This window comes from Caretta caretta, chromosome 6 (genome assembly GCF_965140235.1).
Source record: "Caretta caretta isolate rCarCar2 chromosome 6, rCarCar1.hap1, whole genome shotgun sequence".
Lineage (NCBI taxonomy): Eukaryota > Metazoa > Chordata > Testudines > Cheloniidae > Caretta > Caretta caretta.
Genome location: NC_134211.1, coordinates 5,219,651 through 5,291,739, shown reverse-complemented (window position 1 = coordinate 5,291,739; position 72,089 = coordinate 5,219,651). Strand labels below are relative to the sequence as shown.

Below are 72,089 nucleotides of genomic sequence, written 5' to 3'. Positions count from 1 at the left end.
CTATTTGTGGTAGATGGGGCCTAGTGGCCTGGGACGGGATGTTGGATGGGATGGGATGTGAGTTACCCAGAAAAGAATTCTCTGTAGTATCTGGCTGGTGAATCTTGCCCACATGCTCAGGGTTCAGCTGATTGCCATATTTGGGGTCAGGAAGGAATTTTCTCCCAGGGCAGACTGGCAGAAGCCCTGGGGTTCTTTTGCCTTCCTCTGCAGCATAGGGCACGGATCACTTGCTGGAGGATTCTCTGCACCTTGAAGTCTTTAAACCATGATTTGAGGACTTCAATAGCTCAGACGCAGGTGAGAGGTTTATTGCAGGAGTGGGTGGGTGAGATTCTGTGGCCTGCACACAACACTCGCCATTAAAGGCGTGTGTTCCGTATGGCTGATGTCAGGTGTGCAGTCCAGAATAACAGGGTAATATCTTGCTGACTTAAGATCTCCCACAATCTTCCGTTTGACTTTTGTTGCCAGTAACCGAATGATCTAATTTTGAATGGTTTTCCAAGGTAGTAGTGTGTGTACATTTCTTGGGTGATGACACTTCTCAGAAGCTCCTGGAGTACAGCACCAAACTCAGCCATCAGCTCCACAATTTTAAGGAAGTTTCCATTGTTTGGCACATACAGCTGATCTGAAATGCCACGCAGTGCTAGGTTTTGGGTAGCAAGCATTCTCACAATGGCAAGGAGCCTTTTCCAAACATTTTGCCAGGAAAGAGACTCTGATGCAATCTTCTCTTGATGCTGATCATCTATGGAGGCCTTTAACCTTAGTCTCATCTCAAGCTCTTTCCACCTATGGAATGCTCTCTGGTGATTTGCTGCCTTCTCATGGCATGCCAGATTTCTAGCCAGATTTTTCCAGTCCTTTGTTTCTGTAGAGCCCCAAGAGGCTGGAACATTAGAATGCAGTATTCTCGATTTTTGAATACATAAGCCGTGGCCTCTCCACTTTGTCACCATTGGGGATTTCATGCCAGTAATGTGTTGGATGGGAACTACTCTTTTCATTGTCCTTGGGGAATATGAAGTTTTTCACTTGCTGTGGCCCGTGCAGTACAAGGAAGTCCCTCAGGCTACTGCTCAAGTGGGTCCACAGTCCTGGATCATCTAGACTCAAGGAATTCAACTCAGCAGCAGCAGTTTCTTGCGCCTCCACCACACTCTTCTCTGAGCTACACTTTTCTTCAGGAACGTGCATGGTTACATCCATTGGAGATGCAGATATGGATGCTGCAGTAGCTGCCAGGTCACCTGCACTCTGACTAACTGGAAGATCAGGCATCTCCTCACCACTCACACCCTCACTGGGACTGGAAGGCTCACCGTGAACATTTGTGTCTACGTATCTCAGGAGAGCTCCTTCCTGCTTAGATAAAGAAAGCAAAAGAAGCATTTCTCTTTTTCTGAATGCTGCCTCAGAGGGACGTTTTCTTCTGTCACTCATGACTGCTGTTCTGTGCCAGCTATAGTGGCTCTCAACACTCAGTTGAAGGGGACTAATAAGCAGGCTGTTAGCAGGGCCTGAGTGAGGGAAAAAATCAGCGTCTTAAGGGCCTAACTGGCTCCTACTACCTCAGCTGACTTCCTGTTCTCCTCAGGTGGGTTCAGGGAAGCAGCAGGAAACAGGAAGCTCCCTGAGAAGCTGGGGTTAATCAGTCCAGGCTCCTGGGGATGCTAGAGAGGTACATAAGAGGCTCCTCCTCCTCTCTCTCCCTGCAGCTCCTGCTGCTTTCTGTCATTCTCTCTCATCTTTTCTCCTGCCTGCCTGTTATGTCTCTTGTGCCCTCCTGCCTCCAGCACAGCACTCCACCCTCTCTGTGCATCTCGAGCAGAGAGAATCCACATGCACCAGCAGCAGACACAGTTTTCTACACTCTGGGTCCTAGTGGCGCCCCCCACAGTCTGGCACCTGAGGCGGCCACCTCAGTTCACCTCCTAGTAAGGCCACCTCCTGTGGGTACAGAGCACCTAACTCCCACTGAGGGCAGCCTGGGAGGCTGGATGTGCACATTACAGGCAGTAGACTGTCAGGGCAGCATAATCTACTGAAAAAACGTGTATTGCTCATTGCAACCCAAGCTCTCACTGTGTGGCTTTTTGTCCTGCCTCTGTTGTGTAGAGCATGAGCAGAGGTTTATGAGATGGCGGCTGCTGCTGTGGCCAGCCATCTCCGTACCTTTCCCATTGTCTCTCTTCTGGCTGTGGATGCTGGACTGCAGCAGCTCTGCGGAGGTCCCAGCCTCGCTCTTTAATGTCCATTCTCCACTTGCTTGGATGGCGCTTCATGGGCCATTGAGTAGCCTCCTGAAAACATCCCAGTTGTGGACACAGGCACCAGCAACCGATTCCCCAAGCCAACTCCCCTTCGCAATCCAGAGAAACAGCCTGGAGCACAGGGTTTGGCCCATGCTGACTGCAGACACCACAGCTGCTGCACGGTGACTCCTGTGACCCCTCTAGCCCATCAGCACTCGGCTCTCTTGCATTCTGCTGAGCGACTGAGATCTGAGGGAACAGAAACCCTTTGTTAGAGATGGAAAATCTCTTCACAGGGTCACTCTGTTAATGGCTGCCAGACGCCTTCCCTGTGAAACCCCAAATGTGCAGCCCCTCTGATTCCCACAGGGGAGATCTCTGCTCATTCACTGGTCACCAGTGGCTGCAGTCTCTGATGGGGGGAATGTAGAGGGGTCTCTGCAGATGGTTCCTTCTACAGCACCCATTTTGGGAGGAGGTTTGGCCTTGTGATGTGAGGCATGGATCTGAGACTTAGGGCTCCTGGATTCTGTGACTGTGAAAGGGGGTGAGGTCGAGTGGGTGGAGCTGGATTGGTTGACAATGAGTGAGCGGAGCTTGTGCTGAAGGACCCTGGTTCAATCCCCCCAATTCCTGTGGTGTCTACATGTGGCCAGTGATGAGCTGCCAAAATCTTAACAACCGGCTCCCTATAAAAAGTTCTGATTTAAGGGATGTGCCCCAGTATGTATTTTTTGTACAAACAGGGTCAGCATACGTCTGTATTCCTGGACGGCGATTTAAGAACCAAAAAGCCTGACCTGTCTGGGAAAATATGGATGTATATTAATCCTGCCTAAAGTTCTTTTTTAAAAAGATGGGCCTGTACTAGAAATGAGCTCCGTTTCACATGTGTGGGTCCCTGCCACTCCCTGGGGGTGTGCTAGGGTGACCAGATGTCCTGATTTTATAGGGACAGTCCTGATTTTGGGGTCTTTTTCTTATATAGGCTCCTATTACCCCCGGCTCCTATTACCCCCCACCCCATGTCCTGATTTTTCACACTTGCTGTCTGGTCACCCTAGGGTGTGCACATGTGTAGGTCCCAGCTGCTCCCTCCCCCCCCTCATTGAAGCAGGTGTGCAGGGCACGAGTGGATGTGGGGGTGGGAGCAGCAGGGGGTGGCTGCGGGTAGGGGGTGCGGCAGGGGGTGGCTGCAGGCAGGGGCTGGCTGCGGGCAGGGGGTGAGGCAGGGGGTGGCTGGAGGCAGGGGGAGCGGCAGGGGGTGGCTGCAGGCAGGGGGTGGCTGCGGGCAGGGGGTGAGGCAGGGGGTGGCTGCAGGCAGGGGGAGCGGCAGGGGCTGGCTGCAGGCAGGGGCTGGCTGCAGGCAGGGGGTGAGGCAGGGGCTGGCTGTGGGCAGGGGGTGCCGCAGGGGGTGGCTGGAGACAGGGCCTGGCTGCAGGCAGGGTGGTGGGTGCTCACGGGGAGAGCCCCAGGGCCAGGGGAGCAGCAGCAGCCCCAGGGCTCATGCCCAGGGCCAGGCGGCAGCCCACGTGGCTCCCACAGCGCAGCGCCCCCGGTGGCCGGAGGAGGAATTACATCACTTCCCGGCCGGAGCCCTTCAAAGCCTCAGCGCCCCCTGCAGGGAAGCGGGTTAACAACTGGTTCTAAAATGGCTTCAAAATGTAAGAACCGGTTGGCGCGAACCGGCTCCAGCTCCCCACGGCATGTGGCCATGACTCTACTTACCTGTCAGTGTCGCTTGTTCAGACTCTTCCTGGACACATGGTACATCTGCTGCTGGCCATCCCTGAGATGTAGGTCCTTCATCCACACAAGGACATGGCATATCAAGGTCAATCCAGCAGCTCCCATCTGGTCTTCACCTCTGCAATGGACGGCTAGTCAGACCCTGACCAGAGAAAGACAGGGTGGTGTTCTTCAGGGGAATCTGCTGGAGCTCCCGTCTCCCCCACTCCACCTCTCTCCCCCGCACGCGAAGGAATTTCCGAAGATAGCACTGTTGGGGACACTGGGGCATGGCCACTAGGTAACTCGAGGGGATGAAAGACCACGAGTGTCGATGAAGCCCCCTCGCACTAGGCCCCGGTGTCCTTGCCCCCCCCCCCCCCCCCGCCTGGAGGCACACACAGCAGTTATGCTAAGAATCTGCAACAATATCTTGCAGAGTCAGACTGCCTGCAACTAAGCAAGGCCAAACAGGGGAAAGATGGAAGAACAATGCTAAATAAAGCAGCTTTATGTATAGTTTAACAAATGATACAGAAAATCAGGGAACTAGCTGGGAACTGGATTGGCTGGCTATATGGATACTTGGGGCAGCTTGCTATTGGATAAGTATGCTGGAAAAAAGAATGTATAAAAGCCTGTGTAACTTCCTGCTCTGTGTGCAGGATTTGAGATTTTATTCTCCCTGTACCTTTTTGCAGCTGCAAATAAACTTTTCTGTTTCTCCACCCCGTTGTGATTATTGGGTGCAGCACACCGGGTAACGAACCAACTCAAGCTGTTGTTCAGCCTCTCAGCACTGGGTGCCGGCAACACCACTAATCATGGATAAACAAAGCAGCCAAGATGAGGCCAGTGTGGGTTGATTTACTGAGCAGACTGGTTCTAAGGGAAGAACAGATTTCTCCCCTGCTCTAGGGAGATTCCCACCGGAAAAGTATCTGATGGTGGGGGTGGGGGCAATGCAAGCCCCTAGACCCTTGAATGGCAGGAAATCAGGACTCGGGGAGTTAAGGGGTGTCTCTGTCCTGCTGCAGGGAGCAGGCCTGGAGAGCAGAAAGGGCACTAGTGGCGTTGTAGGAAAGAAAGTGACTTCTACCTGTGAAGGTGGCTGAAGCTTCTTGCAGACATTAGTCGAAGATCCTCACACCTCCTTTGGAGATCCTTTTTCCCTAAGAATAAAATAAAGAGAATGACATGTGAAGCCCAGGTCTGGGATCCAGGGAAAAGGCAGAATCTCAGCCAGGCTACGCACCAGGAACCTGATCTTTATCCCAAGAACCACAATTACCCAGATGAGGTTTTCTCCCCCATTTGCTTCCAGGTTATTTACTCACAGGATTCATTCGTTTGCTTTCCTGTGTTTCCACTCTCTGCATCTGTTCATTGGTTTAAGTAACATTCTTTCAGTTTTTGCTTCTGTTTCCTCTGATTACAGGGTAGCATCTGCTTAGCACCTTCAAAAAATAAATTAAAAACAAAATCCTGATTCTACATTGAAGAGAAAAGTTTCTGAGAATTAGGCTGCAGAACTTTAGTGTCTGCATATGTCATTCACTAGTATTTATTGTGGTGCAGGTCTGATGCAATCTGCCCACCCAAGAATACCCACATGAAGCATGGGGTGCCCTTAGAATACCAGTTAAAAGAGAGGAAGAGAGTGGATTAATAGCGGGGGGGGGGGATCCAAAAAAATCCAGTGCATCAGCACTTCTCTGCATCACTGCAGCACCAGTCCCGGAAGCAATACAGGTTAAAAATCTCCATGGTTCTTTCCCCCTAGAACCACATCCGAGCAGAAAAAGGCCTTCAGCCAATTATTTCCTTACACTCTGAATGGGTGAAATTCAGCCCTGTGCAGACAGTCAGTGCATCACAGCGGGTTTAAGTGGCACTTCACTGCCCAGGTGCTGTGAGACTTCGGTGGCATAGTTTTCATCCTGGATTGGAACAGCCAGTGGGAATCCTGTGAGGTTCAGAGCAGAGAGGTTGGGGCCACAACGTTCACCTCAGAGGCTAAGCTTCTACAGACTTTTGGGATGTTCCCATCTGAGGAGAATGATTTTGGCCAACCCTAGTTCAGAGCTTTCAGCACCTCAACCGGTGAGTCTCTGGCACAATTGTTCTAATGTATCTGAACTTTTCAGGCCTTGCCCCCACCTCTGACACCCCTTGTACCTCACCATTGCCCTCTAACAGCCCCTGTCCCTTCTCTTGATCCCTGCCACGCCCAAATACAGAGAGTAGCTCATGCTCCTTCTCTCTTAGACCTTCTTCTTACACGATCCTTCCCTACCTTTTGATAAACTGATCACTGTGCCCTTCCCCAGCTCCTGGAGGAATTGCGGCTCCTCAGGACAACCTGGGAATGGGTGGCTCCTACCTCCGGGTGGGGTGTGTGGTTTTCCATCTAAGCATCCCTGAGAGCCAGTACTTCTCGATTTCACAGGATGAGGCCATGGCTCCCCAAGCTGGGCCAGCTGCAGGCTGCATTGCTGTTGGCGACATGGACAGATCCCAGAACCTGGAAGACAGAGCGGGGAGGAAACCCTTGCTCATTTCCCTTTCAGAGCCCCCTTCAAAGACGGGTCAAGAGGGAAGGAGAGGAGGAAAGGCAGAAAGTGAAGCTGCCCCTCTGGGGAGGGCACTCCTGTAGAACCCAGTCAGTTCCCAGCTCTCCCCCACATTGCTAGGTGTGACCTTGGAGAGGTCACTTCCTCACCTTCATTCCCTGTCTGTAAAATGGGGGTACAAGTCTCCCCCGCCCCACAGGGAGGAGAAGGGAGGAGAGACCCATTTTCGGTGAGGGACTCAGACACTCTGGGCACAGATTGTGCCAGAGTGAGGGAAGGGACCCAGAGTTTGCTCCCTAGACCCAGGGGAGGAAGATGTTATCAGAAGGTCAGCAAAGGGGATGGGCCAGGAACTGCTGCCATGGACAGAGCTTAGGGATTTGGTCAGTGCCAGGGACTTTGTACCTCCCTTCAGCAAATGGCTTCCCTCTTGTCATCAGCAGTCCATACAGTATCTGAACTCCTTCCAAGTGTCCTGAAGGGGCTCCCTTCATTCTTCTTGCAGGTGATGGATTCGTTGACCCAGGTCGATAGCTAGAAATTTCGGAGAGGTCATTTGTAGCATGACATGAAATCAGTGGGAAATCTACATTTAGCAAAATAAAGGTTTCATTGGCCTTTGCAAATTTGGAACTGATCTGTCCTATCAATCGACGGTACATGTTCAGAAGAGGATGAAGCACGCCATCGTGGTCAGGTGATCTATGAGAGTCAGTTCCATCATGTGGCCATTTGATTCGGTAAAATTCCTGGCAATGGCTGCCCATGGCCAGGGCAGGGTCACCAGAGGCCTGAAATGCCAAGGAGTTTGGTGCGTGGTGCCTTGGTGAAAGCGCAGAAGTCACATCAGTCAAGCTAAGTCTGAATTTCAGCCCACATCTGGCACCAGCTAATGAAGCAGGCCCTGGTGGTCATAGTAGATGCATATACTTCCAGGATGAGCACTGAGCCTCCAAATAGGTGCAGTAGTGAAGGCAGTTGTGAGCTGTTTGTGCGCTTTTTGGAACTTGGGTGACCAAACAAACGTGGCCATTATGTGGAGGAGAGCACTCATGGGGGTTATTGGCTCTGAGAACCCTGGACCGAAGCAGCAGTAAAGCGGGTGAAGTCTAGGAAGCACTGGTCTTCTTGAGGACTTCAAACTTCGTCCCATCTATGAATGGCTTCCACCTTATTTGGATCAATCGTAACATTTTCTGGGGAGAGGATGTACCCCAAAAACTCTGTGGAGATTTGGCCGGAGGTACGCTTTTCCAATTCTGTGCTGAGACCATGCTGCCGAAACCTCTCCAGGTTCAGGTATGGTGCGCATGCTGCTCTTGGTTCTCCAAAAAAAAGAAGTCTGTCACCTGAATAGATGACACTGTGCAGATCCACAATGGCCCCAAATACATCACTGATGAAGTGTTGCAAGGGCAGGGAACCGTTAGTTAGCTCAAATGGCATGTCCGACAGTTAAAATGTCCATAGTGTGCATTGAAATCTGCCTTCCATTTGTCCCCTGCCCAAATGAGTGTTAGATTGGAAATCCTCACAGATGAAGTTTGATGAACAACTTTGCAGATTTCCTGCGAGCAAACAATTGTGGGATTCCCAACAGGGGGTTATGGTTCCAAATGATCCTTTTTTTCAGGGGCTGATTGTCTAAAGAGAGACATAGTAGAGTCCCACATTTCTTCTTCCCCAAAAGGGCCTGGGCACCCGTGGGAAACGCTAATTTGCTCATAAACTCTTAGGACCGGTTTTCAAGCCTGTACGCAGGGAGAGCCACTAATTCTGGTTCCACCAATGTGTAAATACTGGTGAAGGCAACTTTCAACCAAGGTTGCAGGTCAAGGGGGCAGTCATAGTCCTGGTGCAGAGGCAACGAGTCCCCATTTCTTTCAAAGGTATCCATGTAATCCGGGTATTGATCAGGAATGCCGGGTGTCCGAGTCAAGAAGGTGGAGTAGGTCCAGAGGCAGAGGCTGGCTCAAGGAACCCCGACATTTTCAATCATTTCCATTGTGCAGCTCCAGCAGGGACATCATCGGGCCAGGCTCATGTAGTGAGGCCCTGGTTCACACCTGGTGTGGTGTGTCCCTGTTGCATACAGGCCACTGACTTGTGGAGATCCTGCTTTTCTCCAAAAAGTTGCACCACCTAATGTCATGTACTGCATCTGATAATGATGCCCAGGGGTGGGAGCACAAGTCGCAGCAAGGTGCAGGATTGGGCCGAGGCTAAGAGTGGTACTAGAATCAAGGTCCAGGGACACAGCAGGGTCAAAACCGAGATCAGAGTCCATCGACAAAGCAGAAGCAGAACCAGGGCCAGAGTCTAAATCCATGCCAAAGGTCATAGCCGGGTAGTCAGAGAGCAAAGATCAGCCAAGTCAATGTCAAGCCAGAGTCCAGATACAGGCCGAGGGTCAAAGCCGGGTAGTCAACGTCCGAGTGGTTGGGGATGATCAGGAGGAGAAGGCAATGCTGGAGTGGGTCAGTGGAGGGCCTGGAGCGGGGCTAAAGAAGGGCAAGGAGATATGGAATCAAGGTGGGCAGGCAACATCTGGAGCCAAGAAGGGTCACGCCAAAGTCATAATCAGAGACCGGAGCCAAGGGTCAAACCAGAGTCAACAATGAAGAACCGGAGGGCAGGGCAGGACAGGGTGGTGCATGCAGGCGGGAACCAGGATGACTTACAGGTTCTCCTAGGCACTGCCCAGCTGGATCCCTAGAGACCCCTCATCGGGGGACTCCCTTCCTAGGGATAAAAGAAGGAGAGCAAGATGACAAAGATGTCTCTGAGCCTGGGGTCCAAGTCAAGGGGAGCTCCCACCCAAGCATTGTGCCAGGACCCCATCCCCGTCCTGGTTCATTTCACACTCAGAGACCCACCCCCCCAGCAGGAGGGGAGAATAAAGGGCAGAAAGTGAAGTTGCCTCTCGGGGAAAGGGACTAGCCTGGGATCCACTCCAGTTCCCAGATCTACCCCCAGGAGTGTGTGACCAGGATTGCAGCCCTTCTTCTGTGTCTCAGTCCCCACCTGCCTGATGGGGAGGATCCTTCCTTGCCCCAAGGTGTTAGGGGGGAGTTTCATTCCTGTCTGGGAAGGGTTCAGATACCATGTGTGTGGCTTGGGCTCCAGGTGGGGGATGGTCAGACATTCATTGCGACGGGGTAACATGGGCAATGGGGAGGTCTGAGCAGTGACGACAGGGGAGGGCTCCACATCAGGCCACCCCTCCCAGAATGCAATGGTTACTGAGGATAAACCCTGGCTCTGCAGATGTTCCCATTTCTGGGCCAGTCCCATGGCCCTGAAAGCCTGATGCTTCTGAAACTGGCCTCCTGGCATGGGGGCAGGGACCGTATGTGGCCTGGCCCCAGCTCCAGGGGTCAGGGTGGGGCAGGGTGGTGAGAGCGAGGTGCTCGGCCTGGGTTTCTCTCAGTGCTGTGGGGTTTATGGCCCCTCCCCCTAGCCCTTCTCCCCCAGGCCCAGCAAGAAAGAGCATTACCTGCGGCAGGGAGTGGGAGCTTCTGGGCATGGGAAGGGGGGGGCCCTTCAAGGCTGTCCCATGGAGCACAGCCCCTGCAGCGCTTTGGGCACCTGGCGCAAGCACCGGATGTAGAACAGGTGCGCCATGATCGCCGCTGTCACGTCCTCCTGCTGCAAGGGAACAAGGATCGGTCAGAGCCTCCGACACCCATGGCAATGAAGGGCATGAACGGCACTGGGAGCCAGCAAAATTTCCACCCCAACCCTCCCCACATCCAAGGGACAGATTCCCGCACCCAACCCTCCGAGACGAAATCTTGTCTCCTCTCGAGTGACCTCCAACCCCACTCCCACCACTGTGGAATGAACTCCTGTCCCCTTCCTCTCAGTCCCCCTGTGAGAGCTATTCTACCTCCCAACCCAGCCAGGGATTAAGCTCCACTCCCCACAATCCCCTTATCCACCCTCTCCCCCTCCAGCTGAGGGGCTGGAAGGCTCTGGGCAGCAGTGCTGTGGGGTGAGAGGAGGTGGAAACCTTTCCCAAGGGGACCCCCCCCCCCCGTTATTAAGATGATGCTATGGACAGTAGCTCTGGGGAATGGGGCACTTCAGCAGCCTCTGCTGACTGACTCCTCCAGTTCTCCCAGAGCAGGTGGTGGCTGGGATAACATGATACTAGGGCCCTAGGAAACAGCCTGAGGCCTGGAGGGGTATGAAACTCTCACAGGGGGAGTTGGCAGCCCCTAGCATGAGCAATAGCAGCGTGTCATGTTGATGTGACACCTGTTAGGAAATAGCCAAGCTGGGTCTGCTCTGCTTTGAGCTGCTCAGGGGAGAAGCTGACACCTACCAATGGCACCTGCCCGGGTTCATCCTCTCCTTGCTCCCAGGTCAGTGCAAGGGGATGGGATGGGAGTGACTGTCAATGGCCTGGAGGTGAAAGGCCCTGGGTGTCCCTCCCCAATTGATCCTTCTTTGGTTACCTCATTCCCGATCAGCTGGCCGGCTTCCCCCAGGATAGAATATGTCAGCACAAGCCCAGCCTGGCTGACACGGAGCTGGGGGTCATGTATGGCCAGAAGCGATGCCTGGAGGAAAGATCTTTTCTGGCCTTCCGTGAAGATCTCTCCAAAGACCTAAAACCAACAGCACCAGAGCCCTTGTCAATTGTCCAGAACCAGGCTCCAAATCCCTCTAGTATCTCACAAGGTGGACAAGAGTCCTCCTTGTGCAGCCAACTTTTGGGGTCCCATGGACCAAGGAACCCCCTTCAGGAAGAGGTTGCAGGCACTGAGGAATAGCTCTTTCTGGAGCGGGAGTCACCACAGGTGCTATGACATGCTGGGAACGTGTCTGCGCGCTCTGGAACCCAGCTCACAAAGACAACAAAGGACCCGCTACTGCTCCCAGCAGCGCTATTTCCTGCAGCTCACCCACTAGAGGTTAGGGGCCTTTTCGATCTGCTTCCATTCCTGCTCCCCATCCCACTGACAATCCCACGAGCGCAGTGACTCAGCCCAGGAAAGGAGCTCAGTGTCCCTCACCCAACGCCCAGGGCAGGGGCAGGTTCTGCTTCCTGACTCGCCCTGGTGCTCGGCAAACCCCACACCCTGCCTGTGCTTCCAGAGGTGCAGGGAATCCAACAAGGATCTGGTCCAGCAATTGCTGGTGTGAGCTTCCCAACTCACTGACCCAGGGGCTCACCTCTCAGACACCAGGGTGTCAGCCAGGGAGACAGTGAGCAGAGCCAGATTCCTGGAGATACAATCCTTCATTAACTCAACCCACCAGAGGATCCATGCAACACACACAAGCCTGGACCATTAGCAAGGGTCCAGCCCAGGCTCCTCGGCCTCTTGCAGCCAAACACTGTCTGCTGGAAATAAGTATCATAGAATATCAGGTTTGGATGGGACCTCAGGAGTTCATCTAGTCCAACCCCCTGCTCAAAGCAGGACCAATCCCCAACTAAATCATCCAACAGATTTTTGTCCCAGGTCCCTAAATGGCCCCCTCAAGGATTGAACTCATAACTCTAGGTTTAGCAGGCCAATGCTCAAACCACTGAGCTATCCCTCCCCCTACAGAACACACTCACTGCAGGGGGAGACAGCTCCACACCTGAGCTACTGCAATGCCCTGGCGGAGAGTCCTTACCTCCCCCACCCTGGCCATGTTTCTGTACGCCAGGCGCTCGGTGTCTTGGAGCCCGTCCCGACACCACAGATCGCTCTCCTCTCTGATGTTCAGCCCTGGGGGAGAAAGACACACCCATTCGGGAGGTTTGGCATCTGGCTTTAATGCCTGTTTCCTTCTCTTCCCTTTGCTGGGTGAACACTGGCTGGGGTTCTCATGGCATCCACGGCCCAATGGACTGGCAGGGTCCCCACCAGGTGCTTTAGTACCTGAAGGGGGATTTGTCTCATTCATCACAGTAATCAGGTGACCCTTACGGTCATTGTGCTCTGGGCATGGGTGCCTGTTAATGGTGGCTGCTAATGCTGAAAACGCCCCACAGCCACTGACTTCAGGATCTGGCCCTAGCTACCCAACTGGTGACATTTTACAAACTTTGTGTCCGTCCCCTGTGGTCCCTGCCCCTGCCTTCATGATGGGCTCTTTCCCTCCATGTGTCTCAATAGGTCCGTTCCTGTCCCCTCACCAGCTGGCAGCCCCCTGGGGGGGCTGATTTCTCTGGACTGGGGGACAGAGACAGGCTATGAGGTAAAGCAGCCAATTTCCCTGGCATCTTCGTCCCCTTCCTCTCTCCCTGAATTAGGGAGATGAGTGTGAGTCATCATCTAAGCTGGGGTCAGTCTCAGAGGAGGGAGCTTCTTTCTGTAGGGTCCCTTGGCCAGTAAGTGGGGGGCCGAAAACAGGGGCCTTCTTTCCATTGGGGTCCCTCTACCCTCCTGCAGTTGGTCTAAGAGCAGAGGCCTTAGTTCTATTGGTGTCCCAATGGCCAGCTGGAGCTAGTCTCCAAGGGACTCATTTCTATGGGGTCCCATTGCCCAGCTGAGTTTCTTACCCCTCCTCTGCAGCAGGAGCCTCTGCAGCCAATAGATCCCAGCCCTGGCTTGCCGGCTGATGTCATCGGCTGGGTCAGAGAGGTAGAGACCCAGCCGCAGCACAAAGTTGCCCGCCTTGGGGAAATCGGAGGAGGTCTGGTGGAGGAGGAGAAGGGGGGAATCCATCAACATTCTGCCTTCAGCTCCCCAGCTCCCCGGGGCTAGAGCTCTGCTCCCATCCATCTGTAGGAGGCACTGAGGGAGAGGAACTAGAGCCCTCTTTCTCTCTGCCCCCAAGGGAGCTTGGAGCAAAGGGACCCACGGCCTGGGCCCTCTATGATCACTAGCTGCCAGGCTTCTCCAGAGTAACAAGGGCACTGAGGCCAGGCACGACCCTGCCAGCCAGTGGCCTATGGAATGTCGCAGTCCTTTACGGAGCCAGGGGGGACCACTTAACCAGGGGATGAGGAATTTGACTCAAGCCCTGGCTCTGCAGGATGCTGGGGTCAAAGGTCACTTACGTCAAATCCGGAGAGGGAGGTGGCAAATCGGAGCAGGGCAGCGCTGCTCCGTATGGCCCTAGCTCTCTCCTGAGTGTTTCTGGAGTCGAGCCAGAAATGGAGGTGCTGCAGGAGAAGAAGGCAGGGGACAGTCAGCCGGCAGGCTTACATGCTCTACAAACGAGCCTCTCCCACTCCACATGGGGCGGAGAACTTGTGCTCAGGGTGGAATATGTGACTCCTCATGTGGGGGTTCATGACACTGCCCACATCTTGCTGGGCACAAGCTGTCACTGTCTCTCCAGCCTGGGACAAAGCTCAGCCTTGGGGCTGGTCTATTTGCTCTGAACCCCTGATCCATCAACAGCCCATCAGGATCGAGGCACATGCCCTGTGCCCCCAGACCCCAGCTCCACAGGCCTTGGTAGGATGGATGGAGGGGCCGTGGGGACAATCACTCCAGGAACTGCCGTGTCCCTAGGACAGAAGAGCTGATTCCCTGAGTCTTCTCCTGTATCTCAGGGTCTCCCTAGAAAGGAGCCAGTAACTTTTCTCAGAGGCCTGTGTCCCATATCGCACAGGGGTTTCAGTCTGTCAGTCCCCAGCCAGGCCTGGTGCTCACTGTTAGTGCTCAATGGAACCATGCAGAGCTCTGGCTGACAGTCCCAGCTCCTTCCCTCTGCCCCCGCCCCTTCCCCGCCACTGCTACCCCAGATGGCGGAAGGGTCCCAGCATTCAACTGCACTGATGGCTCTGGGAAAGCGTGGCCATCTGGGTCCAAGCTGGGAGGACACAATGGAAACATGGTTCTTCTAGTCTCTCCTTTGCAGCCCTCCCACGGGGTTCATGGTAAATTCCCCCGCAGACCCTCCCATTCTGCTCACCTCCAAGAGGTGCTGCAGCTTGTCCGTGGTGGGGGTCTCTGCCAGCAGGCCCCCGAGCATGGTGTCCAGGCTCTCTAAGTAGGTGTTGTGCAGAGCCTGTGTCATAAATATAAAGGCAAGGGTAAACCCCTTTAAAATCCCTCCTGGCCAGAGGAAAAATCCTCTTACCTGTAAAGGGTTCAGAAGCTAAAGGTAACCTCTCTGGCACCTGACCAAAATGACCAATGAGGAGACAAGATACTTTCAAAAGCTGGGAGGAGGGAGAAAAACAAAGGGTCTGTGTCTGTCTGTGTGATGCTTTTGCCGGAGACAGAACAGGAATGGAGTCTTAGAACTTAGTAAGTAATCTAGCTAGGTGGGTGTTAGATTATGATTTCCTGAAATGGCTGAGAAAAGAGCTTTGCTGAATAGAATGAATATTCCTGTCTGTGTGTCTTTTTTGTAACTTAAGGTTTTACCTAGAGGGATTCTCTATGTTTGGAATCTAATTACCCTGTAAGGTATTTACCATCCTGATTTTACAGAGGTAATTCTTTTCTTTTTACTTCTATTAAAAGTCTTCTTGTAAGGAAACTGAATACTTTTTCATTCTTCTAAGATCCAAGGGCTTGGGTCTGTGGTCACCTATGCACATTGGTGAGGATTTTTACCAAACCTTCCCCAGGAAGTGGGGTGAAAGGGTTGGGAGGATTTTGGGTGGAAAGGCGTGTCCAAACTTTGTTTTCCCAGTAAACCCAGATAAAGTTTGGTGGTGGTAGTGGAAATCCAAAGGCAAAGGGTAAAATACTTTGTACCTTGGGGAAGTTTTAACCTAAGCTGGTAAAAGTAAGCTTAGGAGGTTTTCATGCAGGTCCCCACAACTGTACCCTAGAGTTCAGAGTGGGGAAGGAACCTTGACAGCCTGCAAGAAGAGGGAGCACTCATCAGTCATGGGACATGGGGCTACCCCTCTCAGGGGACCAGGAGGGTTCTCTGGGGAGCCCTGGCCAGACCCAAAAGGTACATCCTGGCCTCTGCCATTCACATCACTGCAGGGACACTTAGCAAGAGTTCATGGCTGGATGCCTGCTGGCTCTTCAATCCTTGCCCTTAGCAGTTCTCTGCGCAGGGCCTGGTACCCAGCAGAATATGGAAAAGCCAAACCGCAATGGGTGGGAGGTAGGATCCCTGGGAAAGTCCAGGCAGCAGAGCACAGAATGAGGAGAAGAGGGAAGGCTGGGATCAGCCACAGAGGGGTAACGCAATCCTCACTGGCGGGAAGGGGCCCTCCCTTGCAGTTTGTGTCATCCCCCCGACCCCACATGCCCTGCCCGGGCTTGCCCCCCGCTCTGCTCACCCCTCCCCTATTCTCAGCAGCTCCATCAAACCGAGGGGGCAGGGACCAGAGGCCGCTCCTGCTCCTGGGACAGAGAAGTAGGATCATGACCTACCCGGAAGTGGGTGGTGTCCTGCCCCGTGCCCATGGTGAAAATGGTGTATTGTAGAGCCCGCAGGAGGCGTGACTCCAGCTCCAGGGCAAGTGGTGGCTTCAGTTTGCTGGAGGGAAAGAGGAGCCCGTGTTATGCTTGGCAGCACCGGAGTGGCGCTGGCAGTGTCATGCACATGACCCTCCTCCCCTGCAATGATCCCTCCCTATGGCCACTGTAACGTTACAGGAGTGAAATCACCCCCAGCCAGGAAAGAGGGGATGTTCCCACCTCCTCTGCTGGGGGATGCAAACAGACACGGCTGGGGTTAATCTAGGCCCGAGAGGATCTGCACCAGGGTTAGAGCAGCTGGATGGGAGGGTCCTGGTACCTGAGGCTGCAAACCGCGGCCATGGAGCTGGAGACGATGGAGCTCGGCTCAGACACCATGGGCAGATCTTCAATCAGCTCCTGAGAGACCCCAAGGAGATAAAATTGCATGTGAGATTCAGGCCCTGTAGACCCACAGGCGCTTCCCAGGGAGGAGGCCAAAGTGCTCTGCAGAAACAGTCAGTGTCACCCCCACCCCCAACCAGCTGGCCTCCCCATTCCTCCCATCCATCAAACTTACTCTTTCCTTCCTCCTCTCCCACCCAATTCTTCCCTCCCCTCAGCCTCAGCTGCCCCACCGGCCTTACAGTTTCCCCACTGCCAGTTCCCCATCAGTGTCAGAATTTCCTCTTTCCCTGCTCCCCAGTCCTCATCCCCAGGAAGCCCTGTCCTCTGCTTCCCCCTCCAGCCCCACTAACTCTTCCTCCCATGTTGGGCTCCCTCACCCCAGGAGCCGGGCACGGGGTCCCACTCACCGCAATGCTCTCCACAAGGGCCGCTTTGGAGAAGTGCGGCTCCAGAGTGTCCCACCCCTGCTGCTGTGCCGACAAGCACAGACGTGGGACAGCGTGGAGGAAGCGGAGCTGTTTGGCCCTGTCCTCCACCCACTAAGAGTGGGGTTGGGGGAGAGAGAGAGAGAGAGATGGTCAGGTAGGGACCTCCCCACCCCACCTACAAAAGCTCCAGGTCTCAGGACCTCCCTGGAGTTGGACAGGGAAAGCCGCCCCTCTTCCCAAAACCAGTGTCACCCTGCACAGACTAGGGTTGTAACTGGGGCAGTGTCTGCGGGGAGCGGACACCTTGGCCTGCATGAGATGAACACCCCCACTTTGGGGTGCCAGGTAACAGGGGAGAAGTGCCCCCCATTGCGGGTGATGGATTCTCTGGGACAAGACCCCGAATGTGGGTGGGGATGGAACAAGGGGCAGGACAGACTTGGGGGCAGTGCAGCTGGAAGATTTTTGGACCTCAACTCTGCCCTGGAGGTGCTGCTGGATGACCCTGATGGTGTCTTGTTCAGGGGACACATCCTCCTCCTCCTCCTCCTCCAGCTGGGCACTGAGGGTCTCTGCACCAGGGAGAGAAGGAGAAAAGCATCATTTATGCTACTGCTGTGAGAATGCAGGGTAGAGAAATGGCTCAATGTCCCCCATCCTCAACAAGGAACCCCATGGCATCAAGGTCCCCACCCTGCCCTTCCCAGAGATGACCTCAGCCCCATCAGCCTCAGGGCCCCGTGGCCATCAGCCCCCACCCAACATTATCAGGGGAGGCTGGAGTTCCCCCAACTCTGCCCAGCATCTCCTGCCATGGAGTGTGGCTGGGCCACTCCCACTGGTGTCAGTGGGGCTCCCGTGGCTCCGTCCTGGCGCCTTGGTGAGCCAATGGGCACAGGGTGTGTCATAAAGATCAAGGGAAGGGTAACCACCTTTGTGTATACAGTGCTATAAAATCCCTCCTGGCCAGAGGCAAAACCCTTTCACCTCTAAAGGGTTAAGAAGCTAAGATAACCTCGCTAGCACCTGACCCAAAATGACCAATGAGGGAACAAAATACTTTCAAATCTGGAGGGGGGCGGGGGGCTAATCAAGGGTTTTGTCTGTCTGTGTAATGCTTTTGCTGGGGACAAATCAGAAATGCAAGCCTTCCAACTCCTGTTAAGTTAGTAAGTAATCTAACTAGCAAATGTGTTAGATTTTCTTTTGTTTAATGGCTGGTAAAATAAGCTGTGTTGGAGGGAATGTATATTCCTGTTTTTGTGTCTTTTTGTATCTTAAGGTTTTGCCTAGAGGGATTCTCTGTGTTATAAATCTGATGATCCTGTAAGGTATTTACCATCCTGATTTTACAGAGATAATTCTTTTACCTTTACTTTTATTAAAATTCTTCTTTTAAAAAACTAACTAATTTTTCATTGTTCTTAAGAACCAAGGGCTTGGGTCTCGGTTCACCTGTACCAATTGGTGAGGATTATTATTAAGCCTTTGCAGGAAAGGGGGTGTAGAGCCTTGGGGGATATTTTGAGGGAAGATGTCTCCAAGTGGTCTCTTTCCCTGTTCTTTGTTTAAAATGCTTGGTGGTGGCAGCATACTGTTCAAGGACAAGGCAAAGTTTGTACCTTGGGGAAGTTTCTAACCTAAACTGGTAAAAACAAGCTAAGGGGGTCTTTCATGCAGGTCCCCACATCTGTGCCCTAAAGTTCAGAGTGGGGAAGGAACCTTGACATGGTGGCAGTGGTGGGATCATTTTGGACCAGAAGCACAGCAGGATTTTAAAAGGTTTTGTAAAAGGTGATTGCAGCTGCAGATTTTGTCTCTCTGTCTGGGGGACAGAGCAGCAGGCATAACAAAAGGAGTTTTCTGTCGGCTGAGAACAGCTGTCAAAGAAAAAAGGTATCGGGTTACAGCACAGCAAAATTTTACAAGTCAGGGTTTTTGGGTTTTTTGCTTTATTTCTAACTCTTGGGTGTAAAGTGAGTTAAAAACAGAGAGGTTAGGAGGACAGAATGCCATGTTCAACAGAAGCTGCAATTAGCCAGATTTGAGGCTGAGGAAAAACAAAAGGAACATAAAAGATGGGTCGAACTCAGGCAGAGAAAATGAAGGCAAAAAAAGAAATGGAGGCAAAGGAAAAAGAAATGGAGGAGAGGAAAAAAGAAAAGAAGCATGCAGAGGAGAAGAAGGAAAAAGAGAGGAAGCATACAGTGGAGATGGAGAAGGCAAAGGCTCGGCAGAATATACCAAATAACCCGAACAATCCTTCCCCAACAATCCACAAATCCTTCCCCAACAATCCATTACACTATGTCCACAGTATAATGAATCCAGTGATATTGCTGAATATTTTCTCACCTTTGAGAGACTTTGCACACTCCATCAAATCCCTGAAGCTCACAAGATGACCAGATCGGCCGCAAGATTGCCTGGAAGAGCTCTGGACATATTCAATAAGATGGTGATTGAGGAGGCTTCGAACTATAATCAATCCAAGGGTTTGGTTTTAAAACAATTTCAAGTTACACCTGAAACTTACAGAGTAAAAGTGAAAGCCCTTAAGAGAGGACCTGGACTAAGTAATGTGGCTTATGTAAACCAGAGAACAGATCTGTTTGAGAAATGGCTCAATGGACAGGATGTAACTAGCTTTGGAGGAATACGGGATTTGATAATACAGGAGCAATTCCTCAATATGTCCAAGGATGATAGAAAGCAGTGTTTATGGGATAAAAAAATGGACTCAGCAGGAAGTCTTGCTTTTTATGCTGATCTATACAAGCAGTCCCAGACTGCCAGAGAGGCGGGGCAAACCGGAACAAAACGGGTGGAGGGAGGAGAGAGGAACAACCCTGGTCACAGTTGGAGCGGATACCAGAAGGCACACCCTCAGACCACATCCTACAACCCGGGGCAGCCCAAGGCCCCAACTACACCCCAAGGAACACTCCAGACACCTTGTTGTCCCACCACACCGTTCTCCAGCAACCCACCTCGCCCCAGTGACCAGTCAGCTGGGCAAAGTTTTAAATGTAACAAGCCGGGACATGTCAAGCCCAACTGCCCCAAGAACCCCTGGAAATTATAGTTCATTGCACCAAAATCACACCAGAGGTCCTCAGGCCCAGATGCCTCCCAGACACCCTCAGAGTGGAGGGAAACTGTGAGTGTGGGCAGGAAGAAGGTCACAAAATGGAGGGACACCGGAGTATTGGCTATCCAGGCTTCCTTAGTGGACCCCAATTTAATTGACCCAGAGGTCCAAGTGACAATTCAACCCTTCAAGGCCAACTGTTTTGACTTGCCTACAGACAAGTTGTCTGTTCGCTACAAGGGCTTGTCAGGAACGTGGACTTTTGCAGTCTATGATAATTATCCCATCCCCATGCTGTTGAGGGAAGACTTGGCCAATCATGTGAAGCTAGCCAAGAAGTTGGGAATGGTCACCCGCAGACAGGCTAAGCAAGCTGTCACACCTAGCTCTATTTCGGAGACTTCTACCAGGACCCACTCAAAGATGTTGGAACCAGACCCCATACAAACGTCTGCAACAGCAGTAGTGAATCCAGTCACAGAGACCCAGACAGAGCCAGTCCCAGAACTGGAACCGGCAAAAAAAACAGCACCAGACCCATTGCCAGCACTGAATCCAGTACTTGCAACCCCAGCACCAGAGGGCCCCACCCAACCTGCACTGGCAGCAGCAGATAACCCTACACAAGAGGCTCAGCCAGAGCCTAAACCCCAACATAGTGCACCAGCCAAGAGCGGTTCACAGTCAACTAAAACAGCCCCATCGCCTGCATCGCTTCCAGAGGGACCAAGCCCAGGTCCACAATCCAATCAGGAATTGATGTCTCCAGCATCAAGGGAAAGGTTCCAGACCGAACAGAAAGCAGATCAAAGCCTCCAGAGAGCTTGGACGGCGGCACGGAACAACCCACCGCCTCTCAGCTCTTCGAATCAATCCAGGTTTGTTGTAAAAAAAGGACTTTTATACAAGCAAACTCTTTCTGGTGGATACGAGGAAAACTGGCATCCTCAGAGACAGTTGGTAGTTCCAACTAAGTACCAGGTAATGCTATTAAGCTTAGCCCATGATCATCCTACTGGCCATGCTGGGGTGAACAGAACCAAAAACCATTTGGGAAAGTCGTTCCACTGGGAGGGAATGGGCAAGAATGTTTCTACCTATGTCCGGTCTTGTGAGGTGTGCCACAGAGTGGGAAAACCCCAAGACCAGGTCAAAGCCCCTCTCCAGCCACTCCCCATCATTGAGGTTCCATTTCAGCAAGTAGCTGTAAATATTCTGGCTCCTTTTCCAAAAAAGACAGCCAGAGGAAAGCAGTACATACTGACTTTCATGGATTTTGCCACCCGATGGCCAGAAGCAGTAGCTGTAAGCAACACCAGGGCTAAAAGTGTGTGCCAGGCACTAGCAGACATTTTTGCCAGGGTAAGTTGGCCCTCTGACATCCTTACAGATGCAGGAACTGATTTCCTGGCAGGAACTATGGAATGCCTTTGGGAAGCTCATGGGGTGAACCACTTGGTTGCCACTCCTTACCACCATCAAACAAATGGCATGGTGGAGAAGTTTAATGAAACTTTGGGGGCCATAATATGTAAATTTGTAAATAAGCACTCCAATAATTGGGACCTAGTGTTGCAGCAGTTGCTTTTCGACTACAAAGCTGTACCACATCCCAGTTTAGGGTTTTCACCATTTGAACTTGTATATGGCCACAAGGTTAAGGGGCCATTACAGTTGGTAAAGCAACAATGGGAGGGGTTTACACCTTCTCCAGGAACTAACATTCTGAACTTTGTAACTAACCTGCAAAACACCTGCCAAACCTCTTTAGCCCTTGCCAAAGAAAACCTACAGGATGCTCAAAAAGAGCCAAAAGCCTGGTATGATAAACATGCCAGAAAGCGTTCCTTCAGTGTAGGGGACCAGGTCATGGTCTTGAAGGCACTCTAGGCCCACAGACTAAAAGCGTTGTGGGAAGGGCCATTAATGGTCCAAGAGCTCCTGGGAGCTGTTAATTTTCTCATAGCATTCCCCACCTCCAACCGAAAGCCTAAGGTGTACCATATTAATTCTCTAAAGCCCTTTCATTCCAAAGAATTAAAGATTTGTCAGTTTACAGCCCAGGGAGGAGATAACGCTGAGTGACCTAAAGGTGTCTACTACAAAGGAAAAAGTGATGGTGGTGTGGAAAAGGTAAACCTCTCCATGACCCTTGGGCATATGCAGCGACAGCAAATCAAGGAGCTGTGCACTAGCTACACGCCGACGTTCTCAGCCACCCAGGACTGACTGAACGGGCATACCACTCCATTGACACAGGTAATGCTCACCCAATTAGAGCCCGACCTTACCGGGTGTCTCCTCAAGCTAAATCTGCTATAGAATGGAAGATCCAGGATATGCTACAAATGGGTGTAATCTGCCCCTCTGGCAGTGCATGGGCATCTCCAGTGGTTCTAGTTCCCAACCCAAATGGGGAAATACGTTTTTGCATGGACTACCATAAGCTGAATGCTGTAACGCTCCCAAACAACTATCCAATGCCATGAACAAATAAACTAGTGAAGAAACTGGGACGGGCCCAGTTCATCCCTATCTTGGACTTAACCCAGGGGTACTGGCAGGTACCGCTAAATAAATCCGCCAAGAAAAGGTCTGCCTTCATCACACATGTCGGGCTGTATGAATTTAATGTGCTCTCTTTCAGGCTGCAGAATGCACCCACCACCTTCCAAAAACTTGTAGATGGTCTCCTAGCGGAATTGGAAAAATGTGCACTCGCAGACCTTGATGATGTGGCCATATTTTTGGAATCCTGGGCAAAACACCTGGAACACCTACAAAAAGTCTTCAAGCGCATAAGGGAGGCAAAACTAACTGTTAAGACTAAAAAGTGTCAAATAGGCCTAAACAGAGTAGCTTACCTTGAACATCAGGTGGGTCAAGAAACTATCAACCCCCTACAGGCCAAAGTGAATGCTATCCAAAAGTGGCCTGTCCCAAAGTAAAAAAAAAAACAAACTGGTCCAATCCTTCTTAGGCTTGGCCAGATATTACAGGCCATTTGTAGCGCAATACAGCCAAATCGCCAATTTCAAGTTACACCTAAAACTTACAAAGTAAAATTTCAAACCCTTAAAATAAGGCCTGAACTCATGTGGCTTATGTAAACCAAATAACAAATCTGTTTCATAAATGGCTCAACAAACGGGCTGTTAACTTTGAAGGAAATGTATATTCCTGTTTTTGTGTCTTTTTGTAACTTAAGGTTTTCTCTCAAGAAATTCTCTGTTTTAAATCTAATTACCCTGTAAGGTATTTACCATCCTAATTTTACATAGGTGATTCTTTTCTCTTTTCTTTAATAAAAATTCTTCTTTTAAACACCTAATTAATTTTTCATTGTTCTTAAAATCCAAGGCTTTGGGTCTGTGTTCACCTGTACCAATTGGTAAAAATTATTATGAAGCCTTCCCCAGGAAAGGGGGTGTAGGGCTGGGGGAAATATTTTGGGGGAAAACGTCTCCAAGTGGTCTCTTTCCCTGTTCTTTGTTTAAAATGCTTCGTGGTGGCAGCAGACTGTTCAAGGACAAGGCAAAGTTTATACCTTGGGAAAGTTTTTTTTAACCTAAGCTGGTAAAAATAAGCTTAGGGGTCTTTCATGCAGGTCCCTACCTCTGTACCGTAAAGTTCAGAGTAGGGAAGAAACCTTGACAGGGTGTTACTAATCCCCCACTGCCCCTGTCCTCCCCCCTGTCCCGTGGGTCTCCCCTCACCTGCACAGAGGGAGCCTTCAGCCTCAGGGCTCTCAGACCCCACGGAGGGGCTGCTGGCCCCTCGGGAGAAGGAGGAGCTGCTGGTCCCCGTGCCAGAGTCGCCCAGCTCCTGCTCTGGGCTGGCTGGGGGCTCCTCAGTGGCCAGGCTGGTGGATGACTCCGGTTGGGCACTGGGGTGCGGCTCCTGGCTCCTCCGCTTCCTGTGAAGGAAGCTGCAGAGCCACCTTCCCAGGCTCCCACCCTCTCCTGGGTCCCTCCTACATAGCATCACCCTGGGCCACCTCCATTTGGGACCAGAAGGGGCCTCAGGGCATGCTAAGGGAGCTGGTGTCTTCCTCCTCCTCCAGAAAGCCAGGGAGCTCCTCCTCCTCGCCTGGCCACTGGCCTCTTCCCCGCCCGCGGGGACAGAGGGGCCGCTCTCCTCCTGGGAAAGCCGGCCGCTGCTCCCTACCGGCTCCGGAGCCACCAGCCCGGCCTTCCTCCTCAGCATCCGCCTCAGCCGCTGCATCCTGGGAATGAGTGGGGAGCAGCCATGAGTCTGGGTTCAAGGCAGCCTCTCATTAATGTGCCTGCCTGTTCCTCCATCCACCTCCCCTCCACTGAGACAATTTCTCCTCACCACACACCCCACCCCAGGGAATGGGGGCTGCCGTCCACACCCACTGGCAGGAGCTCCCAGCACAGGCTGCTCCCAACGTTCCCCCTCACCCCTGGGGCCCTGTGACACCAGGGGAGTCTCGTCCTTTCAGAGCAGTGGGGCTCTCTGTTAGTTTGAACAAGCAGCTCCCTCTACCCCAGAAGGTCCCGCTCCCTCCCAGGCCAGGGAAAGAGCAGCACCCGGACAGTCCCCAGCGAAAGTTCACAAGGTGCCAATGCTGGGAGGGTGGAGTCGCCCTCAGTTCCCACTGATTTCACTGATTGCGGTTGTGGGTGTTCAGCACCTGGCAGGTTCTGCCCTCCCCAAAGACTCTCGACGTGGGGAAACAATCTCCTGCAAGGGAAGGGCTGGGAGCCCTCTTGCTGGCCCATTCCCACCACACTGGGGATGGCTCTGGAGAACTCCACTCACTTGCTCTAGATGGGAAAGCGCTGGGTGGCAGATACTCACCGAGGCCTAGTCTCTTGCCCTCCTCCTTGATCTCCTGCACCCAGGTGGGCTGGAAAGGGTGCTGCCCAATGCTCTGCCAGCAGAGCAGGGAGTAGAAGCCTGCAGATCGAAAGTGGCTGTGAAAACAAGATGACGTTTTATTGTCAGGGGATGGATAAACTCAGCCTAGCAACTGGGGGTTTACAACACTGACCTATGACCAGCAGCACACCTCCCATCTCCAGGTCTCCTCGTATCTCAAGCACATTCCTGAAGCGTGATGACCCAAGGGCTGTAGGGGAGTGTCCCCAGCCCCAGTGAGGGAAACAGAGGCCTGGGCAGGAGAAGCCACTGCCTCAGGGTCGTTGAGGGAGTCAGGGATAGAGCCGGGGATGGAGCCTTTGTCCAGGCTCCCGCACTAACCACTAGAGGAACACTCCCTTCCAGAGCCGGGAAGTGCCAGCGGGACTCGATTCCCAGTCTCCCTGGCTCTGAGTGTGACTTGTTGTTGTGACTGAGGCAGGGGGGTGGGAATCTGGACTCCTGGCTTTCATTGGTGATTTTCTTCTATTCCCAGCCTCCCTGGCCCTGAGTGTGACCTATGGAGGTGGTGGAATCTTCATCCTTAGAGATTTGTAAGGCCCAGCTTGACCAAAAAAATCATCTATTTTAAATTAATGACAAAATTTATGAAAATCTCTTCAATAATTTAAATAGAAGAGGAAAAAATAACATGAAATCGAACATGTTCACTGCCAAGTTTTTGAGAGAGTCACACCACTGACGTGATAGCTAAAGCCCTGGAAGCAAAGTTAGCTGAAATGCTAACCCAGCTTTGGACAGCAATAGCTTCCTTGGAAGGTGCAGAAACTATTGTCTTCTTTTCAGTTTATTCAAAGAGTTCAGTTCAATGACTCGTTCATTGAAATTCAAGAAAGCCATTGAGAGTTCACAAAACAGGCAAACTTCTTTTCCTCCCTCAATCTATGGATAAAAACTAGGTGTGAGGGGATGGATATACTAGTTCATAAATCTAGAAACATGTGAAAACCAGAACGTATCATTTTAGTTCACTAACCACACTTCAAATTTCCTTTGTTTAAGAAATCAGTTTTAAATGCAAAACATTTTCATACACCGTTTTTCTTATGCTTCTCTTTCTAGCTCCAGCATGACCGTGGTTTGTGACCAAAGAGAGGTCACTTCTTTTCTCTTTCCCTCTCTATCATGGAGATGGAGAAAATTCTCTAAGTCCTAGCAGGCAAGAGATTTGAGCACGTCAGGCGTGTGAGAGCCCTTGTGCTCTAAAGGACAATGGGTGATTGTTGTTTGGGGCAAGAAGCCCAACGGATTTGATACTTGTCCCCCATCCAAAGCCAATAACACATCTCTGTATTTTCAATCATGAGTTAGACATTCTCAGCACTCCTTTATCTCCCGCAGCCCTCAGGTGTTCCTTGGATTATGGAGGCTTGGTTGCAAAGAGGACTGGAATTATTTTACTGGCTTCCTGGGTGTCCCTAGCCAATGAGGGTCTCAGTCTGGCCTCCGAGGCCCACACCCCCCAGACACTGAAGATCAGGATGGATTGATTTCACTTCACGTTTTTTGTCTTTGTATTTTTGAATTATTTTCCTAATGAAAGATTGATTCTCATGAAATTCATAGAGCTGGCAGATGACAGAACAAGGAGCAATGATCTCAAGTTGCAGTGTGGAAGGCTTGGATATTAGGAAAAACTTTTTCACTGGGAGGGTGGGGATGCCTTTGAATCTGCTAGGATAGGGTCCCCCATCTTCTGCTTAGAGCCTATATTTTTTCTTACCTTCTACACAGATGATGATTTCTTTCCACACAATCAATACAGTCATAAAAATAATCCCGAGAATCTCCTCCACACCAACCGTCTCTTGGTCCCCACTGAGAGACCGCGAGATGGAGGCTTGCTGCAGCAAGGCTACAGGGGTCTCCGAGGTTCCCCCTGCCCCGCACCCCTGTCCTGCCGGGCTGTTGTCAAGGGAGCTCTGTGGGGTCACACCCGCCTCATCATCTTTGCCCAATAGGCTGAGTTCCTGCCAAAGGCCTTTGTGAAGTCACTGCCACACTCACCTTTCCCTTGCAGGCCTGATGTCTGCCCCTGGCCAGCCCGGCTGGATGTTTCAGCTGCACCCTGGATCACCCCACTTGCTCATTATTGATTCTGGGGAGCAAGAGGGCCACCCAGTAAAACAGCAGAGTCTATGCCTCACCCCACACTGAGTTTTTCATAGAGGCATCGGTTGTGAAACGATTTGATCTCCTAATCCGGCCTCTATTTCACTGGCTATGGCATTTCACACGCTTACCACCATATTAAGCCCAATTGCTTGTAATTCACAAAAAGGTGCCATGGCACCTTCCAGAATGATAACCAGTTGTGATGTGAGGATACCAGGAAACAGAGAATCCACCTCTTCCCCAGGCCCTACGCTACCAGCACTCCCAGCTATCTTCGAGACACCACCGACATCCTGGGGAAACTACAATCCATCAGTGATCTTCCAGAAAAGGCCATCCTGGCCACCATGGATGTAGAAGCCCTCTACACCAACATTCCACACAAAGATGGACTACAAGCCATCAGGAACAGTATCACCGATAATGTCATGGCAAACCTGGTGGCTGAACTTTGTGACTTTGTCCTCACCTATAACTATTTCACATTTGGGACAATGTATACCTTCAAATCAGCAGCACTGCCATGGGTATCCGCATGGCCCAACAGTATGCCAACATTTTTATGGCTGAGTTAGAACAACGCTTCCTCAGCTCTCGTCCCCTAATGCCCCTACTCTACTTGCGCTACATTGATGACATCTTCAACATCTGGACCCATGGAAAAGAAGCCCTTTAGGAATTCCACCATGATTTCAACAATTTCCATCCCACCATCAACCTCAGCCTGGACCAGTCCGCACAAGAGATCCACTTCCTGGACACTACGGTGCTAAGAAGGGATGGTCACATAAACACCACCCTATACCGGAAACCTACTGACCGCCATGCTTACCTACATGCCTCCAGCTTTCATCCAGACCACACCACACAATCCATTGTCTACAGCCAAGCTCTACGATACAACTGCATTTGCTCCAACCCCTCACACAGAGATAAACACCTACAAGATCTCTATCAAGCATTCTTACAACTACAATACCAACCTGCTGAAGTGAAGAAACAGATTGACAGAGCCAGAAGAGTACCCAGAAGTTACCTACTACAGGACAGGCCCAACAAAGAAAATAACAGAACGCCACTAGCCATCACCTTCAGCCCCCAACTAAAACCTCTCCAACGCATCATCAAGGATCTACAACCTATCTTTAAGAATGACCCATCACTCTCACAGATCTTGGGAGACAGGCCAGTCCTTGCTTACAGACAGGCCCCCAACCTGAAGCAAATACTCACCAGCAACTACACACCACACCACAGAACCACTAACCCAGGAACCTATCCTTGCAACAAAGCCCGTTGCCAACTGTGTCCACATATCTATCCAGGGGATACCATCATAGGGCCTAATCACATCAGCCACAGTATCAGAGGCTCATTCACCTGCACATCTACCAACGTGATATATGCCATCATGTGCCAGCAATGCCCCTCTGCCATGTACATAGGCCAAACTGGACAGTCTCTATGTAAAAGAATAAATGGACACAAATCAGATGTCAAGTATTATAACATTCAAAAACTGGTTGAAGAACACTTCAATCTCTTTGGTCACTCGATTACAGACCTAAAAGTGGCAAGTCTTCAACAAAAAAACTTCAAAAACAGACTCCAGTGAGAGACTGCTGAATTGGAATTAATTTGCAAACTGGATACAATTAATTAAGGCTTGAATATAGCCTGGGAGTGGATGGGTCATTTCACAAAGTAAAACTATTTCCCCATGTTTATCCCCCCGCCAGCACCCGCTGTTCCTCAGACGGTCTTGTCAACTGCTGGAAATGGCCCACCTTGATTATCATACAAAAGGTTTTTTATTTTTTGTTTTTTTCCCTCTCTCCTGCTGGTAATAGCTCACCTTACCTGATCACTCTCATTACAGTGTGTATGGTAACACCCATTGTTTCCTGTGCTCTGTGTATATGAAATCTCCCCACTGTATTTTCCAATGCATGCATCTGATGAAGTGAGCTGTAGTTCACGAATGCTTATGCTCAAATAAATGTGTTAGTCTCTAAGGTGCCACAAGTCCTCCTTTTCTGTTTGTTCCAGTGGTTAGTCTCCCTCACTGTCAAAAATGTGTGCCTTACTTCTCATCTGAATTTCTCTGGCTTCAACTGACAGCTGTTGGTTCTTGTTGTGCCTTTCTTGGCAAGATCGAATTAGCCCTGCCCCATGAAATCCGATCTCCCTGTCCTGCTGGGATCCCTCCAGCCAGGAGAACCCAGTAGGGGCCTCCTAGCTGTTTGTCTGCTGGGCTGGGGATATCAGATGCACCAGAGGCATGCAGAAGTGAGTGCACTGCATCAGCCCAGCGTTGGGCTCAGGGGTTTGGCCTTGGCAACTTCTGCTCCAGCCATGTCTCTGGGTGTCTGGGCTAGGGGCTTCTGACCCCCGTGGCTGCAGCCAAGGCTGGGGTGCTGAGCTCAGGACTTTCATGCCCCTCCCCACTGCTCTCGGCACTCTGGGTGTCTTCCCGGCATCCGCAGCTGGGGCTCAGGGCTTCCCTTGCAGTTCCTTCTGGGGCTCAGGGGTCCATTTTTTTGGATGCCCCCAAATTGGTCCTTGCGTTAATTTGCCAGGGGACTAGTAGGTAGGAACCCCCAGCTGAGGTGCTCTCAGCAGCAGGGACCCATCCACACATCTTAGAACCTCCTCTCACTTCAGAAAGATTCTTGGCTGCTGCCCTCAGAGCCCAGGTCTGAAGGCAGCACGGAAGTGAGCGTGGCAATGCTGTAACCCCCCTACAACAACCTCTGAACTCCCCCACGATCCCATTTTGGTTGGGACTCCCAGAAAACGAAATATCATGGAGATGGACATGTTCCAACGAGACAATTCAATTAAGAGTAGGATACCAGAGGAGGAAAAATCACTTTTGTCGTGGCAATGAGGGTGGCCCATTTCAAACAGTTGACCAGAAGATGTCAGTAACAGTAGGGGGAAATTAGTATGGGGGAAGTTAGGACTTTTGGCTGCAGAATTTTATTTCATTTTTTTATGAGATTGTGTCTTTTAGGTTTTCTGGCACACAAGCAGAGCAGTTAGAGAAAAACATAAATGATTCTTGCTGGAAGTTTGCAATGTCTCACTAATTTGTTTCTTAAGACCAGAACAAAAACACATAGGAACCCCAAAATCAGAAGGAGAGAATATAAGCTTCTGCCTATAACAGAGAGGCACAATTCACTGGGTACCTGCTGACTGACTGCTGCTACACCCCCACTGCGCTGCTTAGCATGCAAGTAGGTCCAGGAACTGTGCCCAAAATTTAAAGTCGCAGTATTCAATATTTAACACAACCACAAGTACACCAGAGCATCCAAATTTTCTGTTTTACAAGGTCTCTCCTTGTTTTGGAACACTGGTTTCTAAACATGCCATCGGGACTTTGAATCAAATTTCAGCTACTAATTAGCATGTGTGTGGAACAATCACTAGTGTGCATTCGGTGTTATGTTGTAGGTTTCTTTAGGAAATTTGGGGAAACGGGAGCACTGGGAAAGCCTATTTCCCCACACACACACACACAGAGTGCACATTTGCGGCCCACTGGTGCTGCCTGAGCATTAGCATTGTGACATCAGAGATAATCCACCACCCAGCGCTCCCTGCCTCCAGCTCCTTGTCACACCTGGGGAGAATGACTAGCCCCTGGCTGCCATGGCAACAGCTACCTGTGACAACTGATTGCCCCCTTCTTACCAGAACATCATCACAGAAAGGAAGTTTGTAATGAAACAGGACCAGATTTGGATAAGCAGGACAGTCTCCTGCTGGGCTCATTTGGGTTTGTACTGTGGTACTGTACAGTGTTTCTTTTCAAAGAGCAATTGTTTGCTACTTTCCTTAGTAAAGGCTCAGTGAAAATAAGATGCAAAATTCCTGCTCTTTTACTTGGATATTGTTTATCTGCTTCTTATAAATTGAGGATTAGAGCTTAGAACTTTCACTGATACTGAAGTTGCATAAAATGAGATTTATTTTAATACAGTTTAATTTAATTACTTGCTATACTCTGATCAACACAGCACTGAGTGGTGAAAAGGGACCTTCACAAAGATAAGAATGGCAATAAAATATATACTGAAAACAACAGATGAGTAAGAGCTTCATTGTTTAAACAGCACATATATAATAGATGTTCTTTCTATTCAAAAACAAAGGAAATTAAGAAACCAAAAACCCTTCATTTAACGCTTCTTAGGTTAGCTTTCATCAATAAATTAAACCATCAAATAATTAGGAAATACAAAGTCAAGGTTTTAAAAAGGATTAAAAGGTTAAGAAGTTTAGCATTCTCAGGTTAGCAAATGTCCAAATAAGTGTTGCTGTGGCACCCTTAATTCAGTCCTCTTGTGCCTTTGCCCGATGATGCAGACGTTAATTACATGATCCCATGTTATTTTTTTCCCTCGCGACCCCTGCCTTATTCAGTGCACAAAATTCTCTGCTCTGGGGCTGTGTATTGAAGGAGTCTGTTGTCTGCAGGATCCCTGCCTCATTTATTGCAGAGTTAATGTTGCATGGGCAATACTCATTCTGGTATTTCCTAACTTGAGAGTACTTGACTTCGTAGCCTTGGTCCTAATTTTTATGGCTTACTTTACTGAGGAGACCAACCTTTATGACAAAGGTGGGTTTGGTTTGGTTTTTTGTTTGTTTTTTGGTGACATATCCATTATTTATCTGTTCAGTACCAATCGTGTGTGCTTTCCAAGACAGAAAGAGTAAGGACACTCCCTAATACAAAGACCTTATGATCTAAGGAAGACGGACACATACAATGAAAGCAGGATATGTAAGGACTACTAATTTCTTTCTTTCTTTCGATGAATAGTCATTTATTATTTATTATTATTATTACTGTTTATTATTAATAAAGAAAGGGTGGTGCATTGGGGAACTTGAATGGTGAGGATGTTCCATGAGGGGAAGCAATTTGAAAACACACAAGAAATGGAATGGGAGAAAGAAACACATGGTATTGGTGCTAGCTGTACTGGTAAAGCAGAGGGTGGGAGGTGATGTAGAAAAGGACAAGACTGTTGACTATGGCCTGTCCCTGTAAATAGCCCTGTAATGGGGTGGCTTGTCATTTTAAGGACTGGAGGCCTGAGTTCAGCCAACCCTAGCTGCTAAGAAGGCCCACCTGAACACGGATCAGCGGATTCTCTTACTGATCAGCAGGAAGCAAAAGAGAAAGTGTCAGAGAGTTGCAGGAGCTGCAGAGAAAGGAAGGAACAGCAAGGATGGCTAGAGACAGAGAGTTTGGCAGTAACCTTGGAGGGAAGACCCCGAGAGCAGAGACTAAGCCCAGCAGCAAAATTGCCTTATGCTGTTCTTCTCCTTTTGGTTTGTTGTCTCTTGGAAAATAAATAAAACCCGGCTGGAAGGGCCGGCGAGACTGATCTGTTGTGAGTGCAGCTGTAGAGCCCAGAGGAGGGAGAGATGGATGGCAGGGTGCTGCAGATAGACTCGGGCCACAAGGAGATGCTTGGGAAGAGGTCATGAGCAGGGGAGGAGTGGGGTTTGGGAGGAAACTGCTTTACAACAGGGCCAAAGGGGCACCCTGAATTTGTGCACCCACCAGCTTTCCTGGTGTTTCAAGTTCTAGACTCCAACCTGGTTGGAAGGCAGCTGTTCAGAACCATCCATAAGTCACATGTAATTGGGCTGCAAAGTTACACAGGCACAAGGTCATGCTCCCAGAGTTCAAATGAATTGGAAAACCAGCATCGTACATTGCAAGTAGCACCCTGGGCTGGCAAAGAGGATGGAACATGGCAGGTACCATTGCTGGAGCAGGGATGCTGCATGCCGGGGACCAAGTCATGCTCTCCGCCACACTGTTACAGCCCCTTGGCAATCAATGATGAGAATGATGTTAAACCTACTCAGGACCATTACACCAGCACAGTGTTGCCACAAAAGAATGCAGGCTGGCCATACCTTGATGTTCCCCTGGATTGCTCCAACCTGCCTCGTGTGACAGGCGCTGGGTCAGGGAGGCAGGGGATGGGTTTCTACATCAGCCACAGAGCCCATATCCCCGCAGTGGCAAAAACTTTTGCACAACTTTTCAAGATAATGCATCTGCATGTGATTATCCCGTATCCCCAAGAGAAATACGGTCATTTTTAATGAGTCTGTCCGTGCTTGTCTTGATGATCAGAGCTCCAAAGTGCTACAGGGATCCTCTCCCAAAATGATGATTTCAAAGTATAGGATGGAAGTATGTTTATGTTTGGCATAGCAAGGAAGACAACCTCTCTCAGAAGGTAGGAGTGAACATTATTATCATTACAATAGAACCATCTCCCTTTGTTAGTTACATCAGGAAATAGCTCTTTTCAGGTTACCTTGTCCAAGGCAGAAATTTGCACAAGTCAACTTGTTGATTCTTTGAATCTGAAATGCAGCCATATTTTTCTTTCAGGATAAAATTATAGTCTTGAAGGGGCACTGCTCTCTGGTGAGGACATCAGAAGATGTGGGAACAGAAAGGAGATTGTTCTTAGTCTTTCACATAACTTCTCTCTCGTAGTCCATACCTTGGGTGACTTTCTGAGTGGATTAGTGCACCATTCTCTACCATGAGAAACTCAGCCCAAGCACAGATACTGCCCAATGCAGCTGTCCGCTAAATTGAAGGGGATATTACACCAAGGATGAAATCCTGGGCCATTGAAACCAATGCAAATTTTGCCATAGACTTCAATGAGGCAAAGATTAAATATGTGGGGAGTGATGATTGAGCATTCTCACTGGGGAGTCTTCTAAACCTAGAGGTCATTTCCCTGAGTACACATGTCGAAACTCTGAGTGCAGTGTGCAGTGCAGCTCTGTCTCTGACTGCAGTGTGGAGGTTTGGTTGTGATGAGCACGGCATGTTGGAATGCATGTTCATTCACACTTTGTCCCTGCTCAGCACAGGAGTGATGTTCTACAGTGTCTACAACGGCTGAGTCCAATGAAAATAAACCATTTCCGTGAATCAAATGGGCTTTCAGTGACATGATCAGCTCAGATGCTTTACGGAGCATTATGTAGAATGTCTGGCCTCTGGTTTAGAGTCTCTCTTTAGAAGGAATTTGGTCTGCAGGGGCATTTGGATTCACTTGTCTTTTTATGAAACACTGAATAAACACCCAGAAATTGTCAGATTGGATGGGACCTGAGCTCCATCTAGTGCAGTGTCTTGTCTCTGATAGTGGCTAGTATCAGAGGTTTCAAAAGAAGGTTTAATAACCTTCAATAGGCAGATGTGGAATCATCAGCCCTTCCCCCCATCTCGCCCTGATCTCTAATAATTAGAGATTCGTTTAAGCCCTGAAGCATGATGTTTAGTATCCCTTAAGCATCTGCATCCATACACTTTGCCATATAAAGCTGTCAAATCCCTCCAGTTTCTCTGTATTTCCACTTAACAGCACTGCTACAATCTACAGATATTTCCCAACTTCTCAGCTCACCCACAATACAAGCTCAAACCAGTAAGGTACTGGGCATGCTCCCCCCAGTCCAAAGAAACATATAAGCACATGCTTTACTTTAAGCAATTTTAAGACTGTAAGAAGCCCCATTGAAATCAACATGCTTAAAATTCTGGGTGCTCCACTACAGGAGGAAAGATGGAGATAGATTGGAGACAATCCACAGGAGAGCCATAAAAATGATGAAAGGTTTAGAAGCAGTAGGGGATGGACTAGATGACTTCTTCAGGCCCTACATTTCTATGATTTTATGAAAAGATAATGCAGCTGCTTAAATGTTCTGCTGGACTGAGGCAAGATCCATGCAGGATCAAGCCCTTAATGACCTATTGTTCTTTGCTTGGATACATTTGATGAAAGAAGTCAAGTCCTTCTTCCTTGGTACCTTCTGTAGAACTGCACATTAACCAAGCTGACTTTGAAGTTCAATAATCATTTTATTTGTAATATTTGTCTGAATGCCGACTGACTGGCATGCTATTTGGCCAAAACCAAAGAGTGGATAAAGAAATAAATGACATGTGTGTATGTGTGGTCTGTGTATGAATATGTATACACACACATCTTGGTGATCTTTCGCCACAGAAAACATAACACACATACATATCTGCTGATCACACTAGACGTTCTCTACCTTTTACATTGGCAGGGTGCTGTGAATGAAAGTGAAGCCATCCACATAATTTTACAAACTGGAATGTGTGACATGAGCTAAATACAATTAACGATTATAAGATTTGGCAATCACTACTGTGACACGGGGTGAGGAAAGAGGTGCATTGAGGATATTGACATATGATGAAACAGGTTTACAGGCAGTTTGATCCCAACCCACTAATCATAATAGACTATTATTGTTCTTATCTCTATAAAGACAGGTTAAAAGGTAAATCTATTCAGAGAATATTTTCTTATCATTATAAATACATGTTTCTAAAAATATGTTCACTATTGTTAATTTTCTCAGAAATATTCACCCCTGGCTACACGCTTTTAGTCTAATCATCAGAAGTATATGTGTGGTAATTTTTCAGCAGCTAAAGAACAAGAAGCTACAGGATTTAGTCAGCATGGCTGTAGTGTCCAGAAGGGATACATTTGGAAGTTCCATTTTTGAACTATTTCCTCAATGAATGTTTGTGCATCCTGTGTACTGCCTGGCAGCCAATGATTTAAAAACATGGAATGTGTATTTCAGTGGGGGAAACTGACACCCAGTAACTGAAGAGTGCGATGCAAACTGTGCGCTCCTCCTACCCATGTTATTGTTCCCAGGTATAATGGAAATCCACGGATCCTACTACTGTCTAAGGCCCCAGTTCTTCAAACTTGCACATATTCCTGAATTTTATTCATGTAAGGCATTCCACTGAGTCTGTGAGTCTACACTTGTCATAAATATAAAGAGAAAGGTAACCACCTTTCTGTATACAGAACTATAAAATCCCTCCTGGCCAGAGGCAAAACCCTTTCACCTGTAAAGGGATAAGAAGCTAGGATAACCTTGCTGGCACCTGACCAAAATGACCAATGAGGAGAAAAGATATTTTCAAAGCTGGAGGGGCGGGGGAACAAAGGGTCTGTCTGTCTGTGTGATGCTTTTGCCGGGACCAGGTCAGGAACGCTCTTCAGAACTTCTGTTAAGTTAGTAAGTAATCTAGCTAGAAATGCATTAGATTTCCTTTTGGTAAATGGCTGGTAAAATAGGCTGTGCTGAATGGAATGTAAATTCCTGTTTTTGTGTCTTTTTGTAACTTAAGGTTTTGCCTAGAGGGATTCTCTATGTTTTGAATCTGATTACCCTGTAAGGTATTTACCATCCTGATTTTACAGAGGTGATTCTTTAACTTTTTCTTTAATTAAAATTCTTCTTTTAAGAACCAGATTGCTTTTTCATTGTTCTTAAGATCCAAGGGTTTGGGTCTGTGTTCACCTATGCAAATTGGTGAGGATTTTTAATCAAGCCTTCCCCAGGAAAGGGGGTGTAGGGCTTGGGGGGATTTCTGTGGGAAAGACTTTCCAAGTGGTCTCTTTCCCTGTTATTTTTGTTGGACGCTTGGTGGTGGCAGCAATAAGGTCCAGGGACAAAAGGTAAAATAGTTTGTATCTTGGGGAAGTTTTAACCTAAGCTGGTAAAAATAAGCTTAGGGGGCTTTTCATGCAGGTCCCCACATCTGTACCCTAGAGTTCAGAGTGGGGAAGGAACCTTGACATGGCCGAAAGCTTGTGCCCAAATAAATTTGTTAGTCTCTAAGGTGCCACAAGGACTCCTCATTGTTTTCACATCATGGAGTCTGGCTGGCAGGCGAAGGGTGCAGTTGCTTTCTGCTTCCCTCATAACTTTTGGGAGGTAAGTTCTCCAAGAGAGAGAGTTCTTACCACAGCTTCCCCTTTGACATCTCCTCTGCTGTCAATTGCATTGAAGGAACAGGGCTCCATTCAGAATGCAGTTGGGAAGACGGGGGCTGGGATCAAACAGGGCCAAAACACTCAATACGGGGAGGAGATAATGTGCAGCTGAGGGCCCAACATACGCAGGAGGAGAAACTGTTGGGCCCACCATCTGGGGGACACGCAGCCCTTCACACGTAGGGGAAATGCAGGGAACAGGGTGTAAGGATGTTGCCACCTTAGCTGAGTGAATCCAGACCCTAGAAGGATTTTCAAAAGTACCAAGGCACCTATAAGTCTGTCATTTCAATGAGTGTGAGCTGACCGGTTGATTCTGAAAAATCCATTTGATGCCTAAACACCTTTACAAATCTGGTTTTTCCTCTGAGTAAAGCTTGGATATTATGAAGAGTCTCAAGTAAATCTGGTAATTAACTTTCAAGTTGTAATTAGTTGGAAATGAGCCTTGAAAACATGCCCCCACCCACATACACACACTGCTTCTGAATGAGAAAGAGAAAGAAAAAGAGAAGGAGTCAGGACAGGGAAGGACCCTTTCCTCATTTACAATTTAATTGCCTTTGCTTCACTACCGTCTTGGGCCAGCTCTAAATTACACTTGCTTCTGTATAAACTATGTCCCCCAGGGGTGTGAAAAATCCACACCCCTGAGCAACATAGTTATACCAACTTCAATGCCCCACTTCCACATAGACATTGTTAGGTTGGCAGGAGAGCTTCTCCCGATGGCATAGCTACCGCCTCTCGCAGAGGTGGAGTTACTAAGCAGACAGGAGAGCTCTCTCCCGACAGCTTAAAGCATCTTCATCCAAAGCACTACAGCAGCGCAGGTGTTTGTAGTGTAACCCCAACCTGAATCAGTGCCAGGGGCTTCCCCTGATTTCTGCCAGCAATTGTGATTCCCAGAAATCATCTTGGAGAGACTAAAATAAAAAGTGAGAGAACAGTGTCAGTGGTGCCCACAGTCAAACAAGTCAGTGGCAGAACCAGGATTAGGACCAAGGAATTTGAACTTCTAGTTATCCATTGGCTAGCAACTAGACCCCACTCCCCTCCCAGAGCCAAAAATAGAACCCAGGAGTCATGACTCCCATTCTCCACAACTGTTCTAAATTCCCTCTCAAAGCTGGGAATAGGACCCACCAGGCCGAACTCCCGGCCAGCCTGCTCTAACCACTAGACCCCACTCCTTTCCCAGAGTCAGGAATACAACCAGGAGTTCTGACTCCTACTTCCTCCTGCTGTCGTCACTAGGTATTACTTCCCACCCAGAACTGGAAATAGAACCCACGAGCCCTGACTCCCAGTCAACACTGCTCTAACCACTAGACTCCATTCCCCAAGAGTCCCATCCCCTGCCCCTGTTCTAATCCATGAGACAAAGCGAGAAGTGTAAGCAATCTCAGTAGAAGAAGGCTGAGTGAATTCTGTGCAGTACATCACATCATCCTATCTCTGTAAGTTTGCAGAAGAAAAGCTGCCACCTCCCTAATGAGAATCATCACCATCTAAATATGTAGTGAGCGACTTAAGGCACAATTAAAAGTGAATCTGTGAGCAAGCTGGTACTTTAAAAGCATAAGTGACCCGGGGATAGGCTGGGTGGAACGGGAATGACTTGACTGGATCTAGGTCTGGGTGAATCCTAAACATAAACATAAAACAAAAAACACACTGTTGTATTCCAGGTGAACATGAAAAAACCAAAAATAATGACATTCCAGGTAAAGTCCCAAAACAATCAAAATATAGTAACATGGTATTAGAAAGACATGGAGATTGAATATACCCTGCATTATACATACAGGACCTCGTAATAAACACATCAGGAAGTTTCAGATTGTCTATCAAAACACTGCAAGAGAAAGCTCTCTACAGGTTTTCTACTCTATAAATAGATATAGCTCCTCGATAAAACTACTGCTAAAACTATTTGAGAGCAACATCCAATCCATTCTGCTACATGGGAGTGAAATCTGGGCCCCAAATTTAAGAACTGATTGCACTGACTACAATAAAACCCTCATAGAAATCCTCCACCGGCAATTCTATGCATGGAAACTTCAGCACCACCAGCTACGGAGCAGAATTAATTCTCTGTTAAATCAACAGTCAGAAAAGAATGACCAAAACCAAGATGTGCTCAAAATGCTAGACCAGCAACTAAAACTCCAACACATCAGTCACTGGAAAAATAAATAAAAAATAGCAACAAGCTAGACTGCTACAGAACCCTGCAGAGACTGGTTCCCTGAGCAGCTACTTCACTACAGTGACATGTGCAGAACTAAGGCAGATTGTCTCCAATTACAGAATCAGTGACCACAAACTAGAAGTCAGAATTAGGAGGCATAAAGCAGTCTAAGTCCAGACTGTGCATCCAGTGTGACAGAAGAGAGAGACTGAGACAGGAGACACTTTCTGCTCCAGTGTCCAAAATAGGAGGGAGTGCAGGAAAACATTTCCTCAAATTATCAGAAAACCTAAAGGACAGTTCATCGAAAAGTAACAGAGAAAATTTTTTGCCTGGCCCTGTGGGAAAGGAGGGAGATGGCAGAACACTACGGAAAAACCTGCCATGAACTCAGGGACAGAGAAACGACAAATGGACACAGATGGTCCAACCCCATATGTAATCCTATCCTGGGCACGTAGTGCCCCCTTGGACAGACACACGAGGGATCTGTCTTTTTCTGACACATTGGTAACATTTCTGTAGCTTGGCATCCCAATAAAATCTCATTGACCTGTATTGTTATGACAGAGATGTGAATGGCCCACCATTAGGATGCCACCCTAGTAGTGCTCATGCTCTCTCACGTGATTGACTCCAGTCACCCAAATAAGAGGCCTCTTCCTCCCTGACAGGGAGGGAGCCTGTCCCCTTGATAGCAGCCCTATCCCCATAAACGAGCATGCTGGGCCCCTGATTTTGGACTCATCCACCTGAATTTGGGCCCCATCACAGGAATGGGGGCCCTCCCCACCACTCTTGAATGAGGCTGACAGCAGGAGGACAGTCACAGGGGAAGCAGCTGGGTAAGGATTACCTGGCTGTCTGGTAGGACAGACTGAATGGTGGGAAAGCAGGAAGTGGCTGCACTCTTCTACCTGCACTGCTTTGAGATGAAAGACAGCCTGACACTGCACTGGACTCTGGCTGTGCCATGAAACTGAGCTCAAATAATTTGCACCCTAAGCTGGGCACACTCATGGTCCTGGGCATCAGCCAAGTGCCAGTTAGGATGTGGGTTTTGTTTGCTGACACTCTGCAGCTGTGTGGTTTCTGATAATCGCAACGGAAAGGCTGTGACCCAGCTTTCCTGAAATGGTTTTACTTTCAGATTCCTATTGACTCTTTATTTTTACGGCACAAGGCAAACCAAGCTGAACAGACACCCCTTTCGGAGCTGTGATCACTTTAGCTTCCAACAAAAAAAGAGTAAGTACTATTAGCTATTTAAAAAGATTTGAAAACTTAAAATACAAATCTGTGGGCCAAATCCTGAGTTCTCAGGAGGGGCTTGGTGGTGGCGTGGGAATGCTCCTCTGGGATCTGGGTGCAGAGGAGACTCTGCGACACATGTTACCATTTCCTTTATGGGGACATTCTGCGGTGAGCCACCTTTGCAAAATCATCTCTGAACCCCAAAGAGGTGGGGTCGGGAATTGCAGCTCCCCCACCTTTGACAACCAGCAGTAAATCCACCCCCAAAGTGAACACAGCCTGAAGCAGCATTAACTTTCACAGGAGCCATCTCACATCCCCTTTGATTTTAATACAACGTCAGCTATCCTAAAAAATGAGGACAGGGCTTAACAGGGGGGGTGAAATTCCATCATTCATAACTGAAATCTACAGAGACACAGGGAGGTGGATTGCTCAAGGAAGGGACCCTCTGCACGCAGATCTCCCCATTCCCACTTAGAAACGGAACAGCTGCCTCAGCAGCCTTGTCCCCGCTCCCATCAGGAGATGGGCACGGGAAGCCAAGGGGCAAGGCAGCAGAACGCTTATCATCCCCCTACGTAAATCTGAGCAAACAGCCCCAGCCTTTACCCCACACAGTGGGGACCTCCCTTTACAGTGAGATTTCCAGGACAGTTCCCTGTGGGAGATTCTCTAACAGCACTGGTTTACGGTAGCCCCATTGCCTGGGACCTGCAAGGACAGGAGACCTGGACACAGTGTAGGGCACAGACTCCACACACTCTTCCCTAGTCTTCTGTGAAGGGGGCCCCAAGGGAGTTTTCCCTTGAGAGGGAACAATCTGGCCAAAGAGCCTGCTGCACTGTCTTTTTTTTTTTACTCTCACTGTCCCTCTAGCAACGTCAGGGCCAAGGCACGGATAGCCTAGCCTAGGGTTAGCGTCAGGCACAGGCCAGAAACCAATTACCAGGAATCAGGATTAAGAGACAAACCAGCAGGCAGTTAATATTCAGGGCTAATCAGAGTACCAGGAGGTCAGGATCAGAAGGCAGGAACAGGCAAACACTAAGCCAGCTGTATGAAGCCCAGTTGTACAGACAGCTTCCTCTTTCCTCCTCTGGCTTAAATAGGGGCTGCAGCCCAATCAGGAGTCTTGCTGCTCTACCAGTTACAGTGTAGGGGCGGGGCTTGTGCTCAAGTTCCGCCTCAAATAAACCCCAATCCCAGCTGCTAATTGAGGAGTGGGGGGTGTGTGTGTGATGGGTTGGACTCCCCCTTTCATGGTGCCACCGGATGTGTTGGGGTCCCACTGATGTGCCTATCCCACCAGCCTGGATTCCCCTTACTCAGTGCTGCTGTGTGAAAATTGCCCCCTCCCTCAGTGTGGAGGAAGATATGCACAGCTCTTTGCCCCCCTCGCCCATAGTAAATTGCACAAACTGGGTTTTAGAAAACAAAACAAGTTTACTAACTACAAAGGATTAATTTTAAGTGATAAGGGATAGCAAACAGAACAAAGTAGATCACTGAGCAAAACATGCACCCTAAGCTTAATTCACTAAAGAAACTGGTTACAAATAGTAGTTTTCATCCCAAATGTTGTATTAGGCAGGTTGCAGAGTTTCTGCAACTTAGAGTTCCAGGTATTTCTCTTCACAGGCAAGACCCCTGTCTCAGATTAGGTCTGAGTCCTCTGTCCCCAGAACAGTCTTAGGTGTTTACAGCAATCATCCTGGGTGGGGATACAGTGAAGAACTGGCAACCCTGATTAACTCACTCTCCGGTCTTAAATAGAATTGACATATAGTGGGAATTTTTTGTTTCCCTGTTTGATTCCCCCCACCCCCTTCAGTGGAAAAGTACCAGCTCAAGATGGTTTCCTGTACAAGGTGACATGATCACATGACCTTGCAATGTCAAAGCATCCATGAGACAAGGTTTATTTGTAATGTCCACAGGAAGGAAATCGAGGCAGGTGGGAGCTCAGCATCTTCAAAGTCTTATTGTTCTTCTTAATGGCCCATCCAGGCTGATTGCCTACTGTCTGGTGGGCGTTCCTCAAGTACACACACAGTTGGAATTGTTACATAGTAAATATTCCTAACTTCAGATATAGAAATGATACATGCATACAAATTGGATAACCACATTCAGTAAATCATACCCTTTCCAATGATACCTCACATCACCCATCTTGCATAAAACATCTTAGTTATGCCATATTCATATCATAACAATATTTCTATGAAGACTATGAGGTGTAGCATCACAATGTGGAGCCCTCCATGGACCCAGGTTCAAGACCCGTGGGGCCTGATAGGCAGTCAATAAGTAGTGTGATAATTGTATCTGAAATTCTGAAGTGCAGTCCAGACCAGTGAAGAACAGCCATCTCTGATCCTGTAACCCTGAGTGCCTTACACTGCCTTGCTACTGGGGCTCGCTGCCTGGAATGCCTGCAACAAGCACGTATCCTAAGTCTATGTATTAGACAACTCTGTTCCAACACTTCAGAGCCAGGAGCCTTCCTGCAATACCATTGGCTTCCATGGGTCTCCACCAGCCTTAGTTAACAACTGCTAAAGTGAGTCCACACTCTCCCCAGCCCTGACTTTCCCCAAAAAACATTGTTCCAGGACAGGGCTGGACTTTTCAGAACACATCAGAGATATAATATGTCCATTGCTTTTGTAAGAAGACAAATATTCCACAATTTGCTACTTTAATTGGAGTTATTAAACAGTTCAGTTTAGACACAGCACTGGATTAGTTAAGATTGAAAATAAACAAGTTTATTCAATTACAAAGAAAATTACCTGGCAGAGCGGGGTGGGGACTTTGGGGAAGGGGGTGGAATTGGGGCGGGGCGAGGGTGGTGCAGGGGCTGGGCCATGGGAGGGGGGGCTCAAGCACCCACGGGGCAGAGGGGAAGTCGGTGCCTATGCCTCTTTAAGGCCTGGTCTACACTGGGGTGGGGGGGAGTGAGCTAAGTCAGTCTAAGTTATGCAACTTCAGCTACGAAAATAGCATAGTTGAAGTCGATGTACTTCGAGTTACTTACCACGGTGTCTTCGCTACAGTAGGTCGACTGCTGATGCTCCCCCGTCGACTCCGCCTAGGTTTCTCGCTCCGGTGAAGTACTGGAGTTGACGGGAGAGCGCTCGGCGGTCGATTTATCGCGTCCTCACTAGACGGGATAAATCGACCCCCGCTGGATCGATCGCTCTGGAGGTAAGTGTAGACATGCCCTAAGTCTCATGTTATCCCTTATATAAGCCCGAGCAAACATCTTATCATTAGACAGGATCTCCCTAGACTGGGACAGAGAGCGGAAGGTAAGTGCCCTTTTGAGGTACAATAAAATCTGGAAACTTCTTAGCATACAAATCTCTGGGCCAATCCTGCGCACCTTACTTTTACTCAGCCCTTGCTTAGACTTCAGCTGGGAGTTTACCTGAGGTGAGGCATGAGTTAATAAAGATGGGATGTTGGCACCAAGTCAGATAAGGACGTGCATGAATTTAATAGAAATGTCAACAATAAATATGCCAGGAGGGTATTTCACTCTACTTACAAATGGGATTGCTGCTAATCTAATCCCTGCCTTTCATATTTACCTCCTCAGGGTCCAAAATATTAGAGACAAGAATCCTGGTAATTACTACAATAGACATGCTGGTATCTAACTAGCAAAACAGCTAACCCCTCATTTCCTGTCCTGGGAAGGAAAAGACAGGTAAAAGGAGGAGCTTTGAAACAGCGGGCCAGGAAGGTGTGAGTGATCCAGAACTGCAGTTCAATTTTGGCAGCATTATTGGAGTTGGCCCTCTCTCAACCGCACGGGAACTAACAGCCAGTTTGCATGAACCCAGTGAATTGCTATGGCTAATTTCCAGTATTATTACAGAACCATTCCACTTTCAACAGGAAATAGGGGAGGCTGGTGGGTCCGTCTCTCAAATTGTTTAAATGGCCAATCTCATGATCACGGACAAGGCACTTTCCTAGAGCGTTACTCGCTAAACTGAAGCGGTCTCTAGCAGCTTCACAAATCCTGTGTCTTCTGTCTTTTAAAAGCAAATCACTGCGGATCCTGTGATTCAGTGATAATGGCCACTGGTGACAAATACAGGATTCTATGCACCAAACGCAAAGAGCTGATACAACTTACTCAAAGAGACCCTGATAACATCGCGGATGAGTTACTTGCCCTGTCCATCATCACAGAGGAGGAGTACAACAGCTTCAATCAAAAAGAGGACATCGTGATCAAAATCAGGAAGTTGTTAATTCACATACAGAAAAAAGGGGAGTCAACCTGCCAGCAATTTCTGGAGTGTTTAGAAATCCTCTTTCCTGGCACCAATCAGAATTTACAACCTTCTGGCCATGGTAAGTCAAGTCTCTTTCTATTTTATTTTTCATTAAAAAAAAAGGTAATAGCCATAACACTGAGAGAGAGACAGCATATTTCCCAACTATAACAAAATTTTGCATTATATATGTACATGAATGAACATAAGAATGGCCACACTGGGTCAGACCAAAGATCCTGTCTACTGACAGTGGCCAGTTCCAGGTGCCCCAGAGGGAATGAACAGAACAGGGAATCATCAAGTGATCCATCCCCTTTCATTCATTCCCAGCCTCTGGCAAACAGAGGCTAGGGACACCATCCCTGCCATCCTGGCTAATCGCCATTGATGGACCTATCCTCCCATGAATTTATCTAGTTCTTTTTTGAACGCTGTTATGATCCTGGCCTTCACAACATACTCTGGCAAGGAGTTCCACAGGTTGACTGTGCATTGTGTGAAGAAATACTTCCTTTTATTTGTTTTAAACCTGCTGCCTATTCATTTCCTTTGGTGACCCCTAGTTCTCGTGTTATGAGAAGTAGTAAACAACACTTCCTTGTCTACTTTCTCTATACCAGTCCTGATTTTATAGACCTCAATCATATCTCCCCTTAGCCGTCTCTTTTCCAAGCTGAAAAGTCCCAGTCTTATTAAGCTCTCCTCATAGGGAAGTTGTTCCATACCCCTAATCATTTTTGTTGCCTTTTTCTGAATCTTTTCCAATTCCAATATATATTTTTGAGATGGGGCGACCACATCTGCACGCAGTATTCAAGCTGTGGGTGTACCATGGATTTATATAGAGGCAACATGATATTTCTGTCCTGTTATCTGTCCCTTTCTTAATGATTCCCAACATTCTGTTTCCTTTTTTGACTGCCGCTGCACATTGAGTGGATGTTTTCAGAGAACTATCCACAGTGACTCCAAGATCTCTTCCTTGAGTGGTAACAGCTAATTTAGAACCCGTCATTTTATAGGTATAGTTGGGATTATGCTTTCCAATGTGCATTACTTTGCGTTTATCAACATTAAATTTCATCTACCATTTTGTTACCCAGTCACCCAGTTTTGAGAGATCCTTTTGTAGCGCTTCGCAGTCTGCCTGGGTCTTGACTATCTTTAGTAATTTTGTATCATTTGCAAATTTTGCCACCTCACCATTTATCCCTTTTTCCAGATCATTTACGAATATGTTGAATAGTACAGGCCCCTGCGGGACACCACTATTTACCTCTTTCCATTCTGAAAACTGACCATTTATACCTACCCTTTGTTTCCTATCTTTTAACCAGTTACCAATCCATGAGAGCACCTTCCCTCTTATCCTGTGGCAGCTTACTTTGCTTAAGAGCCTTTGATGAGTGACCATGTCAAAGGATTTCCGAAAATCTAAGTACACTATATCCACTGGATCCCCTTTGCCCACATGATTGTTGACCCCCTCAAAGAATTCTAGTAGATTGGTGAGGCATGATTTCCCTTTACTAAAACCATGTTGACTCTTCCCCAACAAATTATGTTCATCTATATATCTGACAGTATTTTTCTTTATTATAGTTTCAACCAGTTTACCCGGTACTGAACTCAGGCTTACAGGCCTGCAATTGCAGGGATCACCTCTGGAGCCCTTTTTAAAAATTGGCATCACATTAGCTATCCTCCAGTCATCTGGTACAGAAGCTGATTTAAATGATAGGTTACAGACTACAGTTAGTAGTTCTGAAATTTCACATTTGAGTTCCTTCAGAACTGTTGGGTGAATACCATCTGGTCCTGGTGACTTATTGCTGTTTAATTTATCAATTTGTTCCAAAACCTCCTCTAATGATACCTCAATCTGGGACAGTTCCTCAGATCTGTCACCTAAAAAGAATGGCTCAGGTTTGGGAATCTCCCTCACATCCTCAGCCATGAAGACCAATGCAAAGAATTCATTTAGTTTCTCCGCAACTGCCTTATCGTCCTTCAGTGCTCCTTTAGCATCTCGATCGTCCAGTGGCCCCACTGGTTGGCTAACTGTTTCTCAAATTCTTTTTTGGCCTCCCTAATTTTATTTTTACCCTTCATTTGCCAGTGTTTATGCTTCTTTCCATTTTCCTCACTAGGATTTAACTTCCACTTTTTAAAGGATGCCTTTTGCCTCTCACTGCTTCTTTTACTTTGTTGTTTAGCCAAGGTGGCTCTTTTTTGGTTCTCTTACTATGTTTTTTAATTTGGGGTATACCTTCAAGTTGAACCTCTACGATGATGTCTTTAAAAGGTTTCCATGCAGCTTGCAGAGATTTCACTTTTGGCACAGTACCCTTTAATTTCTGTTTAACTAACTTCCTCATTTTTGTGTAGTTCCCCTTTCTGAAATTAAATACTACACTGTTGGGCTGCTGTGGTGTTTTTTCTGCCACAGGGATATTAAATTTAATTATATTGTGGTCACTATTACCAAGCGGTCCAGCTATATTCACCTCTTGGACCAGATCCTGTGCTCCACTTAGGACTAAATCAAGAATTTCCTCTCCTCTTGTGGGTTCCAGGACCAGCTGCTCCAAGAAGCAGTCATTTAAGGTGTCAAGAAACTTTATCTCTGCATCCCGTCCTGAGGTGACATGTACCCAGTCAATATAGGGATAATTGAAGTCCCCCATTATTATGGAGTTTTTTTTATTTTAATAGCCTCTCTAATCTCCCTGAGCAATTCACAGTCACTATCACCATCCTGGTCAGATGGTCGGTAATATATCCCTACCACTATATACTTATTATGAGAGCATGGAATTTCTATCCATAGAGATTCTATGGCACAGTTTGATTCATTTATGGGTTTTACTTCATTTGATTCTACTCTTTCACATATAGTGCCACTCCCCCACCAGCACGACCTGTTCTGTCCTTCCAATATATTTTGTACCCTAGTGTTACTGTATCCTATTGATTATCCTCATTCCACCAAGTCTCTGTGATGCCTATTATATCAATATCCTCATTTACCCATTTTATTATTTAGACTTCTAACACTGGTATATAAGCACTTTAAAAACTTGTCTCCTTTGAGCTGTCCACCATTACACAATATAATTAAATGGGACTCTTTTTCATTTGACTGTTTCTGATCAGATCCTGCCTGTATTTTATCATTTTCCATCCTCTCGTCCTTAAGAGGACACAGAGATTCTCAATTAATAGATCTTCTCTATTAATAGTTCCTCCCCTAAGGGATGTCCAAACCACATGCTCCTCCACACTTCTCGGCCTTCCACCAGCCCTGAGTTTAAAAACTGCTCTATGACCTTTTTAAATTTAAGTGCCAGCAATCTGGTTCCATTTTGGTTTAGGTGGAGCCCATCCTTCCTGTATAGGTTCCCCCTTTCCCAAAAGTTTCCCCAGTTCCTAATAAATCTAAACCCCTCCTCCCTACACCATTGTCTCATCCACACACTGAGACCTTGCAGCTCTGCCTATCTAACTGGCCCTGCACATGGAACTAGAAGCATCTCAGAGAATGCTAACATGGAGGTCCTGGACTTGAGCTTTGCAAACAGGGACTGCTAACAGGGAGTTTCGAGAGGGAGTTTGGAAGGGGAGTGGGAAGGGGGCGAGGTACACTTGCCATTCTTTAAAACCTTTAAACTAAACTTTAATCAAAACTTCTTGTTTTAAACAAAAACCCTATCATTAACCTAGGTAGTTGTAGGAGAGACTGCAGGCAGAAGCCCAGCAGCAGATTGGGGGCTATCCAGTTTATTGCGCTCAGTGCAGCATGTATGATTACCTGCCCTGTGGGTGGGTGGCATATGTGTGCATTTGGTGCAAGGAGCTCCTGGCCCTCAGAGACCACGTACGGGCTTTGGAGGCCAGGGTGACAGAACTGGAGGAGCTAAGGGAGGCAGAGAGGTATGTTGAGGAGGCTTTCAAGGACACTGTAGATTTGTCCCACCTCCGATCAGACAGCCCCAGCGCTGTTAAGTAGGATGGAAGGCCCAGAGAAGGAGAGCAGGCAACAGGAACAGAGGGAAACCTTCCCATAGTTGGGACCCTCCTTCCAGATGATGTTGGGGTAGCCTCTTGCACTGAGGTTACCTCTCCAGGGGAGGGAATTGCAGTCATTAGGAAAAGGCAGGCGTTAGTAATGGGAGATTTGATCATTAGAAACATAAATAGCTGGGTTTGTGATGACCGGGAGAACCGTATGGTGACTTGCCTGCCTGGTGCGAAGGTTGCGGATCTCTCGAGGCATCTAGATAGACTTATGTGTTGTGCTGGGGAGGAGCCGGTGGTCGTGGTACATGTAGGTACCAATGACATAGGGAAGGGTAGGAGAGACGTCCTGGAGGCCAAATTTAGGCTGCTAGGAAAGAGACTGAAATCCAGGACCTCTAGGGTGGCATTCTCAGAAATGCTGCTTGTTCCATGCTCAGGGCCAGGTAGGCAGGCAGAGCTGCAGGGTCTCAATGCGTGGATGAGATGATGGTGTAGAGAGCAGGGGTTTAGATTTATTAGGAACCGGTTAGGTTCACTCCCTCTGGGGCACCTGGCATTGGCCACTGTCGGTAGACAGGATACTGGGCTGGATGGACCTTTGGTCTGACTCAGTATGGCCATTCTTATGACTTCAATCTCTTACCTAGCAACCTAAATTTGGCCTTCAGGACCTCTCTCCTATCCTTCCCTATGTCATTGGTACCTACATGTACCATGACCACCGGCTCCTCCCCAGCACTACACATAAGTCTATCTAGATGTCTCGAGGATGACATGTTATGTCTGAACATTTAAATTCACTGCTGCAGTGGTTCTCCAGCTGTGGTCCAGATAATACTTGCTGGTGATCCATTTGTATGGTTTTACTCAATATTTCATTGCTTTTGTGGTTTTGATGTGGGTGTTGTTTGTCTTTATCAACCTTAACTGTTTTGAATTATTTTTTTTACATTTGAAAAATCAGGAAAAAAATATAAAACCGGAGACATAAAGAGTACATAGTGACTAGTTGTAAAGCATCCCCTTCCCCAAGTCTCACCCAAATACCCTCACCATTCCTGCTGCAAGTCCAGCTCTGACAACCCATGTGTGGTTTGTGAGATTTGTTCTTTCAACTGGCAAACCATCTGTGATTTGCCAGCCAGGGCTGCTGTCAGAGGAGCACAGGAGGTGGAAGCCATGTTCCTCAGAGCTACTCAGGAGCAACCTTCCCCTCCATGCCACCTGTGATATTTGGAGGGTACTGGTTTTTGCACATCCCTCAGCTGTCCATCTCTGATGGCAGAGTTCTTTGTGGCCTTTATCTTCACTGCAAGAGTTAGCTAGACTTAGTATACTCAAGTTACTGCACTTGAGCTAGCCTAGCTCTAGTGAGAGCAACCACACTTCAAAACAACACTGGAGTAACACAGAATGATTTGAGTAGCAGAGTGATTGGATTAGATGCTGCTGAGAGGTAACACTGGATCATTAGCTGCAGCTTCAGCGGCATGCACACACAGGCACAAGGTAGCTAACCTGAGTTTAATCTACACTTAACTACAGCTAGAGATTCTTGTTTGTGGACAAGAGTCTAGTTGGGGTAATACGCAAATTATTATTTAAACTAACTGTGCTGTGAAGACACATCCTGAGAACTGCACATCTTTGACTGACAAGCAGCCCAGCTACGTTCTTTGGAACAGTACGTAGATGGCTCCAAATGATTTTATATATCAGTTTTCATTGACTGCTACTCCTTCTACTCATCATTAATTAGCTGATTACTTGTAAGCATCCTACACAGAGCAAAAGTATAAAAAAAAATGGTAAAAATGCCTGATTCTAAATAGACTCATAGATTTTTAAGGCTCGAAGGGACCATTATGATCATCTAGTCTGACCTCCTGCACATCGCGGGCCATAGAACCACACCCACCCCTTCCTGTAATAGACCCAGAACCTCTGGCTGAGTTACTGAAATCCTCAAATCTTGATTTGAAGACTTCAGACCAGCAAGTGACTCCAAGCTGCAGATTCTAAGATTCTAAGTGACAATTTTCAACTCAAATGTTTTAGGAGAAAATGTGTTTATTCTCCATCTCAAATTGTTTAACTTGCAGATTACCTGTGAATGTTCCAGGAATGCTATAAGACTAAGTACATTAAAGCTAACTATAGCTGCTTTGCAAATCCTGTTTCTTGTTCTTTAGATTTAAAAAAAAAAAGTCTTTTTTTTGTCCTAGGACTTGTGATTTAGAAAAATCTGCTGATGAAAAACCCTCAGAGATTATACGCAACAAAAGAAAAAAGTTAATTGAAATTCTTCAAAAAGACCTAGAACTCATCTTGGATGAATTACTCTCCCAATCCATTGTCACAGAGGAGGAATACAATACCTTGGACAAAACAGAAGAGGATCCCAAGAAGAAGATAAGAATATTGTTGATTCTGATACAGAAAAAGGGGGAATCAGCCTGCCAGCAATTTCTGGAGTGTTTAGAAATTGTATTTCCAGGTATAGATCAGGATTTATATTTAAGTTCTGGTGAGTTGTATTTTATTTTTCATAAGGGAAGAATATGATAGCCATAAAATTGAGTATGTCCACATTTCCAGTTAGAGATCTATATTAAGAAATATATATTGTAATGTAAATGTCTATACAGCAAAGGAACAATGTTAAGTCCTGATTACACTCTGTCCGTTGTTTTCAACCCAGCTCACAAGCAGACCGGCTAGGTAACCCACACAGTGAGGAACCATACACTAACCCCCTGTAGTATATAGATATGAATTGCGCATGGAATAAACCATTTTAGAAGATGGATCCAGATTCAGTAAATATCTATAGTGTAGACAGGCCCAAAGATAATGTATTCGATATACAACATTATCTTCTGATGGAGAATTAATTGAGAAGACCATCATAATCTCTGTCATTCAGTCAGTTTTAACTCAATCCTAGATACACAGCTCAGACCTTGTTAAAAGTTTTATGAGAGCTTCTGAGTGTATAGATCTCATACCTCTCACAGCCTTCATCCCCTGTATTTCAGTATTTTGCACCTTGCAGAGAAAGGTGCAATCTTCCCACTTCACTGTCGGATTATTTATGCATCATGACTCTGTTAATAGGACTTATACCAAATCCTATGCATCAGTGGCAGAAGGCACTCTGATATCGACACCAAAATAACCCAACACCAGCAGTCCCTCTTATCAATTTGTCTCTGAATATTTCTGTTCTTAGTAGAACAGGGAGCGCCTTTAGGACAATCTCAGTGTTTTTTTAAAGGGAATTTAGCCAAATTGCAGACCCTTATGTCCATCTCACATTACACACTTTTTCTAGGTTATCCTCAGAGTAAAAGAACTCCCCATCTCATTTCTTTGACAATGGAAGCAGAGAATGACCTTATTTTTCTATTCAATGACAGAGGTAATTAAACTGGAACAGAGCTTTTTTAGGGACTCACCTAAGACTGTGGAATTAACTCCCCGAGGAACTAAGGACCATCACAAACCTCACCAGCTTCTGGCTAAAGTACAAGGCACTTTCATTGGCCTTGCTCTCTCTAACATATTTATTTTTAAAAATCCAAAACAAAACACGCCCCTGCTCACACTTCTGGGGATAGGCTGAGAGAACAAACAATTGACAGATGTGCATCATGCTGCTTAATGCATTGCTGGAAGGTGCTCAGATACTTCTGTGAGGAGTGTGGTCTAAGAACTTGTAGAAAACAGAATTTCACTTAATGCATTTTTCCTCTTGGCTCCCTTGCCAAATTGTTTTATTCCAGAGGAGAAAGCGGACATCCTGCAAGCACCAGAGCTAATAGAGACAACGCCACAACTTCCTAAAGGTATTGCCTCTTACAACCCTTCCTGCTGGCTACTGTGTCACATTACCGTAAATGTGAATGGCAACTAGCTTCGGAACTAGTTTTGACAATTTTACTAGATATTACTGTTTATTGATATAATTCTCTGAATGTTATAACACAGGAGGACAAATATAGTCCAGCCACTGCTTCATTAAGGGCCTTATCCATATCCCACTGAAATCTATAGAAGCCTTTCCACTGACTTCAGCGGGAGCTGGATCCATCACTGTGCTAATAGACAGGGGCCCCAATTATCCTTTTCTAGGTGCTACTGCAATACGAATCATAAATACAATAATTGAGAAAATATATTTAGCCAATTGCTGAGTGGGGAGCTGTCTATCAGCCACAGCAGCAATGGAACAGGTTTTAGAGGCAGAGATGGGTTTACAAATTGACTTTTTTGCCCTGTGAGGGCACATTAAATTTGGGGGAAAGGAGGGTCATAGGTGCCACTCAAAAAGTGCTAAATAAAGGAAACACTTGAGAATTTGAAAGCGAGGGCAGTATTTCCCTCACAGCTACAGTCATTCTCTGGTTATTTTCACTGAGAGAGAGTAGTGACTCAAAGCAAAATGATTAGCAATATGGTAATACTATGATTGTCACTTCAGGACCATACTTTGTAGGGAATCTGAGTTCATTATGCTTTGTATCGTGGACTGCAGCTTTTCCACAAATTTTGCTTTATTTGTGCTGCTATCTTTCATCAGCCTATGTGAATTTTTTAGTTTCAGCGATTATTCTAACAATGCCAACTAATTGCTGCATGTTTAATTTGAGCATTGAATCTGTGAAATGTTTCGGTGAAGATCATATTTTTTTCTCGTAGTAGCACAAGAAGTTTTAGAAGAAATGACTAGATTTCCATCTTTCTTCCCAGCATGCTTTCTCACTGGATGTTCAGATTTTCAGTCAACTCCTCTTTGCAGGTTCTACAAGACTATTTCCTAAAGTTCAGTTTCTGTACAATTGAGTATAACAGTATTAGGTCAGTGTTAGAGGAGGCAAGCTAGCTGAATTACAATTGGATATAGATCCAATATCCACGGACCTTTTCAGTCCAAATTTTGGACTAATGTTCTCAGAGTCCAATCAAAGCAAAAACTCAAAGTTAGATTAAAATTAAGAGTTTAGAAAGGAGTCTGAAAGAAGCCTTTCAAATTACTGTAAGCAAAACAAAACAAGGATTTATGCAGCCAAATTTAAGTCCGACAAAAGAGGGAATTCCCAGATAGCCTTTCCCCTAAGGAAGGTCTGATAAGTACAAGTCCTCAGATCACTTCCTTCTACTAAAGTGCAGATGAAATTGTTTTTTTCATGCCTGATGGTCCTTGATACACTGACAACTTCTGCACCTAGGGAATTCAGCGGTGTTTTTTCTACTACTTAGTAAATATAGAGACTTAGTAATTAATGGTGATAATATATTTTCCTTTGGATTTCTTCCTAGATTCTTTAATTCAGGAACAAGAAGTTGCTATTCAGCAAGACCCAGAACAGAAGCAAAAAGACCTCCCCAAAGGTAGTCCTCATAATTTTCCCACATCCATGTGTCATTAGTATTGCATCTCATTAGTTAAAAATACTATTAGATTTATGATGGCTTTGGATACTTTCGCTAATATAATCCACACAAAAACACTAAGCATCAATCCTTAGTAGTTTAGAACATCTCAATTTAAAACCCCAGGATTAATGATGTAGCAGATCCAGGAATCCTCAGATACCACTGTGATGGGTACTGTATAAATCTCAAGAAAGGATAAATATGTTAGTAACCCACTGTACATACTATCAGACTAGAAGGCACGAAGGCTGCTGCATATAGCAGTGAGCTGTGAGAAGGCCTGGTTTGTGAGTGGTATTATGACCCCTGACTCTCCAAAGAAGAGAGCACATTGTATCATGGAAGACATGGATTTGTCCTCAGGTGAGGCTGCAGTTGTCTGTATGTCCCTATAAGTCATGTTTATGGGAGAAGAACGAAGAAAGGTTGGGAACATGGGCAAGATTACAAAAATCCTACACTAGTGTCCATCATTGACTGAAAACAGCAACATATTCACGGAGGGAAAACTAAGAATACAGAGCAATCTAATTATTGAAGTGCACGAGAAGTGTAGCTCCTTGATGTATCTGTCACTTGTATGTATTGCCATACTCTAATTACAGCTTGACATCACTATCCTAGTGTCACAATCAACAATTGCCAAACAATATCACAGAAATCACAACGACCCTGATTCTCCACTGCATCCCACTGCAACTCAGAGGTAGTGAGGAGTGGCCAGTGCAGGGAGCAGGTTACATCTCCCTGATCCTCAGCATCCCAGAACCTGTGGAAGTTAGAGCAGCCTGGGGCCTACACTAGTTTATGCCACTGATGCATGGTCTGTAACAATCATGCTTGGGGGGAATCAGATATAGTACCGCTCCACTCATAGAATCATAGAATATCAGGGTTGGAAGGGACCCCAGAAGGTCATCTAGTCCACCACTTATGTCTCCCTGTGCTAGGGATCTGGGTGGGGCAGGAGGGAGAGCCACTTCTGCCAACTTTCCACAAGTTGAAAGTTCTCCTACTCAGGAGGAATTCCACACAGGTTCTCTCGGGCCATTTTCCACCACCTAGGTAGCACAAGTGGCCTTTGCAAATAAGATAGTTCAGCCCTATATTTTTGGCTATGAAAATTTATGTTCATATTTTAACACTTTTCTCCAGAGAGAAGAAAAGCATTCAGAGAAGTTCTCTCCAAGTTAAAATTACAGAAGTATGAAAGCAGAAAGCTCAGGATGAATGATATCCTGGAAATCAGCTCAGGAAGTTTAAAGGACTGGATTCCTCAGAAATTAAGAGATTTACCATGGCATTTCCTGAGAAAGGTCATGGCTTTGAATAGGACAGCCAGAAGCACAAGCCTTAGGTGTGGGGCACTTCATGATCAAGGAACCAGGGTGGATGAGGAGGAACAAGGTATCAATGAACAAATTTTCTTTGTTAGTGACACTGACACTAAAGTCTCTTTGAATCTACTTGATGTTCTGTGTGCTGTTCTGCTTTGCTCAGACAGTTTTCTACAGCAGGAGATCCTGTCCAAAATGTCCATGTGCCAGTTTGCCCTCCCTCTGCTGCTACCTGCCCTCAACACATCCAAGTGCACCCTAATGCTGTGGGCCATGAGGGACATTGTGAGGAAGTGGAGGCCGCACTCCCTGGCAGAGAGCAGAGGGTTCAAAGAGGAGAGCCTGGTGTTCACGTCAATGCCGACCATTTCCTTTGTACGGATGGGGAGCTGCAGCTTCTCCAAGTCCAAACTCCTCAGTGAGGTTCTCAGCCCCTCACAGCAGTATCACGATTTCTTTATCCATCGGGACATGGAGTCTGGGAACATCCCTCGGGAAATCACAGATGGGCTGGTAGAAATTTCCTGGTTTTTCCCTGGTGGGAGGAAGAATTTGGATCTTTTCCCAGAACCTGTGGCAGTTACAAATCTACGTGGAGACATTGAATCTCACTGGCTGCAGTTCAGCTTTTTAACAGAGGTCTCCTCAGCTGTGTTCATATTTGCTGAAAACATCACTGAAAGAGAGTACACTCTGTTATCATCTTTGAAAGAATCCACAACTAAATATTACTTCATTCTCAACCACCAGACTGGGAAATCCAGTGAAACTCTGGCAATCCTTAACAAATTAGCCCCTGTGCTGAAACTGAAAAATTCATATATGCTGATGAAAGACAGCAACACAAATAAAGCAAAATTTGTGGAAAAGCTGCAGTCCACCATACAAAGCATAATGAACTCTTCTCCCAAGAGGATCGGTATAGAAGACATGGCTGGGACAGCGCGTGAACTAGGAATCCAAATAGATGAAGACCATGTGGAATGTCAGACTGCGAGTGACTGCGTTAAAGAAATCACCACAGAAATAAAGGATGTGGCATATTACAAACAAGAAATGCTGAGACTCCAAGGGGATTTATGGAAAAGCCTGGCTAAAGTGGAAAAAGAAATGTGCCGAATGAGAAGGCAGGGGGATATCCCTGCTGAGAAATATAAATCTCAGCTGAAAGAAAAGATGTTGGATTTGTGTAAACAACAGAATAAATGTGACCTTACTGATGGTTTGACTAAATTCATTGATGCAATACAACATCTACTTCCATTAGAAAAACATTATTTCCTGAAATGGCTGAAGTTTCAGCTGGATCACATTGCTAGGGGGAATCTTTCTAAACTACGGGCTGAATACAAAGAGAAATGCAAGTCTTTAGGTGATGACCCCAAACAGTTGGCAGAACTAGATAAATTAATCTCTTCCACTTCTTTAGGGGTTGAGCATTTCATGCGTGAGTTGGGGCAGTTTTATGAGGCTTAATGCTCCATGGTTAAAGAAGGCAAAATTCTAAAAAGTGGAAGGCAATTCACCCACCTCCCAGACATAGCAGCTGACCTGCTGCTGGAAGGGTTTCCTATTGAGCTGATCGATGGAGATGCCTCCAACATCCCACTGCAGTGGGTAACAGATGTTCTGACTCAGCTCCATGCCAAGCTGAGGGGAAGGTCCAAAATGCTGGTTCTAACAGTGCTGGGAGTGCAGAGCACTGGGAAATCCACCCTCCTCAACACCATGTTCGGCCTGCAGTTTGCAGTGAGCAGCGGCCGATGTACACGAGGAGCCTTCATGTTGCTCATTCAAGTTAAAGAGATCTTAAAAAAGGAACTGGGCTGTGATTTCATCCTGGTGATAGACACAGAAGGCTTGAAAGCCCCTGAATTGGCCAAGCTGGAGGACAGTTATCAACATGACAATGAGCTGGCCACACTGGTGATTGGGTTAAGTGACATAACCATTGTTAACATGGCCATAGAGAATGCCACTGAAATGAAAGATATTCTGCAAATTGTGGTCCATGCCTTTCTCAGAATGGAAAAAATAGGGCATAAGCCAAGCTGCCAGTTTGTGCATCAGAACGTCAGTGATGTGTCTGCGTATAAACAAAACATGAGGGACAGGAAACACCTCCTGGAGCAGCTGAATGAAATGATCAAAGCTGCAGCAAAGATGGAAAAACTAAACATGGAAATAAAATTTTCTGATATCATGGAGTATGATCTGGAAAAAAACAATTGGTACATCCCTGGGCTTTGGCATGGAGTCCCTCCCATGGCTCTGGTAAATATGGGATACAGTGAAAAAGTGTATGAGTTAAAGAGGTATCTGTTTGAATTCATAAGGAACTATTCACTTAAAAGAACCCCCAGGGACATTCCACAGTTTACTGAATGGGTGAAGAGTCTGTGGAATGCTGTCAAACATGAGAACTTCATCTTCAGCTTCTGTTTACCCTACCCCCAACTTCACCAGTGCAGAAGGCACTCAGAGACCACAGACAAGAATAGGCTATAAATGAGGAGATTCCAAGAGGCAGGGGAACTGGTGTACATGCACTATGCAGTGTGAGGCTGATAAGCCAGTCTGTTTCCCACCAGAAGGCCAAAAGTATTTCTGATTCTTATAAACTGTAACTATTAACCTGATTTTCCAACTGACCCTCCAGTTTAGCAGGTGCAAATTTGCTTCCTCAGTTAATTGTACCGACAATTTTGTGGGGAAAAATTGTGGGCCACAATTTATTGTGGATGCAAAATTTCAGCTGTGGAACTGGAGGCTCTGTTTGAAAATCAAACCCATATGACTACAAAAGAATATTTAAAAAAAAAACATGCAAATTCATTAATAATTGTCAGACTCCATATAACACCCTATATTAAATCAGCCTTATCACTGCAAAATGCCATACAAGATTCACCATGTGCCAGTCTTTCCTAAACTTCTGAAAACTGAGCCCCCCCCTTCAGTAAAATGAAGTCAAACACTACCTCCCCCCCCTCCCCGACTAATACTGCCATCTAGTGTTAAAGGCCTAGCCATATTTTAGATCTTCATAATGTACTTCCTCTTCTTTCTTACATGCTTTGAGCAGCAAAATAGTTCCCAGTGCTGACTTTTAAAACAGCATCACTGGCATTTGAGTCAGTCCCCACTGAAAGGAAAGGGGCACGTCACACCTCTCCAGCCTCTTATTTCAGGGTCTCTGCAGACTCAGACAGACAGACAACACTGAGTCATCAATTACCTTCAAGTCACATTTTGATGTGTTTCTCTGCAACTGTAACAGCTAGACTTACTTTTTTAAAAAATGAAAGCTAACGCTAGGGAACAGTTGAGATGTGTGTATGTGCCCCCAGGACTCGTCCTTTACCCCCATGCCCTCATCGGGGAGTTGTGCCATACACTTTGGCAAACTCGGCCATAGTCACACGCTCCATTTAATGGCATGCCATAATAAACCACCCTCACAATTGCCAAACTCCACGTGACTCTAGTGACGAGGAAACCTCATACAATTCAAAGCATGGACAGTTTATCTGAACTATCCAGAGCTATGGGGTAACCCTCCAGGTCCATGCAGTTATCTGCCCTCACCCACTCCTTCAACCTTACCTTGTGGTGTCTTCCTGCAGCAAAGGACGATGGCTTGGTACCTGCTTCCTGGATCTGTGGTGGACGGAGCTGCTATCCCATGGGGGCATTTGGGAGGCTGCTCCCTTCAAACCCTGGCAGCTCAGCAGCAGCAGCATGGAGCAGAGGGCTGGGCTGAGGATGCTGCTCCCTCACTAATGAGTCAGACCCGACTCTGCGCCCCTGACCAGGCGGGGGCACTCAGCCTCGGGGCTAAGCAGCCCCTGTGCCATGTTTTCGCGATTTACATAGAGGCAGATCCACAAGGCATGTCCCTCCCCCGGGCTGCCCCGGCCCAACCCGCAGACCCCCCAGCACCGGCTCCATGGCCCAGTGCAGTACAAACACAGCAACACATTGCAGACAGGGCCCATGGGGGCAGGGGGGTCACAAACTGATTCTTCACTGACCCCCTCCCAAAATCCTCCCCCCAAATTCCCCCTTCCCTCCCTAACTGACCCCCTCCCCAACTCCTCCTGCCCAGCTGTCCCCCTTCCCCTCCCCAATTGACCCACGCTCTCCTGACTGGCCCCTCTCTTTCCAACTGTTCCCCCTTTCAAATTAACCCCTCCAATAACTGAATCTCCTCCCCTCTCCTGACTGACCCCCCCAAATTCCCCTACCCTCACCCAAATGACCCCCAAAACACCCTCTTCCCAATTGACACCCCTCCCAAGCTCCCCTCAGCCAGTTGACCCCCCAAAATTCTCCCCTCTCCAATCGACCCCTCCTCCCAAGCTTCTCCCTCCCCTCACCCTTTGCTCCTGGCTCCACCCTGAATTCCCCCCTCTCTAGCCCCTGAGGGACCCCCTGAGCTCAACCCTCCCCCCTGCTCCCCTGGGGGGTCATTGTGTCTGTTTAACTGTCACCTCAGGAAAATGCCATGCTCCCCCCCTCCCACAGATCCACCTGGGCCCTCCTTAGCCTTAGGAGATGGGGGCGTATTTGCATAGAGGAGGCTGGAGCAGCCGATCAGGGGCTGGCCTGGTTGCTGGGGGGGAACTATGAAGGGCTCTCCAGGGCCCAGTGGATGCAGACCCCTGGGCAGGGCTGTGCTTGTGCTTGGAGGCCAGGCTGCAGGCTCAGGGGAGGGGTCTGTGCCCAGCCCCAAAGCAAGCAGGGCCCCGGGCAGTGGCAGGGAAAGGCTGCCCCAGGCAGATGCTGGTGGTTCAGGAGCTGGCCACATGGGGAGGGCAGGAGCTGGGGGCTCTGGGGATGGAACCTGGGAGCCCAGGGGCAGAGCTGGGCTCGCTGGGACAGGAGCCCCCCTGCCGATCCCTTCTTGTGTTGTCTTTCCATTGTTTTCAATGGGCTTTGGATCAGGCCTTCAGCCATTCTAAGAGGTGCTGAGCTACGTCAGCGATTTGCAGTGTACAAAGACAGATTAGATCTGATAATGATTCACTTTCCTGCCTCTGCACTTTATCCCTGATAGGTTCAGCCCAACTATTAAATCATAAAACCACCAGCTACCAGGTAAACCAAGAGAGACAGTAGATCATCTAGTATTACTAGATGGGGGGAGGGATAGCTCAGTGGTTTGAGCATTGGCCTGCTAAACCCAGGGTTGTGAGTTCAATCCTTGAGGGGGCCATTTAGGAGTCAGGGCAAAAATTGGGGATTGGTCCTGATTTGAGCACAGGGTTAGACTAGATGACCTCCTGAGGTCCCTTCCAAACCTGATATTCTATGAACCAGATTTTTTTAATTCTAGGATACATGGGTCACAGTTGAGGACAACTGCATCTATATTCCCCCTTTGTGATCCATCAAGGGCACCCACTCTAGGCTTCCAGCTCCCTCACTGTCACCTCTCTTCAGTGGAGACATTCATCTCTCTCCCTCCTGACCAGGGTATTTCCAGTCTAAACAGTTCTCTGCCTACACTGTGATGTCCCCAGCAAAAGACAGACTGCCTAAGCAGGCTTATTTTTGCCTTTTCTGTACCACAGTTAATCTACCACACAGCTCCTCCTAGCAAGCACATTTTATCCTTAAGATCAAAGCAAGCCAGAGAAAACATTCAAAACAATACAATAACCTGTATGCCTGCTAATAAGCTCACCAGAGATCATCCCAACTCCATCATGGGTTCTGGCAGGTGAGCAGTCTTTCAGACCCCACCCAGGGATTCTCCTGTAGTTTCAAATTCACAACCCCCTTTGCTCAGAACAAGCACTCAGTCTGATAGGGTCTCTGTGGGCTAAAGTCGTTCCAACCCTTCTCTAAGGATTGGGGCCCCCTGTGGACCCTCCTGTCCATTTGCTGGATCAAGAAGAAGATCCCCGAGTCAGTTTACCACTCGGCTATTTATCCAAAAATCCTTTCTTTGCCGGTTGGCCCCTTGAGAATCCAGTTTGTGAGCACCTCTCCAGGGGTGGTGCAGGGTTAGGGCTAGGATGATCTCTAGAGATGCTACAACTGAATGACTTTGACTAACCACCCCTCCACTGTTGTCAGTTCCTGGAGGAGCTCTATTTACCCTTCCCATGGAACTGCATACAATCCACGGCCCACATGGCACAGGGATACATAAGCCATTCATTTAATAAAATGGACTCAAAAGATATTAAGCATACTTCAGGAAGGTTTAACTCAACTCACAAAGGCTCATCCAGGAGATTGCCCTATTTGTCAAAACATGGGGATGAGGAGGGAGAAAGGAATTTGAGGCCAGACTGTGCCCTGCATTAGGCGAGACTGCATGGCTCCCCACCTCCCCAGGATGTCTGCATATTGCACCATCCCTTAAGCTGGGGGAAAGGAGTTGGGAGCTAGGAGGTGTTTGCTTTCCTGGGGCTGACAGAGGATGCAGTCCCTGTGTCACCTTGAGTTCAGGGACTGCTCTTGCCCTTAGTTTCAGGGAAGGAAAGATGCTGTCGTTGGGACTGGGCAGCAAGACAGAGCCAGAGAGAGTGGGGCAGTGAGATGCGGGGCCCAGCCGAGGGAGCGAGACGTGAGGGAAGTGAGACTCAGGGCACAACCAATGGCAGTGGTGTTGCAAGAGTTATTAGTCATTTAGGAAGAGAGGAGACATATGGAGTTTGTGATGTGACAGCGAAGGTCCTGCCCCGCACCTCCCCTTTCTCTTATGAGGACAGCTCCTGGTAGCCATGCATTTCCTGTCTAAACTCTTTGCCCACTTCCCATCAAAGAGGGGTCACTCCAGTTCTTGGAATTTCCTCTCAAGGGCAGAGCTGATGTCACAAGAGGAAGCAGAGCCTGAATCTTGTCATTGGCAATATCAGCCAGCAGGGATTTCCCCTCCTGCCAAGGGTAGGGACCAGGACTTTAACCTGGTTCCCAGATGCTTTATGGGCCCAGCACTGCAGCCCTTCCCTGGGTGTTTTGTCTGCAAAATCAGGTCCTATGTGCCATCAGCAGCTTCTACCCCAGCTGTTAGCCGGTATTTGGGTTCTTGCCAGGCTGTTTCCATTAGGAGGGAAAATTGATGGTGCAAGTCAGGTATATCCTTTGCTGCAATCCTGTTTATTTGTGTAGAATGAACATAAAGTCCTGTTTCTCTGGACACAATAGAAACATACAAGGCAAGGAGTCAGTTTCCTTACTCACCATTTCCAACCCTGTTTCTCCAGCCAGTCCTGTGTCCCAGGAAGCTCTGTCTCTGCTCCCTCTCACAGCTATGCTTCTCTTGTTGTCTGATGGCTTTCAGGTTCCTTACATATACAGCTCCAACCAATCAATGCCACAACACCTGCATTCGGTCTCCAGGGAAACTCTCTGGGCCACATAGTTTAGTTTTTTCTCAACCGTTGCTCTCTTGGCCTGTGCTTTGGGTAGTGGCTTCTATTATTTCAGCTCTCACCAAACAGGACATTTAATTGCCCCCCTCATTTAGCCTAAATAACGAGTGCAACTTTTAGTAGGTCTGTGATTGACAACTGCCATTAACACCTTCCAGCATATCATTATATATAGTGGACATTCAGGGTCTAACATTGCCATGTTCTGCTGAACATATAATCTGCCTCAGCTCTCACTTTGGCTTGTTTCTCTGTAAAGATAATCCAAGGCTTGATTGTTCTAATTCCCTCCTGGATTCCAGCAGGTTTTCTCTATGATAGGAACGTAAGAACTGCCAGACTGCAGCAGACCAGTGTTTCATCTAGACCTGTATCACCTCTCTGTCAGTAGCCAGTACCTCAGAAAAAAATGCCAGAACCCTCCTAGTAGATAATTCTGGAATAACGTCCTTGTCCCAGATTCACAGGAGGGGTACTATGCCCCAGCTTTGGAACAGTCTCTAGGAGGAATCCCTTCAGTGTGCCAGACCCCCAAGGGGTCTCCACTCTTCCCTCAGCCTTCCATACGGCCTCACCACCTCTTTAGACTGACTCTCTGGGGCTCCAGCACTCCTGCTTCACACCGTGAGCTCTATTCACCAACTCCAACTGAAAGACTCCTGGTAGAGACTTTTCAGGGATTAATGCATCTCATGAGGATTTGCAGTGACACTCAAACATCATTTTCTAAACAGCAGGGTTTATTAGTCAAAGGCAACACAGCAGAAGAGGTCCTCAGGTTAGCAGAGAGAAATGAAAATAAAGCATAGCCTGGTTAGCCCAGAGCCCAGCCAAGAGGTAGTGAACTTCATGGCTCAAGCTCTCTCTCCATCTGACCTTGGTCAGTTCACAGGTGAAAGTCTCAGACTCTCTCCAGCAGCCATCTCTTATGCCCCCACCTCACTCATCTCCAGTCCTTTGTTCTCAATTTGGGAAATGTTGCTCAGCTTTCATATTGAGAGCCTGGGAAATGAATCTCCCTCCGGGACATTGGTTGCTAGGTGTCAATGTCCTGGTGACTGGATTTGCCATTATCTTCAGATTTTCTGAGAGCAAACAGTCCTTTTTCACCCCCTCAATAGCTATGCACAATATAGGGGAAACTGAGGCACACACAAGGGTCATAAAATATTACAGAAAATTCCCACTTTGTCACACCTCCCCTGGGAAAGTTTACTAATCTCCATCAGTTAGTGTTTGTCTTAAACCATGAAGCTATAGACTTTATAACCCCTCAATTTGTATCCTATCTAATGCAAATGTGGATATTCCCATTATCCATATAAATATCTAACCTTTTCAGGAATCCTATTAAATTACTGGTCTCATCAATATCATGTGGCGGTGAGTTCCATAGGCTAACTCTGTGTTGCACTAGGAGCTTGTTCTGAAAGTGGCAGCATGTTTGCTCTGTGGTTAGAGCCAGTATGATTCTGTTGTGCAGGCCCTGTGTTTCTTTATGATGGCCAGCTCTAAAGACTGATTTTATAATCATTTTCCCTCTTATCCAAGGATCCCAAAGTACTTTACAGACACTAACAAAATATCCCTTTCAAGCCCTTTCTTGAATCAAAGGAATATTTGCTCTCCCCATTTGACAGATGGGGAACTGAGGCAGAAAGAGATGTAATTACCTGGCCAAGGTCAGAGGGGATCCAGAGTATGGCAATGAGAATGATCAACCACCTGGGGTAAACTCTCCTATGAAGAGTGATTGAAAAGACATGGATCATTATTTTAAAGAGGAGATGAATACAGGGAGCTGTGGTCAAGTATGAAAAACATGAAAGGGATGAAGAAGGTAGATCAGGAATTTCTGTTCTCCTTGTCACCTAACACAAGGACAAGGGGACTTTCATGGAAATTTAAAAGTGGCAAATTCATAACTGATAAAAAGGATTTTTTTTTTCACAGCGGGTGTAATTAACTTGATTTTTTTTATGACATTACAAGTTTGGTTGATAAAGGTGATAGTGTTGATGTAATATAGCTAAACTTATTTAGGCATTTGACTTGGGTGCAAACAAATAATATACGTTTTTAATACAGCTAAATGTAAATGTATACATATAGAAACAAAGAATGTAGGTGATACTTATAGAATGGGGGACTCTTTCCTGGGAAGTAGTGACTCTGAAAAAGATTTAGGGGTAATTAGCTGAACATGAGCTCCCACTTTGATGCTGTGGGCAAAAGAACTAAAGTGATCCTGCGATGCACAAACAGGGGAATCTCCAGTAGGAATAAAGAGGTTATTTTACCTCTGTATTTGACACAGGGACAAACACTACTGGAATATGGTGTCCAGTCCTGTAGCCCACAGTTCAAGATGGATGCTAATAAATTGGAGAGGATTCAGAGAAGTGCCATGAGAATGATTAAAGAATTAGTAAATATACATTATAGTGATAGTGTCCTGGGGCACTCTACTCACTGCTAGGGATGCCTCTTTGTGGTCACCTCTGGGATTAGTTTCACCCAGCTCAGACGCTCCCTTCTGATTCTTGCTGCCCGCCCACTCTGCTGTCTCTCTCTCACTCCCTGTGACTCTAAGTGCTTTGTCTTCAGGGCTTGGCCCTCCAGTCAGGTCACTATAGTCTTCTCCTTCCAGGGTATCTAAGTCTGGCCATATCAACAGTCTCTTGCAGTCTTCTCATGCACCACCTTAATGTTGCCACTTCCCCAGTGGCTACTAGGGGAACCCAGGCCCGCCCACTACTCCATGTTCCAGTCCAGGGACCCTATACCTGGCAACTGTGGTCAACTTTCTCTCAGACCCTGTTCCTCTTTCTCTGGACCCCTTATTACAGCTTCTGGCTCCCCACTCTTTGAAGGTACCAACCCAAACTCCCACCTCCCAAGGAGTGACTGCAGACCACATCCCTGCAGCCCCTTTCTGTTGCCAGCTTCCTGGCTTTATACTAACCTTGCTTGTTCCTTCTCAACTTGGCACCATCACCATTCAGGGGATTACTTAGGCCACCAGATTCCCATCAACTGTGGACTACCTGATCCATTGGCCCCTTCTCAGCCTCATTAATCTCTTCCAGGATGGTGTGAGGTGAACACCCCATCACAGATAGACTCAAAGAGCTCAAAGAGTCTATATAGCTTAACAAAGAGAAGGTTCAGAGGTGACTTGATTACTGTCTACATAGGGAACAAATATATAATAATGGGCTCTTCAATCTAGCAGAGAAAGGTATAACACAATCCAGTAGCTGGAAGTTGAAGCTAGACAAATTCAGATTGGAAATAAGGGTAAATTTTTGACAATGAGGGTAATTAACCATTGGAATAATTTACCAAGGGTCATGGTGAATTCTCAATCACTGGCCATTTTAAAATCAAAATTGGATGTTTCTGCTAAAGATGATCTGCTCTAGGAATGAGTTTGGCGCAGTTCTCTGATCTGTGCTATACAAGAGGTCAGGCTAGATGATTACAATGGTCTCTTCTGGCCTTGGAATCTATGAATCTATCATTAGACTATGGAACTCACTGCCACAGGAAGCTGCTGCGGCCAAGGATGTAACAAGATTCACAAAAAGATTGGACATTTCTATGGATAACAAGAATATTCAGAGTTAGCATAATTAATCGCACCAATGGTTATGGAAGGTATGTTAAACCTCATTCTTTAGGGCTTGAACTGATCTCTAACTATTAGAGATTAGAAAGAGACGTAAGCAAGTGGTGGATTATCCCACATCTGCTACTGCAAGGTTCTTATACCAGTGCTGGTCACAGTCAGAGAGAGGATGTGGGATTAGATGGATCACAGCTCTGATCCAGTCGGCAATTCCTATGTTCCTAGGTCACCCAGGAGTCTGTAACAGAGCTGAGAAGTGAATCCCAGTTGCCTGTATACCAGTACTGTGCATTAACCTCAAGGCCGCCCTTTCTCTTTGCCTGAGGGATTCTAACACCCACAGACTTCTGTCCCTTCTGCCTTTATATCACATTCAGTACTTGCTGTCAGACAGCAGCCATGAGATAAGCAGGACAGAACTCCGGGAAGGGTTCAGAGTCCGGAATGGGTGAGTCTCGGGTCCACCCATCACGCAGTGCCCTCCTTTACTGAACTCCTTCCAGACTCTCCGTCTTCTCCACCTGCCCCTTTCTTCTTCTCTGGCAGGTTTGATTCCAAAGGACTCATCTATGGGACCTCTAGATCCAGGGTCTCTCTCCACCTGCAGGAGCGTGAAGCGTGAAGTGTGGTAATACCACAGCAGGTGGGTGCTGGGAGAACACAGGCTCATCTGCCTTAAGGAGGAAGGGGATGAATGTCTGGCACTGGAAATTGGAGTAGGTCAGTGTCTGGAGCTGGAGGAGAGGCAAGAGGGAGGGTGCAGGACATAAATAAATGGAGAGATAGCGCTGACGGAAGGATAGACAGAGGCTGATAGACACAAACCTCTAGCACGAGACAGGAGAGGATGGGTGGTTCTGTGGTTAGGGCACCTGGATTCAATCTTTGCCACAGACTCCCTGGGTGGTCTTGGATGAGTCCCCTAGGACAAAATTTTCAGAAGGGCTCAGAACATCGGGATCAGAGCTCTTTGGAAAATTTGTCCCACGTTCCTTTGTGCCTCGGTTTCCCATCACTTGTTCGTATGTTGTATCCCTTTCTCCCATCCTTGGCTTGTTTATTTAGATGCTCAAGCCTTTCAGAGTAGGGACTGCTTTGCCATGTGTTTGTTCAGCAACCAGCTGATCTCTGTTGGGGTCTGCGCAGCACCCACCACAATGAGGGCCCTAATCTTGGTTGGGGCCTCAGGTGCAACATAAGAATACAGATTCTGTGAGCAGAGTGTATGAGAGAGTTTTAATTCAGGTTTCACTCTCTTGCCCTTCCCTAGTTCTTGTGGCACACCCACAAGCAGATCCCTGGCTCCTTTCGTGCTTCAGTTTGCTCAGACCCGGTGGGAGGAGTCACCATGAAGAAGACGGTGAAAGACAGCTTGCTGTGGACACTCAATGACCTGACAGACAGAGAGCTCAAGACCTTCAAGTTCCACCTGAAGACAATGCCAGTGAAGAAGCCATATGAGAACATCCCCTGGGGCACGCTGGAGAACACAGATCGCATCGACCTCACTAACCTGCTTGTCAGCTACTACCAAGAGGACTATGCAGTGGATGTAACTGTGGAGGTGCTGAAAACAATAAACAAGAGAGACTTGGAACAGAGACTTACCAATACACGGAAAGCTGGTAAGGAGTTCTCTAACGGGAGGAGATCTCCCACGTGCCTACAGAAAGATCTCACATAAAATCATCATTGATAAAGTAATAACCCAAAGATTGGGGGAGTGGTAAATAATGAAGAGGACGGGTCACGGATACACAGCGATCTAATCGCTTGGTAAGCTGGGCACAAGCAATCAATATGTGTTTTACTATGGCCGAATGTAAATGTATACATCTAGGAACAAAGAATGCAGGCCATACTTACAGGATGGGGAACTCTATCCCGGGAAGCAGAGACTCTGAAAAAAACTTGGGGGTCATTGTGGATAATCAGCTGAACATGAGCTCCCAGTGCGACGCTGTGGCCAAAAGGGCTAATGCAATCCTTAGATGTGTAAACTGGGGAATCCTGAGTAAGAGTTGAGAGGCTATCTCACCTCTGTATTTGGCACTGGGGTGGCTGCTGCTGGAATCCTGGGTCCACTGCTGGTGCCCACAATTCAAGAAGTACATTGATAAATTGGAGAGGGGTCAGAGAGGAGAGACAAGAACAATTAAATTATTAGAAAACCTGCCTTAGAGAGATAGCTTCAAGGAGCTCAAGCTGTTTAGTTTAAGGAAGAGAATGCTAAGGGATGACTTGATCACATCTATAAGTAAGGCTATGTTTTAGTCATGGGTATTTTTAGTAAAAGCCATAGACAAGTCATGGGCAATAAACAAAAATTCACTGCCTGTGATCTGTCCATGACTTGTACTATATACCCCTAACTAAAACGTAGGCCTGGGTGTGGTGGGTGCTCTGGGGATGAGGTCCGGGGGTGCCGTGGGTGCTGGGGGGGTGGCCCAGGACCACTGTTGGTGTGGGGGACAGAGGGCGGTGTGCGACCTGGGACCACCGCTGGTGCTGGAGAGGGGCTGGGCTGAGGCACACAGCCTGGGACCTGTACTGGTGCTGGGGGGGCAGGGGTAGCGGGGCTGGCAGGCTCCGATCCCTATCTGGCTCCGCACAGTTCTCCGGAAGCAGCTGGCATGTCCCTGCAGCTCCTAGGGGGAGGGAAGGCCAGGAGGCTCCGCGCACAGCCCCCTCCACAAGCTCCAGCTCTGCAGCTCCCATTGGCCGGGAATTGCAGCCAATGGGAGCTGCAGGGGTAGTGCCTCCAAGCAGGGAAAGCATGCAGAGCCTCTCTGCCCCACCAGCCCGTCCTCCAAGGAGCTGCAGGGACATGCCGGCCACTTCCAGGGAGCCCACCCCCCCTCCAAGGCAAGCACCGCCCCACACCCCAACCCCCAGCTGAGCCTCATTCCACACCCAAACTACCCCAGCAGCGGCCAGTGTAGTTGGCCCAGGGGCTGCCTGATCTGCTCAGGCAGCTCTGGAGCCAGCCGCACCGGCTGCTGAAGAAGTCACGGATGTCACAGAAAGTCGTGGAATCCATGACTTCCATGACCTCCGTGACAGGCACACAGCCTTATCTATAAGTACCTACATGGGGAACAAATATTTAATAATGGGCTCTTCGAACTAACAGGCAAAGGTCTAACAAGATCCAGTGAGTGGAAGTGGAAACTAGAGAAATTCAGGACTGGAAATACAATGCAAATTGTATCGACCATTGGAGAAATTTACCAAAGATGTTGGTGGTTTCTCCACCACTACAGATTTTTAAATGAAGATTGGATATTTCTTTAAAAGATCAAATCTAGTACAAAGAGGGATCAGTTTAGGGAAGTCCTGTGACCTATGTTATACTGGCTAGATGCTATACTACTGTTATATAGGCGAGATGATCACAGCTGATTCTGGTTTTATAATCTATACATCTATGAAATCTATACCATCTCAGCGTTTGTTTATAGGTGGGATCTTAGCTACAAAGAAAAAGCTTTAATATACCAGGATATTGGAGGATGGATGCAAAATTCTCACTGGTTTTTGTTCCTTAACAGCTTAGAGCATCTCCATTCTATGTCACGGCATGGTAGAGCCATGGTATACTAGTACCACACAGGTTACAGTTTAGCTGGAGGTGTAGAGCCAGCATTCTACCAGGTGTACACCAGGAGCAATCAGACTCACAAATCACGACTCTCCAGTCAGAGAGAGACATCTGTACTGTGTAGATAAGAAGGACTGAGACCACACACAGAGTTGTCCGTTATTCCCACACGAGCCACCTAATGGAAATGAGATACCCAGTGGTCAAAGAGACTAAGGATCAGCCTTTGTTTTAATAGCCCTCAGGGCCAAATTTTTCAAAAGCAGCCCCCTCAGTTCATGAGTGAAATACCTACAGATTGATTTCCCAGATGTTTTGAGCATCACTAACTCCAGCTGACGTCCATTACAGGTGCTCAAAATCTATGAAATTCAGGCCGTTGGTGTCTCAGTTTGGACACCTGAACAATTAATGTCAGGTAATGGGAAAAAGGTAAATAAGATGGAAAGAATGCTCCCAAGCAATTGCGCACATTAAACCAAAGCATTTATCTCCCCAAATTGAAGAACCCCAGTGAAGACGGGGGTGTAAATTAGTGTGATTCCTACACCCCTTTTCTGTGACAGACTGGCTGCTTTAAGAAGGAAACAGAATGTCTCGCTTGGTCATTCTTTGTAGTCCTCACAGGAGGCAACCAATAGCATTTGAGAATTTGCATATCTTCAGTCACTGACTCCTCCCCCTTTTATCTCTCCATAGCTCCAGCTGAAAACATCCAAAGCTCAAACATCAACTTAGGTTAGTAATGATGCAATAGGCTTGTATATAAGCTAAACTCTGCATGGAAACTCCACGAAAGCACATGGTAACTATAACTGAAGAGTGGCTGTCCTTTATGCGCTCAGCCAGCCTGCCATCAGTTGCTCAAGTTCTACTGGTCAACAGCTCCCTCTGGTGGCCAGACTGCAGGGGGGGGGGGGTTGAAAAACCAGATCAAGTCATTGTATATTTGTAAAATAAGCAAGGCCAGGGGATATCCCTGAAGTTCAGGGACGCACAGATGGCCAGGTAGGACAGACCTTCATGGCTCCCAGCTACAGAAATTCAGCTTCTATCAATAAAATGGGATCTGGATTGAAAAATATAATGTGGCTTACTTTTATTAACGTGAAATTCTTGCTCAGCCAGGGATTTTAAAATTCAGAAGTCCATGGACCAGCTAGAAAGGGGAAAGGGGAGGGAAGCAGATTTCCCTGCATCCCAAAAATAAAAGGCTCCTTCAATGGGGAAAGCTGGGCTATAACCCTGCAACAATGCACACTTTACCACAGCTGGGGGTCAGGATGGGAAACAAGGGGTGGGACGCTTTCAAGCTCCACCCACAATATAAGCTCCACCCATACGAGTTGCCAAAATGAGACACCACACATAGGAGATTGTGCAGGTGTTAAAAATAGGTTTGCACATGCCACTTGGCTCCTCTGGGTTCCCTGAGCCTGGCTGCCCCTCTGTGGGGCTTGGGTGCGCTCATGGGCTCTTCCAGTCTCCATAATCTTGGCTCCTTAGTGACTGAGAGAAAAAAAAAAGTGGTGGAGACTCCCCAACAGCACCCACTTAAGTCACCAGAATGTCGCTCATAGTAAATTGTGCAGAGCTGTGATTCCCCTTCCCTCCCCCCCCCCCCAGCTCCTTTCCTCCCATTAGAGATAAAATAGCTACCAAAGTTGGCATTTAAATGATGATCACTGAGCATCTGAGTTAAACACTCACAGAGATGAACTGGAGAGTTCACACCTCTCTGAGCTACAAGTAGGATGGTTCACACCTCTGAGAGTTATTGCTCCAGACTCGCTGCACACTCACATCATTTTTTAGGTGTTTTTCCTCACAACCAGAGCAGCTAGAAACATTCCTTCTTTCTCTTTCAAGGTAAGCTGAGATTCTAGAGAATAATGTAGCAGCTTCAGAGAAGTGCTGATCCAGCATAGGGAGGACATATTGGCTGTTTCCAAGTCCTGGCCACAGCTCTGACAGAGGTACCTATCTCTTTCTTTTTATATTGATATTCTTTGCCAGGCCAGGAGGGACTAAATTCCAGTGGTAGGAAACCAGAGACAAGCAGATGCTTGCCATGTTGCTGGTGTTGGTGCGTGTACTGCTGGTGTAAAAAATGCATGATGAAGCACGAACCCACAGGTAAGTTGGATTTTTCCCAATGTTTTTGCGGGGGTGGAGTGGCATTAGGGT

General features: G+C 47.6%; 1 protein-coding gene across 1 annotated transcript; it reads left to right on the top strand.

Annotated features, from left to right (window-relative positions):
- The first annotated feature begins 32,283 nt into the window (after nucleotides 1–32,283).
- Nucleotides 32,284–58,063, top strand: LOC125637863 (up-regulator of cell proliferation-like). Its single transcript, XM_075129066.1, is given in 6 exon segments — nucleotides 32,284–32,339; nucleotides 44,398–44,562; nucleotides 50,732–51,033; nucleotides 52,292–52,354; nucleotides 53,829–53,900; nucleotides 55,101–58,063. Coding segments are annotated over 6 exon segments (3,348 nt in total). The 3' UTR covers nucleotides 57,791–58,063.
- The last annotated feature ends 14,026 nt before the right edge of the window (nucleotides 58,064–72,089 follow it).